The sequence below is a fragment of the Lissotriton helveticus genome, chromosome 3_1 (genome assembly GCF_964261635.1).
Source record: "Lissotriton helveticus chromosome 3_1, aLisHel1.1, whole genome shotgun sequence".
NCBI classification, from domain to species: Eukaryota; Metazoa; Chordata; class Amphibia; order Caudata; family Salamandridae; genus Lissotriton; species Lissotriton helveticus.
Window position 1 is genome coordinate 1,995,780,043 of NC_136061.1, and position 72,089 is coordinate 1,995,852,131.

Sequence of the window (72,089 nt, forward strand, 5' to 3'; positions counted from 1 at the left end):
ACATCAACCTTTTTAACATAATATGGACTGTATGAATCTGTTTGAGCTTTAACTGAATGTTCCCAATTGACTATGTTACACCTTCAATTGATTATTGGCGATCATCATGTGTTATTCTGTAATTGCAGCCTACTATTCTGTATTTTACATCAGTTCATCCTGTTTGGATCAAAATTCCTTAATTGTCTTAATTATTATTTTGCTTCTTTGTTTTGAATTTTTCAACGCCTCATGCAATAAATATTTTGTGTATTTAAATATTTTTTCCTTGAAAATGGATATAGTGAATTTGCAGTCATTTGACAAGGGAACTCGATTTTTGTAGACAGATATTTTTTGGCATACCATAATCTTTTGGCTTACCTTGGATGCTTCTCCAGTTTTTCCAAAGTGAACATTAGTTTTCTGATGTAGTGTTATTACCCTAGTTCTTAGGGTTATTGGGTTGACTCCATATGTTACTACAGGGGAATATTAAATGACAGAACCCTGCCTTATTCCCTAGCAAATTACACCTATTGGTCTCGATTCAGGAAAAAACATTACAGGCATCTCTGCCAAGAATAATCAAGCCTGGTATTTAGTGAATGATTTACTTGTTCTACCAAGACTTGAGTATGGCCATGAACCAGTGATTCCTACATTAAAGCTGGATGTATACACAGAAGTGCAGTGGCGTAGAAGAGAGTGGTGTGGAATGTCATAGAATGGAATGGCTAAAAGTGTCATAGAGTGGAATGGCATTGTTTTGTAGTGGCTTTGAGTGGAGTGACATACAGTGGGGTGGCGTAGAGTAGAGTGGACTGATGTAGAGTGCACTGGCGTAGAGTGTTGCAGAATAAGTGGCATAGAGGGCAGTAGCATAGAGTGCAGCGGCATAGAATTCAAAGGCAGACAATTCAATGGCATACAATGCAGCATTGTAGAAGGCAGTGGCATAGTTAGAGTGGTGCATTGTAGAGTGCAGTGGTGTAGAGCACAGTGGCATAGAGTGGAGTGATGCAGAGTGCAGTGGTGTAGAATGAAGTGATGCCTAGCAGAGTGGCCTAGAGTGCATAGGTATGGAGTGCTGTGTTACAGAGTAGAGTGTCATCTAGTGCAGTGATGTAGGGAAGCATAGAGTGCATTTCTGAAGAGCACAGTGTCATAGAGTAGAGTGGTGTATGGTGGTGCAGAGTAGAGTAGAGTGGCGTAGATTGCAGTGGCTTAGAGAAGATTGTTTCAGAGTAGAGTGAAGTGGGTAGAGTAGAGTGGTGCAGGGTTGAATGCAGTGGCGCTGAGTGTAATGGCATAGACTAAAGTTGTGTAGAGTGCAGTGGCATAGAGTGCAGTGGTACAGCATTGATTAGAGTGGCGTACACTGAATTGGCACAGAGTCCAGGTGCGTAGAGTTGAGTGGTGCAGAGTAAAGTGCATTGGTATACAGTGTAGTGGCGTAGGGAGCAGTGTTGCAGAGTGGTGCAGAGTAGAGTGGTGTAAAGTGGAGTTGTGGAGATTAGAGGGGAGTGGCCTCGACTGGAGTGATGTAGAGTGCAGTGGCGAAGGGTGCAGTGGTGTAAAAAAGAGGGGCATAGAGTAGAGTGGTGCTGAGTAGAGTAGAGAGACATTAAGTGCAATGGGGTAGAGTGGAGTGGTGTAGAGTAGCGTGGCGTACAGTGCAGTGATGCAGAGTAGAGTGGAGTATGCATTGTGTGGTAGCAGACACCTACTACATACAACACATTTTCAATTGAAATGACCATTACAGTTGCACAGACATACAGTTTTACTAATAACACTATACAGCGCACAAACTATTATGTGTTGAAATGGCATCACCTAGTGTTTTGCTTTGTTTTGATCATATTCATTCATTTCCATCTTTATTTCGACAATGTTGCCATAAAAGAAATACATTTGATTGAACAATTTAAAAAAGGAATTCATACATTACATCGAAATACACTGTAAAAATATAATCTAAAATCTAAGTCATAAAATATCACATAACCAGGAAGTTATTTCATCACAGCGTAAAAAAAAAGAAAAAATGACAATATAGATAAATGAGTGCATAGTCAGCTAAAAACCCCTGCCCAACTAAAATCAGAGAACAAGCCCCCTAGCATCAGTGCAATTATTTCTGCAGGACCCTATTTCAGACAGAGTTCACATGTTTCCTTCTAATTGCCCACATGGCTGCTAAAAATTTTGTTAGAGCGAAAACAATTAGAGGTGGAAGATCCGTTTTAAATATTCTATATGCATGCAGACAATGCATGATCCCCAGATTTTTGCACAGTGGAATAATTCACTTCTTTCTGACTTTTAGATAGCAAGGGCAAAAAAATATGACATGCAATTCATTTTCAAGCTCCGAAGTGCATCCAGGGCAGTTTTTGAGTGACGATGGACACCACTTACTAGTAAAATCTCTAATTGGCAGAGAACCATGTCTCCATTGAAAAAACTGCTTCCTGGCAATAACTGGACTAACATCATCGAAAACAGATTCAAATTTATAACAGTCTTTAATCATTAAAAACGTGGCGGACAGAGTACCAATTTTGGCGTTCACTAGACAGGCAGTTAGGTTGGTTTCATGGTACAAATAGGCCAGATGCTTGCGCGATGTATTAGCGCAAGCATGTTCCGGGTCGGACCACATAGGCGCAAGACCTAGTCTCTCAAATTCCTCTCCTATATATTTTAGCCATGGTAGTTTCCGAGCGTTCGGGAGTCTTAGAACATCCGACAGCTCTTGCCTATAGGTCATTAACTCAGGGGTAACCCAGAGTCTCCTCCAGAACGTTAGAGGTTTGAGGCCCAATTCTTCATTGATGGGTCTAAGGCCCAGGTCTAGCCTGAGCGGCAACAATGGTGTACTCTGGGGCAATGCTACCAGCTGTCTTAAAAATCTGTTCTCCACGGCGGCAATCGCGGGTGCACACCTGTGACCCCACAATTCGCCACCATGGATGACAGCCCCCCGTGCCTGCAGTTTATACATTTCCAGGGGTGGACCAATTGTTTTGACGGCAGATTTATTTAGGAGCTTAGTGATGGCCCCAACTTTTTGGGACAGCTTAAGTTGGAGTTTTATTTGATGTTGCCCCCAAGTCATATTTTCATTTAGAGTAAGACCCAGATACTCAAAGGTCTGAACTCTTTCAAGGCGGACTCCACCTATCACAGGGCTTGGGCGAGTTGTTGTTGGGGGGGTTGAAAACCATATATTTAGTTTTCATGGTATTTATTTCCAACCCCCGGTCCTGAAAGAAAAGCACGAAACCGTCCAAGACTCGCTGGATGCCCATAGGGGTCTTAGAGAGCAATAAGGTATCATCCGCGAACATAATCGCGGAGATACCAACCCCAGCAAGTCTTGGAGCATCACTATTGGGGACCGCGTTCAGGTGGGAGATTACCCCGTTGACAAAAAGGCAAAACAGGGTGGGCGCCAAAACGAACCCCTGTCTTACCCCCCCTGCCAACGGGGAAGCTAGATGACAAAGAACCATTTTTCCCAGACCAGACCTGAGCGAAATTCTCAGTGTGCAGTCGGATTATTATATTCAAGAGAGCAGGAGGAATGCCCAACTCCGAAAGCACACTCCACAGCTTCCGACGTGAACTAAGTCGAAAGCTGCACGAAGGTCCACAAAGACGGTGTAGAGTGAGCCGCCCTTGATCCCAACAGTTTTCCAATATAGCAGGGTTAAACGAAAGATCTGCTCCGTAGTGGATACCTTCTTTCTAAAGCCCACTTGATATGGGCTTAAGATGTCAAATTCCTCCATCCAATCTAAGAGGCGGTCTAGGATCAGCTTCGAGAATAGCTTTTGCGAGACATCAATAAGGCTGATCAGCCTGTAGTTGGCTGGGAGCAGAGGAGAGCCCTTTTTGAAGATAGGGACTATCTCTGCTCCCAGCCAAGTACTAGGGAACGCCATGCCTCCCAGAATGGCATTGAAAATTACCGCTAGGTAGAGGGCCCAGACCCTGGGTTCATGCTTAAAAAGATCGCCAGGCACCCTATCCAGCCCAGGGGCTTTACCAAGCGGGAGTTTAGATATAGCAGCCCTCAATTCTCCCTCTGTAAATTCAGGCTCAGGCATTTCTGAATTAGAGTGAAGAGCTAACCCATCTAGTGCCAGGTCCTCAATGAGATTTTCCCCCTGGTACAGAGTGTGAAAATGTTCTTCCCACACTTCCGCAGAGATGTTAGGGGCTACAGCCGATACAGGGTCAGCCGACCCCATGTTCACAATCAGCCAGAACTTCCTAGCATCTCTTGTTGACAGAGCCGCTGTTAGGTTTGCCCAGTTCTCATTACTCCACTCGACCTTGGCATGGTGGATTAGCTGGCAATATGCTACCCTCCTTTGCTTTATCAGTGCCTTGTTATTATTTTGTTTGAGAGCCTCAAGGAGTTCAGTTTTGGCCGTTCTACAAGCCTTATTATACCAAGTCGGTTTGTTCCTGGCTCTTTTCCCTCTAGCCTCTGGGGGATTAAGACTCTCAGCTAAACTATTAACTAGGTTCTTATTCAACTCTCCTAACTTAGCATGAGCTTCATGCGGGGGGTATTGCAGATTTAGGGCACAAGTGGCCTCCAATACCGGAATTAACCGGGTGTACAGCTCTGCCACTAGTTCCGGAAGGGTAACCAATTTGTCCCATCTAACCCTACGCCTGTTGTTTGATAGAAGAGTAGACTCATAAATACCTATTGGTTATTTTCGTGACATAGGAGAGAAAAAAGGGGGCTCTTAGTTAGAGAGAAGAAACCCATCAGCCCACCAGTTGGCGGAACCTCATCATCTGGGTTTTAAAAGAAATGATGTCCACTAGACGTTTCCTCAGTATATCTGGTGAGGATGGCTAGGATTGGATCATCATATAGAAAAAACCTTCCAAAGAAAAGATGAGTATGATACAGGCTGATAGGGTAGGTTGCAGTGCTCAAAAATTGTGAAACAAAAATGGTGACAAGTTATTAAAAATGCCTGTTTTGATGCCTAGAGAACAAGTTTAATAGGAGTGACCATCAGAACGGCATATCTAAAAGCAAAGTGAGTATAGTATTTGAGAAATATAACTATTTATCATAGATGTAAAATGGTCGACATGTTTCAGCCCTTCCGGGCTTTCATCAGGACCTATGATGTACACTACTGCAACATTTATCACAAACCGTGATACAAACAAAAAATTGTGTAGACCTACCGATTGTGTGGTCTTTTAATCCAGAAACTCTCCTATGAGACAGGACAAAAACAAGAGAATATATACATAGCACAATATCAATTTCAAAGATTTCATGACAGGTGCATTCGTTGTATTATACTTGATGTGTCCACATATATATAATCCACTCACCCATCACTGTAGGGAGGAAAGGCCTCACCTTGCCTGGCACTCGCTCAGGTCAAAGAGGCCACGCACTGAATAGAGAAAAGAAAAAAGTTGAAATTTCCTATTTAGCTTGTGTACCTAGAAAACAAAGGAATGAAGGCAGTCTGGGCAGAGAAGCAGGTCAGTGAGTGACCTCTTTGACCTGAGCGAGTGCCAGGCAAGGTGAGGCCTTTCCTCCCTACAGTGATGGGTGAGTGGATTATATATATGTGGACACATCAAGTATAATACAGCGAATGCACCTGTCATGAAATCTTTGAAATTGATATTGTGCTATGTATATATTCTCTTGTTTTTGTCCTGTCTCATAGGAGAGTTTCTGGATTAAAAGACCACACAATCGGTAGGTCTACACAATTTTTTGTTTGTATCACGGTTTGTGATAAATGTTGCAGTAGTGTACATCATAGGTCCTGATGAAAGCCCGGAAGGGCTGAAACATGTCGACCATTTTACATCTATGATAAATAGTTATATTTCTCAAATACTATACTCACTTTGCTTTTAGATATGCCGTTCTGATGGTCACTCCTATTAAACTTGTTCTCTAGGCATCAAAACAGGCATTTTTAATAACTTGTCACCATTTTTGTTTCACAATTTTTGAGCACTGCAACCTACCCTATCAGCCTGTATCATACTCATCTTTTCTTTGGAAGGTTTTTTCTATATGATGATCCAATCCTAGCCATCCTCACCAGATATACTGAGGAAACGTCTAGTGGACATCATTTCTTTTAAAACCCAGATGATGAGGTTCCGCCAACTGGTGGGCTGATGGGTTTCTTCTCTCTAACTAAGAGCCCCCTTTTTTCTCTCCTATGTCACGAAAATAACCAATAGGTATTTATGAGTCTACATACCAAAAATAGGTAGTGATTCTTTCTCTCTCAAGACCCTTGGTATCTTCCGTGTTTTTTCAAGTAGTTTAGTTGGGGGACAAGATACAAGTAGGTCTAAAAAAACTTCAACTCCCCTAGGACCCTCCTTTCCACATTTTGTCTGTCGTTTGATAGAAGAGCCCTGTTGCCTGGGTCGCACTCTTCACTGCTACTGTCCGTGGCAATACCTGGGGATAGAAAGTCTAAGATCAACGCATTGTGATCACTTTCACCCCTAGTTACCACCCTAAAATCAAGGACCTTTTGCCAAGCACAGCACTCAACAAAGACATAATCCAGGCTTAATTCTTGCCCTGGTTTATTGAAAGTGCACTTTGAGGGGATATCTGATTTTACATGGCCAGTGCAGGCCCTAATTGAATGATTCAGGGTCAGGGCCATAATCTGTACAGCCAATGGCGCCCATGACCTTGGTGGGGGACCCACCACTGACGAAATTTTCCAGTGCTCATCCTCCTCCTGACTTTCGCCTTCCATTAAACCTGTGAGTGGCTCAAAGTGAGAGTTGAAATCACCCCCTATCACTAATGTGGTCCCCTCTGGGATCTTATTTAGGAAAGAGGAGAGCTCTTCAATGGTTCTGGGCTCTGATGTAATAGTCACAGGCCTAGAGTAGATATTGACCAATGCGAGTCTAGAACCATTCAGCCACTCTAGAACCACACATTGCACGTCCTGTGATCTAGTATCCATAACCCTCGCACTGCAACCCAAGTGGGCTCCCACCCAGATTGTTAGCCCTCCCGACGGTCTGCCCTTTCCCCCCACCTGGCTGGGACTGAAAATTATGCAAAACCAGATTGAAATTGGTCTTCCCTTGCCCTGGTTTCCTGGAAGAGGCAGACGTCATTCGCGTCTATGAAGGAGCCCCACTCAGGGCTATCCACTTTATTACCCAGGCCTGCCACATTCCAGGAAAGGATTTTTAGTGGGGTATGGTCTACTCGCAATCGTTGGGCTAGTGAGGTGGCTTCAGCCACAACGAATGGAGTAGGGGCCCTAACAGTGTTTGCCTGCCCGGTAGCTTCTCTATCAGTGGAGGGTTCATCCCCCGATAGCCCTAATTGAGTGTTCCTCCCTCTGTCTTCTTCCCGGCTGGTATCATGTTTCACAGGACACCTCCCCACAGGGCGACTCCCTACACTGGCTTCATAGTGTAGTCAGTCTACCTGATCCAAGCAACTGTACCTGTTGATGTGGAAATAGTTGGTGGTCATAGGAGGCTCATACAGATTGGTCCTGAGCCCTCTACAGTTGCCCTTAAAACCCACCCTTGTCCAACCCTCTTCCAGCCCGGGATCAAGTTGCATGTTAACTGGCGGGTAGAAGAACGACAATGGGAGGGACTGAATTGCAGTGTCTTCACTACTGGGGGGCCAGTTGCAGATGTGAGAAACAATCCCTGGGTTCCTAAAATTCACCAAAATACAGTCACCCTTGATTGTGTTGTTGGTATGGCCCACCCAAGGAACACTTCTAACCATTAGAATTTCACTTGAGGCATGGGAGGGAAGGGGTCGGAAGGTGTTCAGCCAGCTAGCGACTTTATTCCTCAAAGATGAATAAGATTCTGCCGTTGAGTTACTAAGCTCAGGGACGCCGGTAAGAACCACTACATGAGGAGCAGCCTCAGGGGGTAGATTTACTACCTTTTTTATCCTCGCTCTATTACCACCAGCATTAGTCCGCTCATCATTCACAGTTGGTTTGTTGGCTGCCCTATGGGAACTAATCAATACAGCAGAGTCCATGTTCTGTGCTGGAATGGTGGAAATTACTTGGGCAGGAATGTTTGCTGGAGGAGGAGGGTTAGATGTTAAAGAGCCCCCCCTAACAGCATCAGAGGCCCTCTGTGTATTTTCCGCAGGCTTCAACTGGTCTACCAAAGCCTCAGTGGCCGTTTCTATAGATTGCAGCTTAAGTTCAATTCGATCCAGTCTAACGACAAGGGGGTCGATCAAGGTTCTCAAGGTATTTACGATGGCGAAAGTAAGCTGATCACCCCTCGGCAAGAGGGACAGCCCCAAATCTAAATGCAGTACGCTGCACAATTGGCAATGGGTTAGGTGGATTAGTAATAGCCTTAGTTACTTGGGAGGCCCTGCTAGCCTCTGTGGGCCCTACAGAATCTTTGATGGTAGAACATTTATCTAATTTCGCCTTTTTTCCACCCCTTGCCTGCGGCTCGTGTTTTCTTTTTGGGACAGCCCCTTCCCGGATTACTTGTAGGTGGAAAGACAGGGAATCCTGCCTGTCACCTGATGACGGACTATCATCGTTTAATTGCACAGAGATAGCCTCAGGGATGACCGCGAGGGAATCTCTATGAGGAACGGGGCTACTCCTAAGCTCTTGTAGTACAGATGTTATTGTTTGATCAATGGTACTAAGAAGAGCAATAGGGGATTCCCCAAGCTTTTCGGGGGTTTTAGCATTAGCAATTAGGCCCAATGAGGATCGTCTAAGATTTTCAATTCCCTGCGAAAGCCGTCTTTCTAATACAGTTAATTCATTAGTCAGAAGTGAGTTTGCTCTAAGCAGAAAATTGTCCAAAGTACCTGCTACCATGGTGCTCGACGCCGTGGCTCTGCTTCTCATTTCCCGAGTAGACATAGTCCTTGATCCACAAAGATCCTCCAGCTAAATAAGGAACAGATGCCTGATGCACACGGGATCAAACAAACAGGAACCAAGAGGGGTGGCCTGGTCCGGTCTTACTCGGGCTGTAACAGGCTAGAACGGGCCCGCCCTTGGCCCGGGCTTCCACGGCGCACGCCCACGCGTGTCCCGCGTGCACGTTTTTGGGCGTGTCTAAATAGGGGGGCGAGGCGGGGAGAGGACCCAGGTGCGGCCGGCGACTCTGCCGCTAAGCAACCTGGTCCTCTCAGTCCCGCTGTCTGGTCCGTTATTGCGCCCCAAGTTGGCGTTTCCTCATGGTGTGGCTGGCGACCCAGAATAGCAGCAGCAAAAGTCACAAACCTCGAGCGGCTCCCGCGTAGCGGGGGCCGCGAGGCGCTATGAAGTGCTGGGAGGCGGGGCGGGAAGAGGACCCAGGTGCGGCCGGTGACTCTGCCGCTAAGCAACCTGGTCCTCGCAGTCCCGCTGTCCCGTTGTCCGGTCCGTTATTGCGCCCCAAGTCGGCGTTTCCTCCTGGTGTGGCAGGCAACCCGGAATAGCAGCAGCAAAAGTCTCAAACCTCGAGTATCCGTTTCCAACACACTTCAGAATAAACTAAACATTTGCTTTGTGTGTGCTTTCCTAATTCTTATATATTTTAAAGTATTTGCACAGTTCATTTAAATGTTGTAGTGTGCTAGAGAAAAAGCTGTTCCTAAGCCCCAGTATCCTGCATGATTATCACACAAACCCTCTTACTTTGAAGTCAGAGAAAGAAAAGTAAACACCAAGCTCTTTCGGAAGATAGAGCCTGGCATTTGACCTCTGTCTTTGAATGCACAGAAATTGTAACAAGAACAAGATTTGCAGGCTTGTTTAAAGAAAGGAGCACTTGTGGATGAATACAAGGACAGAAAGTGAGAAAAGGTTGTGCTCCTTTGGAGGGATGAACTCATGCTCAACAGCCTAAAACAAAGCAAGCAAGCAAATATAAAGCCAGAAAATGTGAGTTAGAAACCACAAACCCAATGGTAAGCAACTGGTAAAATGCATTCCCAGGGAAGCCTTCTGAATGCCCGTAAGATTTCTTTAGCAAACCATACAGCTGCGCTGTCTGGTAGGTTTAGACCTAAAAGGGGGAACAAAAGCACATCTGTTATAGACCGAACAGGCAGCATTTTAGTAAAATCCTTCTAACATGTGACACCACTCACCCTTACAAAAGTAGTGTAAATAGTTTTTTGGTCCTGATGAAATGCACTGAATCGTTTTGAACAAATTTGCATGAAACATGTCGACCACTGATATAGAGTAGGACCCTGCTCTCTTGGACCCTTAAGCCAGAGAGCAGCCGCTCTTTCTGTTTTTAGCAAGGTGGGTTACCACTCTATTAAAATTCTGTTGTGGACAACCCAACCTTTTTTAACCACCTGCACACATCTACACCATCCACTTCCTTCCCTAGGGCCCTCACACCCAAGGCACCATACGGCAGGAACAAAAGATCTCCGCTAAAGAGCCCCTTTATGGGTGCCCATCGGGTATTGCTCCGCCGACCCGCCGAGGGGCGAGCCCATATGATAAAGCATGACACCTAGCTTGCTGGGTGTGTGAGGACACTAGTTCCAACAAAGAGGATCCCCCTCCTTTGTGCCTTCACTCACTTGGTTCCATCTGTCTAAACGTTTAACACTGGGGAACTGCGTACTCTCTTATTTGGTCTACTAACGTTAGGGCACGTACGCTGGACCCCGTAAAACAGCCCTCTTTGTCCCTCTTTTTGTTAGGACACAGCCAAAGGTACCCACTGCCCGCTAGGACTGGTGAGAGTTCAATCCCTGATAGCTGTGGGGACAGTAGGACAAGGTCAAGTGAAGATAGAAGAACATTACTGAAGATGAGTAGTGATCTGTGCAGGCATGTGGAGGGTCTGGGGACAAGATAAAAGAACATGCCCTGCTCTGAAATCTGTTGGGACTTACAGAAAGACAATTTGAAATACATACCAGGCCCAAAGTGTGAATGAAGGCCACATGGTCGCCCTGATTACAAGTTGCGTAGGGGGAATTCTTCTCCTACAATTATAAATTGATTGGTGTTCCTACACCTGAATTCCCAGGGTGTGGAAAGAACCGACTCAAATGTACTGACCATAAATGCTTGGTAGAAGTGGGCAGAAACTGCTGCATTGCAGCCTGAATCCATTCTCCAATGCTCTATGTGACCTCCTTCTCCCTTCTCCCCCCCCCACTGACTCCACCCAGTGCCTTGCTCTGACTCCCTTTATAGACAGTGGCAACCTGCTAAAAGCACAGTTATTCCCCTTCTCTGGTTTGAGGTTTAGCTCATAAATGCTGGATTCCATGTGGAGATTTCAGCTCGTATCTGTAATTCCAGACACTTATCATAATCTCATGGATATTTGCAATGCTCTTACCTGAAGCCTTAATGTTTAGAACCTTCTGATACTGTCAGTGGCATTATGTATAGGCTCTAGCAATAGGTGGATTTGGTGGATTTGGTGCAGTGCATGGCTATCCTGTGGCTAGCACTCACCAGACATGGCCTTGGCCATGGGGGCAAAAAAATCAGAAGCATAGAATGGCCACTGCCAGTGGAACTGAAGTCAGTAGATTGGGTGATATCCATAGAAAAAGGTCATTCCTTTTGCCACAAACCTACTATGAAGGCTGAATTACAAAAGTTTTAATATTGTTTGGCCTTGGCTCAAGCCACAACCAGTGTTTTTGGGATGGGAGGCTGTGCACAGGATGTCGAGGGGGATTACACATCATGGCCAGTAAACACCGGTGAGTCATGGGCCATGGGTGGTGGGAAAAGTACACGATTGAAGGTGTACCTCTGGGCATGGCCACAGGTTGTGACCAGTGAGCTTTGTCAGAGTTGCACTCACCTGATAATACAGATTCAACAGGAGTGGTACTAGCATCATCACTTCCATGACCACGCAAAGAAAATCTATGCTGGTCAGCAGAAAATTGGAGGTAATGAAGTGGGACAAGGGACAGACAGAAGTCTTGACGGTTCTTACTGCAATACTCAGCCTGAGCTGCAGAGTCATTAATATCTACAATAAGAAATAATTTGTAAACATCTGTTATTCAACGCCAAGATACCCTTCTGGGCGAACATGCACTTATACAAATACACGTTATGTTATGTTGTTATTTAGTATTTGATCAATGATATTACAATTCATTATTTGAATTATGAGATCCAATATCCTTTATAGCAATCTTTGCATAACTCACTCTTCATGGTTGCTGGTTACTGTGACATCCTAGAGCTGAAATAAATAAATAACTTTTGAAAAACATGTATGGAATAACCTGAAGTGTAATGCGCTTCTTATATCTATCAAAAACCTTCAGTGAGTTAAAAATCAAGTCTGCAATCTAAATAGTTCTCAGCACACAAAATTCATCGGCTGTAACTTACTGAATAGTCATTAGTATTGTGCTTTCACTTCTGGAAATATACATTCAGTTCTCCAGCACTGGCAATACCTTAAGTGATACAAACAAGGTCTGTACAATATAGAGGATTCTCTGACTCCTCCGGCTCAATAGAGATTGTAATCTTAGAAGGGATGACTCTGTTTATAGAGTTTGTAATCCTTGAGAGGGCGGGTCAAAAGCTAAAGTAAAAATCAACAACTACATTCTCGGTCTCCAATGTTTATACAGAACACTTATCTGATAACAAGGTCCTTAACAACTCTCGAAAGAGCAATGAATTCCAGTCTCCTGTCAATAAGTTTCTCGCTGCAGTAGCTAAAAATCTCGAGTGTCTTAAAAGGAATGCTCTGAAGCACAAGGAACTTAAACACAATGCATCTAAGATGGCTGCTACCATTGCAAGTCTCAAGAGAGTCCTGTGGCACAATAAATAATGTCGTTTGTCTTGATTTCACTTGCATGATTCTTGTATTACAGGTGCTAAAGTCATGAAGCCTCACACCAAGAGGTGGCTGTGGTTGGAGATGGGGGGGATCTATTGGGAACGAGTTTCTTTTTTTTTTTCTTCACAAAAACAGTACCCCTACTTTGTTAAAAACAAACCCTTCCTGACTGGTTAATGCTGCCCCTAAGGTGCCCCTGGCTGAAAGGAGAGTGAGGACTCTCCTGTACTGGGAGGCGAAGAGAGAGAAAGACAATAAAAGAAGAAGAAAACTTTCTCACCAGGCTGCTACCCGACAGAAATATAAATGCGTGCAACTGATTCATTGGAAAATCTAAAGGCTGCTCTGGAGCCACTATTTGGCTTTATTTGAAGGAATGATTTGCAGTTTCCTGGAGAGAAAGGTTTACTCTTTTGGAGAAGTGATGTAAGGGTGTTACAGTTCAGAAATAGACCATGTCATTCTAACAGAAACTTATGAAAACGATTTACATTATTAGTCTGCGTGTGTTTCTAAACAGAAATATATTGAAATCACTTGTTTTATCTTAAACACAACCTCTTTGCACATGTTGTAGCAACCTATCTAATACTTGTGTAATATATTTTTAAAATAATGGATTACACATTCACAGAGTTTTCAGTCTGAGACTGAGACTTAGTAGCCTTACAAATACACATCATTATTCCCCAGTAGGCAAACCAGGATTCTGTTTAATGGCCGCCTGGTCATTTACACTGATATTTCCAGTAATCGCATTAACCAAATCAGCTTTTGTGAAGTAAGAGAGCGTTTCCTACAGATTACTTCAACTTGCATTAAATTTTCATATAAGGTGAATACATTATATGTTATATGTATTTACCTAAAGGTAAAAGGCCAATAAAATATTTGCAGAATTTGTTGTGCTTTTTAACCATGTCTCTGCCCCCCACACTCTCTGACTGGGCCTCCTTTGTGCTCAGGATCACAGTGCTCACCCTTCTTTTATTCACTTCAGCCACTAGCAGCATCCACACTGGGTGTACATCTGACCTCTGCAGCCGGGCACTCGGACGCCATTGGAGTTGCACATGTCCAACCCTGCCAGGCATACACAGGTGAGAGTGGGCCACAGATCCTGACAGCTCCTCAGAGGAGAGTTTTTGAGCCCAAATTTTAATCAAAATTCACACTTTGCACCTACTGCCCGCTGGTCACAACTAGAGGTCCTGCCCAGGCGTCACTCGAGAGGCACCACGAGCCGTTTGAAGTCGCTTGGCTCTCTGACGTGTCTGCTGTTTGCCAGCCCCACTTTCCCCTGTTCCAAGGGTCATCATACCACCCTCCCCCCTCTGTTGAACTTTATAATGCGGCAAAAACACTAACGTGCACCGTACACGGATTGATGCCAGTGTGTAAGCAGTTACGGCACATACTAAACGATGCTTGAATACTTGTGGCGGCTTCAAACAAATAAAAACTCGAATTGCGAACGGGTTTGACACATGGTACAGTATCTGTACAATTGTCAACAGCGATAATGACGAGATTCATCAAAAAGACACGCGTGGCTGATCACCGAGGTGTCGCACCACTCACCAAATGACATTTTTAGATGTTATCCGTGCGGCTGGGAATGCAATTAGCCAGCTGGGATAGCTGATATCGCGGTACCATCAGCCAGCTCCGCGTTGTGCTCGGAGCATTAGCGCCTCGTGGGCTGACGCTTAGCTTGGAACGCACAGGGCGCATAGAGAAGAGATGGCTTGTCTGTGGCTCCTTGTGGCAACAAGCAGACATGGGCTACCGAGTCTGAGCAGGCAACGTGAGAGAACGAGAGAAACAGCGCCTCGGAGTCGTCAGGGGTAGTAAGCGCTATATAAAGAAAACTACCACTAATATTCAGAGCAATAAAAGGATGGACAGTAGACCATGGAAGAGTTAGGAATCTGTAACACTGAAGGAGAGGTACACCCTAAAAGGGAGGGGAAATAGGCGAAGAGCGAATCTAAAAGAGGGATGCAAATAAGAGAAGGGTTAGAACTCTAAATGACAGGTGGGCTGGAGAGGGAAACTGAAGCACCAGAGGAAATGGGGGCTTCAGTGGCTCTTTCCCTAGTGTTTCCCTCCTGCGATCCACCTTGAAAAGGCTGTCACGAACGGGAGCGGCAGGAAGACATTCAGCTCTCCAAGCAAAATTGATATTTGCCCATAAAAAAACAAACAAAAAAAAAACAGTCCTTTTGCAATAATTCCGTGCTGTCACCCTAAAGTAGCAGTTTTACCTCGCCTTGTTAAAATGACAGCCCTGGTCACAACCTGTATGAGTCTCTCACAGTCCAGGAGTGGGTATGTAAAGACGTCAGTCTCTCATCTGCACCCACCACCTTGTGAACCAGGCGAGCTCTGTCAGACATAGCACTGCAAAATAAGACTATATATTAAGGGACTTAATCCACCCCAAGTAGGTGCACTTAGCAAGCAACTTGAACAACTCTGGAGAAATCTCGCCTCAGGCAGCCCAACACCCACAACAACTTTTATTGGCACATGGAGCTTTCTCACTTCTTGAACCCTACACGCTAGAACATACAGACCTTTTTTGCTTATGAGGCTTTCAACAGTAAACTGGATTGTGTTGGCTCTTAATGATTGAAGCAAATGATCAAAAAACTGAGTGACCATCATCCCGACAGTTGCTTATCGAAAATTGAGGCCCACTCCTTGACAGTACACGGAGGGGGCCCCCACGCTCCGGACCCAGTCAGGAGCTCTCACACCAGCCGTGCACAGTGCCGTGGGTACCCCCTGGAGCTCAGGGATCCCCCTTCCCTGCAGTACAGGAGCTGCAGGGGCTATTGTTATGCCACTGCATCCCAATGGGAAGGTAGACAGTGTTGTGGTGGAGGATTCTCCGGGAGTGTGCACTACCAACATAGTCTCAAGACACGAAGGGCAAATATCCAGTAGGTCTGAACTCATAGTGGGGTCTGCCAGAGAGCTATTGAAGGGACACTGCTGAAAAAAAAGTTACTTCAGGATTTTCCTTGGTACCACATGGTGCAGGCTGAAGTAGTACATTTACAAGTATCAGTTCATATAGAGCAGAAAGAATTTGGAGAATACTACCAATAACTAATTTTGGTTTACGTTAAGCTCTAGTTTTTGGTTTGTCTTCTTTATCTCTCAACACTGTACAACACATGACAAGTGATGGTTGCACCTCCATCTTCGATTATCAACCATCTGAGAATATTATCCAGCGTTTGCTCAAGACTCGCAAGTCGAAAAGCAACCAGTCTTGCATTGACCAAACAGGTGGTGGAGTCTTGTGGATGTCAGCAAAGCATCTTTGTAGAGTACAAATGAATAATTCACATAAGTCTGTTAAAACTGCAGAAAGAGTGCAATCTGAGTGATGAAGAAATGTGACATGGAATTGGGCACGCTACTCTCCCCACACCTGCTTTCAGGGGAACTTCCAGCAGTGGGTTCTGCCTGATAGGCACTTTCTCGCTACCGATGGCTATTCTACAATACACTACCAGAGTGCATAGAAATCAATGGCAAAGACAACACGTCTCTGTTCGAAAAGGTCAAGTTATTTCCTTTGCTGATGATTGTGTACATTGGCATTAATTAAAGCTAAGGTGCAGCAAGTGTGTCACAATGCATGTGAATCCATGCATCAAGATGCATGGGCACTCATGCATATGCGTTTCCGCCATCTTGGTATGGCTTTTCCAAAAAGGAAAAGCCATGAGAAGAAGGCCATTGATGCATACGCATGTGTAATGATTCATGAATGTGCTCGTGTCATTATGCACTGGTTGCCTTTATTAATTTACCCTATTAAAGCAAGTGATTCTGTGGCACTTTGAAGCTGCCGCCCACTCGAAAAAGCAAATCGATAAATTACAAAAATGAAAAAGGGAAGTGGGACTAGGAGTGGGACAAGGAGCACCACAGTGTGGGGGATGACAAATTGAATAAATATAGAAGCTGTTATGGTGCTGATATGGGCAACAACAACAACATTTAAAACTGCGAGCGAGTCGAGCAGAGGGAGGAGATTAAACAGTGCAATGGAAGGATGTTAGAAGTAGCAAGGGGGGAAGAGACTGAGAGAGCACATGCACTCTAATGGAGAGCTGTAGAGCAAAGTTAAAAGAGCCCTTGCAGTCAGCAGTGGAAGGATACCATTCATCCAATCAGAGCACGACGTGACCAAAATGCACCTGGGTAGGACAAACATAAGAATAGGAACGAAAGTTGTGGAATCAAGAGCAGAGACTTAAGATGGTTAACAAAGACATCCAATCATGACTAAAAGCTCATACTTAGGTATATGTTATGTATCAGAAAAAGAGAAGCCTTCCATAAACAACAACCAGCTAAAACTGTATGTAGTTGAGACCTAAAAGAACACATAACTGGACAATGGTGTGTCTGATGCTGTGGAGTCATCCAGTGACCTTAGTTTAGATTGCAGAAGGAACCATCACATGTTCTGCCAAAATGGAGAAAGTGACTTAGTTGAAAAACCGATTTTAAACTCTATAGCCATGCACCATTTATATTTTTTGATTAGTCAAAGATTGATGTTAATATCAATGAACTATCTGGCATACCTAGTCTATCAGCCCCTCTCCATGTTCACTGACCTTTGACCCTCCTTAAGGCTAGAGCTCGATGTTTATTCTAACGCTAGAGTCACTGTCCTGCTCTACCCTATGCCCTTTTGAATCACTTGCCTACAGATTGGCTGCTCATGTCTGACTGTTGCTGTGAACAAAGGTCATCTTGTGAAAAATACAACTGCCTAGATGTGACATCGCAGTCCTCGGAAGTAGTCACAAAGAAATCTTAGGGTCGTTCTGATTCTTCACCTATTTTCACGGTTCATTCAGTACGGACGGTGATAGACGACCTCCCAGTGCTTAATTTGTAAAATATTAAGTGACAGGGCTCTGACTAGGAGGCCACTGCAGCTTGCACCAGCTATTGCCCTGGTCATTGCTTCCAAAACAACTACTAACCAACTCTCTCGCATATAAATGAGACAGTTCAGTTTATTCCAGGTCCCCAAAGCTAAAGGAATGGCTGCAGAGGGAGGTATGAGCAATTTTAATGTATATTGTATTCCTAAACTAACGTTGTTCTGCTCACCTCTAAATTAGATGAGCAGCGCCACCATGTGGTGGACTATTCTAAATATGGTGTTGACAATTTAGTGCCGAGCACCGTAAACCAATTAAGTGCTGGTGCTTAGCACCGGAAAGTCCCAGCTCAAATTAAGCACTGACCTCCTCGACTTCGTCACCAGAGTAGTGCATGCGCACCGGCAATGCAGTTTTTCGATGGACTGAGGAGTTGCCAAGTGCTGCATATGACTAGTAGCAGATGATGGACTTGTTCAGTAGACTAGCTGCCGACGCAAATCACGGGATCGACTCCAACAGCGCCGACATCTTGGAAGGTATATAAAAACAGTCATTTTAAGTAGAGTGTCAACATAACTTAGTTTTCTAGCACCTAGGGGAACTTCAGTGCCAACTAGATAAATATTAATCTATGTTTTTAGGCAATATTTATATATGTATTGGTAACTAGGCCAATACTATCCACTAATTGTACTGGTCAGACATTTGCATACCATCAAACCATGTGTTCACCTTGCTTTAGGGTAGTACCAGGCCAACAAAGTGGTTTATCCACTTACCCCTAAATGTAACATACAGCAGTGCCATGTTTTGTATTTAATGCTATCGAGTTTTATATAATTCTTCAAACCACACTTCCGACGTGTGAAAGCTCTGTGACTCAATTTAGTGATGCTCAATTTACAGGCTGTGAAAAGATAGAAGACTAAGTTATGATGTGCAGATTTTAGCTGAGAGTCCAGCACACTGAACATCCCATATAATCATACAGTTATCGATCGGTGAGCTTGACAGCTCAGGTGGGTAACCACCTGCTGCTGAGATGTGTCTGCAATCTGTCTATCATACTTTCTAACTCATGTGGGTCTCTTAGCCTTTCATCTGCTCACCATTGTCAAAATGAGTACCATCAGGCTGACATGAGAACAGAGAGGCATATTTAAAAGGAGTTAATGCCACCAGAACGTAACTTTTTCCGACGTTCTGGTAGAGTTAAGTCCTTCACCTTATTTACAAGGCAGCGTTAAGCCACTTAACACCCATTGCTTTTTGACACTGCCCCATTTTTACAAGGTATGGGGCAGCGCCAACAATATCGCCCGAGAATTCCTGGTCTTAAGCAAGTGAAACAAGGAGAAATGTTTAATTTCTCCTCGTTTTTTGCTCTTTCCATGTGCAGCACACATAGAACAGCAAATCGCCTGTAAAGATTGTTTATGTGCTGGAAGGTGTCCCTTCCTGCACATAAACAATCACCCCTGCAGCACAAGGCACCCTTGCAACATGGCATTAGGGTGCCTGCGCTGGCGATAGGCAGCTTTTCTGGTGCCAGCAGTAGTGGAAATGCAGTGGTGCGCCGCATTCTTGTAAATTCAACATCCCTGAGGCATATTCTCAAGGATCTGTTGCCAAGTTATCAGCATTTTATCTCAGCCAAAGTCACGATAAATTCATCGCCCCATTCACAAGCTGGTGCAAACAGCCGATACCACCAGTTTACGTGCGATAGCGCTGCAAAAAACATCGCCACTGATGACCCCGCCAACGATCGCTAGTGAGATGCAGAGTAGGCGTTCCCGAGCAAAACGCTGCAACAACATCACACCTCAACATTCTCAACGACCAGCCAGATCTGCGATAAGAACACAAAACATGCGATAAGGTGTGTTAGCAGCAGGAAATTAACACCTGCTCTGACCTGGTGCAAAGTTGGACCACAACATGCACCAGAAAAGGAAGCCCAGCCCAGAGCCACACCTGAAGAACAACAGATGTCATGGAGCCAACGTTCATGCAACTCAGATACCCGAGAGGGCCACAACACCCACCGCCATCCATCCCCGGACCACTTCCCTTCTCCCCCCGGGCCCCCACCCCGGGCACCCCCACCTCCCCTGGACCAAGAGATTGCACGTCAACGTCACAAAATCATGAACAAAATCATTCGCCTGATGCCGCAGACTCCCAACAACTAACAGTCATGTGAGTACAGAAAAAGCACAATCAATCATTCACCTTTGAGACTCCAAACAAAATATCACAATCAATTGTCTCACCAAACAACTGTTTGGAAGAGTCATGGCGGGTCATCCCTGGACAATCTGTAAGTGACAGCCTGTAAGACAATATCCCAGATAAGAAAGTGTGTCACACACTCATCAAAGGACAGAGAGAGAGAGAGAGAGAGAGAGAGAGAGAGAGAGAGAGAGAGAGAGAGAAAATAGAGAAAGAGAGAAACTGAATAAGGAGCGCAAGCACAATCAGGCCCTTGGCTCATACAAGCCAACTGTTGCGTGTGTTTCGCAATTGCTGCACCCTAAATCTAAGGCCTGGCAACAATTTCAGCACGAAGGCCAATCACATTTCAGAAATGCAAGCAGTAGTCACCCACATCACGAACTGCCCTAATGAAAGAGCAAGAAGCCAGATGTAGGTGAGGGACATTTACCGATTCGAAAATACAGAGTTTTGCCGCTTCGGTATTTTTGAATCGGTAAATGCTATGTAGCAAATTATTCGGTAAAAATGACCGAATCGTTAAGATTCGGTATTTACCAAATCGGTATTTACTGGAGGCCCATACGAATGAATGGCAATTACCGAATCGGTAAAAGGGGGAAAACATTGAAGGGTGGCAGGGTGTCACTTTGACACCCTGTTGCACCCTTCATTTGTGTATGGGTGCACATGTGGCACACATACATGCCCTAAGGGCATGTATGTCTGCAACATGGCACTGAAGTAATTTGCATGAAAATGCTTTTTTGGGGGTTTTCGTTATTTACCACCAACTTGTAGTTGGTGGTAAATAACAAATCCTAAGTGCTCCCTACATTAGGAATTCGGTAATTTACTGAATCGGTATTTAAGAATTCGGTAATTTACCAATTCCTTAAATTACCGAATCGGTAAAATACCGAATCCTTAATTTAGGCGCCTACATCAGAAAAGCCTATTACCGGTCGGTAACGGCCGGAATTCGTTAATTTCGGCCGTTACCGACCGGTAATAGGCTTCCTACATCTGGCCCAACATGTCCACACCCCACACACACTTGTCCAAGCTCGAGCTACACCTGCAATGCTTGTCCCCAACAAATTGGTAAAAAATAACTCATAAGTCCAAACGTTGAACAAACATACAACTCATTGCTCCGAGCTGTGGCATATCGTCCACACAACTGCCGCCGGTCTGAGGAGTGCCGGCGGTACGAGACCAACAAACTCAATGGCAGGCAATCCCGGGCACATGCACAACCCAGTCATGTGGAACTGCACAGTGCACGAATGCTGCATCTGTTGTGACCTCTGCCAATGGCAGTTTTGAGAATCAGTCTGAGTTTCCAGCTTGCGCACGTCACGTGCGTCCAGCCCTGGTTGCACTTTCGATTATGCACATTCGAGTGGCCCATGGAGGTCTGCCTGTTCAACACAACAGTAGCTGAAATGGATTATGACTTGTGTGTGCACCCCCTGTTGGCCCACGAAAAGGAGTGCAACTTGGATACCCGGGCATGGGATGCCTTGATATGTGGTGTCTGTACCTGCAGCAGTGGATGGGAGATTGCACAAGTCATTGTGTGCAGTGACCACATCGAAGCGCTCCCCTATTGGGCTATGTTGCGGATTGGTCAAACTGTGTGGTTGGAGCACATCTGTCCGGACCAGTTAATGGTTTGGCTCTCCCTCGTGTTCCTTGAATTCGAGAACGACGTACTTCTGGAACTGATTGCCTATGATGCAGCGCTCGCATTCATGGACGAGTAACTACCTTCCTGTAGCCACAACTGATTGACACCCAGAACACAGGTCCCACCACCGTGTTGCATTGTGGAGGAATGGTCCCTAAAAGCCAGAACAACAGTGAACATGTCTGCATTCGCTCGGACTAAAAATACATGTGCGTGCACCAATGTGTGTTGTAAGACACCTGTGCAAGGTGCTGCAGCCCCATGGGTGGTGCTGCACAGTGTCGTTTGGCAAAGTTCCTAAATCTGACATACTGCTGGAGGGAGATTACACACATGGCAATGTAGCACGAAATGTGACCTTGTTGGTCCCTTCCACATGCTCACTTAAAGCATAGCACACAGTTGGCGAAGTCCGGGGGTACAGCTTCATGCAGATCACATGGGCTGTGAGTCGTGTCTCCAGACACGGGGCTGTGAGCAAAAGCCAAACATCACATGACTCGACCAGCAAGGCAAGGTGGGCTGAAACCGTTGCCAACCGTAAGGATATGTGTTCATTTTTGCCTCCCATTTCTTGCACTTCGACACGTTCCCATTCTGTCTGTAAGTGTCTTAAGCATTTGCCTGCCTGTTGTGGCCCATTACTTCCCCGTACTGACACGCACATGCTAATAAAGTCTATGCAACTTCACCAGTGTTCAACTGTGATGAGTGTTGATTAGTATGGTCAATCGTGTGCCTCAATGCATATTATCCATACACAGGGAGGGACAGACTGCCTCTGGTACATAGGTGGTGAATCCCTATTGGCAGCTCCACCTCTGTGAGCCAGACATTGTGTTTGGGGTATTGCTGGTAGACCTGTGCTCTCACGTGTCTTCAGCAATGTGAGTATGGTGTCCAACTTCTTGCCATGTGGATCAAAATGATCCATTAAAACAGACAGAGTCCACACTGATGTGTGTGAGTATGTCATGTGAAGAGATTCTCTGTAGCCACATGTGATGGGGACACTACTTCAGGAGGGCTACAGATTCTGACATTTACACACACAGCCCTATATAATACATGGACGTGGGGCTACGTTGGGGAATGTGAGATTGTTGTTCATGTGCAATGAGGCCACATCTAGTTCACACCTTCACATTCATCTAATTGGCCATATAGGGCAGGATCAAACATGCGAATTGATGACATTTACGAAGGTGTACCTTTTTGTGCAATCAATGTCCCTACATTCATCCATACTTATACACATGAGTGTACATAGACATGACACATCTGTGTGATTTGGAATGTTTTATTCACATTCGAGGGAGTGTCGGAGCTGGAGGGGTACATGGGCAGTTCAAGCCCACATTACGTGGTTGCCCAGTGGTGGGCTAACTAGAGTCCTTGGGGGAATGCAAAGTTAATATGAAGAGGAAGAGTTCAGTCCTCAGCCAGTATGCTATGTCATGGTTACTAGGGCAGATTTGGCAGTCCATGTCGGGGTCCAGGTGAATGTTGCAGAGTGTTCCGGGGGACAGTGGGAGGTGTTGTTCCAGGGCATAATGCATAGGGCTGAACCAGGCAGGGACAGCCCATGTGGTGGGTATTGATGCTACTGCCTCCTTCCTCACACAGTCATTACCTTCCACATATTACTCCTCTGTCACGTCTTCTGAGTCTGGTGCGTCAGGTGTGTGTGGTGGTGTTATGGCTGCATCACTGTGGGACACTGACACATCAGTGTGCAAATGTGATAGGGCTGCATCACTGAGTGCCAATGACACATCAGGGGGCAGAGATGTGTGTGTCCAAGTTCCAGCAGTAGTTATCTGGGACAGGCTCTGTGGCAGCAATGGCAAGATGAGGATGGGCCAGGCCTGGAAGATCCCAGCTACTTCTCACTGTTGTTCAGCCGTGGCAGCTCTACTTCCAGCCTGCATCCATTCCATTGTCTCCATTGTCCTCCAAATCTGTGCCAACTTCGTCCTGTCATCGCTGGAACCTGTCTGACTAGACAGTTTATGTATCCGAGTAATGGACCCAGCGAGGTCAGTCAAGGATTGCCAGTGACCATGGTGCCGACAGTCGGTGTACGTTAGGGACTGTACGTGGTCCCTGATGGAACTCAGACACCCACGTATCGCATCGAGTTTGGCTGCCACAAGGTCGAAACCCACCCGCAGCTGATAAGCCATCTCCTCCTGGCATGCTAACACACAGCGTTGGAATTCCATGTGTTGGTTGTGGGGGTCCTATGGGCCAGCCATGGCGGTGTGTGCTTTCTGCTGTGTGGTCTGTGCAGGGTGTGGGGTCACCTCAATGCAGCTGGGCTGCCCTGCTCTTGGGGATGGGGGGCGGAGGATTTCTACGAGCCGTTGGAGGGTGTCTGGGCAAATGTGCAGGGTGTCCTCTTCATCATCACTGTAGAGATATGTGGTCTGCTCTGCAGGAGGTGTTGTACATGTACATGTTTACATATAGACTGCATGGCAATGTACATTGTGGCTGTATTGGAGGAGCTGGCTATTTTATGGGAGACAGTGGACATTTCAACTACATGACGGATGTGAAGTTGTATTCGTACATTATCATCTCACAGTATCATGCAATGCCAGATGTAATTGGCCAGTTTCTCTGAACGAGCAGCACCAGCTGTGTCCACTGTAATGTGGTGTAAGTGTTGCACTTTGCACCACAATGTTGTCAATGTTGATGTGTTGTGATTGTTATGTGTGTGTGCTGCATTGTTGGCGAGCTCTGATTTGGTGGCCCCTTATGCCTTTGAGTGGATGTCTGACGTTACAACGCATACTTTTACCACGCATACCTTTACAACGCGGTTTTTACCACGCATACCATTACAATGCATAGCGCTTAGAGGTGCTGGATAGTGATAAGTATAATTTTCTATTCCAACTCCAGTCCCCGTGGACACTAGGGAAGGTGTTGGATAGAAAATTAAACTTATTCCCTATCCTAGAGCGCCCCCCAGCGCAATGCGTTGTAATGGTATGCGTGGTAATACCTGCGTTGTAATGGTAGTGCGTTGTAAAAATTTCGTTGTAAACATTACATACCCTTTGAGTTGGTGTGCCTTTGACTTGTGTACTTTTCGGGTGCTATGATGTTTGCGACTTGGATCATTAGTGCTCTTGGACATATTTTGTACTCTTGTGCATTGTTTGTCTTCAGATGTGTCTTTGACATCATGGGTTGTAGGTGCATGTGGATGTGTAAGGGTGTGACCTGCTCCTTTACGGATGTGGTCCACACTCAGCAATCTCAAAGTCATCATGTGCACCATGTCATGTATTGTGACTGCAGCCATGCTATCTGTCATGCAGTGTCACTTGCATAGTCTCTGTGGCTCACAGAGCCGCTGCTTTTCTGGATTCAGCACATGTCCATGGGTAGGTTGTGGCATTGGGGATATGGAGGGGGCCCATTTGTGCACATTGTGGATGGGCCTACTTGGTGTTTCTATGTGTGCTACAGTGTGCCAAGGGTATCAGGGACATGTTCCACATTCATTGTGGGTGTGCAGTGTGCTGCACATGATTGTGTATGTGTGCCATTGTGCCAATCTCTCTCCGTCCCCCAAGGCCCTGGTCACTGTTGGGTCAGGTCATATCGAGCTGTGTCCAGACCACCAACTCCTTGCACCATCTCCGCACTGATGACTGTGAACACCATTTCCTCTAGCTCATCCAGTGCCTCCTGTGGCGTGGGAGTCTAACCTCCAGTCACCTGCTGTTGCAGGAGAGTTTCTCCTTGGTTTGGCCGTGCACGTCAAGCCAGCGCCACATGACCTTCACACCTTTTTTTGCATTCATGTTTCACATTTTTGCGGCGTCGTGTTGACTTTATCATGGACAATTGACATGTTATTGTGAGCCTATTGCATGGTACCACCGGCTAGGGAATTCCACGTTACCACAGTGTTATTGTCCCACGATAGACTGTGATGTGAAGAGTTGGGTTAAGATAAATTTACGATGGTCATCACACGTTCTTGAGAATATCCCCCCCATGTTTTAAAACATCAGCCGTCCCTCCAGAGATCAAAGTGCCCCTATTTTAGGGCTGGGGTGAAAGCAGGATTGAAATGAATGGGAGGGGAGAGGGAGAAGAGAGAGGGAGGGAAAGGAGGTCTACCCTGAAGCTCAAGGGATAGTGTCCCACACCTTCAGAGTTGTTTGGGTAGGCGTACCCAGGTGAGTATTAGGGGAATGGTCAGACCGCGGCTTCCAAAGGACATCCCACACAAATCGGCCTACTACTGCTCTGTCATATGGAGCCAATGCTGGTCAGATTCTCTGTGGGACCATTCAGTTATGACTCTCAATTCCACTGCTTAATAGTGCAAGTGGAAGTCCAGTAGGGCGAGGCCCCCTGCCTCTTTCGGGAGCCGCAATTGCTTGTAGGGGAGCAAAGCTCCACACTCTTCCCAAATGAATCAGTTTGCCAAAGATTGGAGCCTGGAGAAAAATTCTCAGGGCACATCAATTGGCATGCCTTGTAAGAGGTATAAAATATGTGTCAGGACTGTCATTTAAATTGCTTTTTTTTTAAGTAACCTGATATCCTTAACAGACCACTGCCTTCTCCCCCTGAGATTACCCCACACCATTCACAAAAGGGGAAGGTGCCCAAAAGGGCATTGTTTCCCTTTGTGAATCATTTACCACCTCCTTTAGGGTGTTGTGAACGGATCAGTGCCTTTCCACCCCCAATTGCAGTCAACAACCTTTGGAACATTCAATAAGGAGTCGCAATTCAGAGGGGACCCCCCCTTCCATTCCCTTTCCTAATAGTATTTCCGTATGCATCACTAAACCCATTTTGTAATTCAAAAAGGCTTTTCAGATTTGCAAAAAGGTTTTAATACATACCTAAAAGTCATTTTGCAGTTGCAAACCATTTAATTTTGCAAAACGGATGTTATGCGATCACAAAATGGCATAGTAAATCTGGTTCCAAATTTTGTTGTCAATATGGAAATCTGTCTCCATTCTAATACAGCCAGTAATTCCTTTGAATTCCATGCACTTTATATATTTTCTGTACAATGATGATCCCAACACTTACCACTACTCAGTTGCATCCCCTACTATTCCTACCCACTGTTTTTCTAGGTCCTAAACAGGCATTAACACACATTTAAGTGCCATTGAAAACTCATAACAGGTAGCGCAGGGGATGCAATCTCCATACTGGTTTAAACCACAATAATAAACATTGTCAATCCTTTCTATTTCACGCCCTCAGCTTTCTATCCTTATCTATTCCTTTTGACCTACTCACTGTACTGCCTTACATGTTCGGTCTTGTCTCTCCTTTACCCCTGCATTCCTCTCATTTAAGGCCCTCCCACTCATTCTCATACTAATGCCATTTTTCACAGTGTCATCACTTGCATACTTAGCTTCTTCATATCCCATAATTCCCATGCCCTCTTTACTTCCTAGGTTTTGTTACGTCCTTATGCTTAACCTCCCCATCCAAATGTTCCCATCTTATATAACACTCCCTCACCAGATCACCACCTTTTATTAGTTCTTAACGTTTAAGTGGTCATCCTTCATAGTCCAAGTTTCACCTTGTGTTATCAGCCGCGGCTCGTGCAGGTAAGAGCGTTGGGGCCGGGTGGGGGGGGGATTTCAACAGATGATAACAAGGGAACATTAATTAATGATTTAATTTTCACTCATGGTTGTCTGTCGAATCCCCCCAAACCCGGCCCCACTGATCTTACCTGCACAGGCAGCGGCTGCTTGGTATACCTTAAAAAAAATCAAACTTTTACCCTGGCTATCTTGTACCCTCTTGTCCCCCCCCTCCAGACTGTCCTTGATTTGCTCATTTTCAACCCCATTTTTTGTTTCTATTGCTCTTACTCAAAGATATATGCTGAGCAATATGTCAGCCATCTTTATATATTCATGTGCCTGCTGGTAAATATGGCCATTATATCTGTGGATCAATAAGGCATTGTTCCAGATGGCGCTACTTGTAATGATTCAGGCATGCTTATTATCTCTTGAGCAGATGGATTTCACTGATTTTAAATCACAGGTGTGTGCCCTGTGAGTGATCATGACATTTGGAGAAATGTTCAAAATAAATGTGTAATATTGTGGAAGTATCTCAGGCCGTGCATTTCCTTCTAATGTGCTAGGTATTTCACTAGCAGGATTGTTAATCATGAACATCACACACTCTACAAACCACTTCTTCAGGGCATACCTTAAGCTCATAATAATGTCTAATTAGACTGATACATATGGTATGGTTTCGCGCACCATACCTAATTGGTTCACACTCTTCTGAAGGCTCAGATTCTGTAATAATGCATGGCACCCAACTGTGCAATGTTCGCTCGAGGTATAGATATGCAATGTGTAAATCTGTTGTGTAGGCAAATAAAGCATCCTCTAGTCAATCTGGAGATGTATTTTTCTGACGAGTCAGCTATTTTCCTTTAGAATACCGTCCTTTCTTATTATCTCACAGTGTGGAATACCAAGAACGTTTTCTGTAACACCTTAGTCACTATTTTTCATGCTGTGATGTAGATGCCATATTTGAGGAGGCTGATTCAGCAACATAGCTATGACGTAGTAACTCATTCTAACCCTCACCAATAGATAAGTTAACAGCTACTTCATCATTGCCCAATATCATGTCTTTTAGGATAGTCCCATCATGTATACTCTATTCTTTACATACATTGTCCCATTAACGCAACAATAACAATTATAAACAGGTGACCTTTAACCTAGTAGCTTGCTCCTGTCTCTTCGACACCAGGCTCTAATTATTATATCATAATCCCTGTACCTGAGGTACATAAACATGTACCCAGGCATGGCAGAATTATTCTGTAGAAAGGTCACCATTTTTTTCATCCTTGGCCAACAGCCAGCTGTGCATGATTGCATTTATTTAAAAAAGCATTGGTGATTGTTTTCAAAACATTTATGAAATATTGATTCTAGAAAAAACCCTGAAGTGACCACTTTAATATGAAAGACTCTCACTCCCCTTACAAATTAGAGGAGAATTCCTTCCAAGCTGAGACAGGGTCCTGCATGCGGGTTCTTCGACAAGCAGCAGTCTGACATCCCTTACATTGGTGTCATCCTCGAAGCAGAGACGAGGTCCAGCATTCCAAACAATCAGGTGAGGGGGATGGTTCATTCATAGGGATTTCTTGGCTACAGATACACATAGCCATACACACATACACCTACACATCCAGGCTAGGCTACGTAGATTTAGGCAAATTACTTAGGATGCATATTGTTAGGAATATGCAAATGCTACTGTTTTCATCTGAACTGCTTATGTTCATCTTATTAGCACTATGGTAGTAATGTATCTACTATTTACTATATTAGTGCTAGCAATGTCTTTCATATGCTTCTGTCTCCTGATTGTCACAGCACAAATGTTCAACACAAGGCTGTCGCCAGACCAATAAATACTTATTGAAACGTCCTAACCGCCATCCTGTGTATTTTCTGACAGAAAGCAAGCACGAGTGTCTAAGCGAAACATACTGTACTGTTATCCACGATCCCTGAGGAATCAGTGTTGTCATATTCAGTGGTTGACTGAGACTACCTACACCAGTGTGAGAAATGGGGTGGTAGTTGCACTGTAAAACAGGCTGGTCTAATGGCTGACATATCCTGTGGGGGTGCCGGGAAGCAGTAGGGACACCAAGCCCTCAGTTTAGGTCATCCAAAACGCGCAGGTCCTAGGGGACTCCTAGGAACTACACGACACCATTAGGAAATCTCCAGCCGTTCATGCCAATGGCAGTCATACACAGTCTGAATCGCTGTCTCTTACTATTCCGGGATTTACCAGGTATTCCTTATAACACATACACAAAACCACACACAGAGTAAAAAAAAATCCAATGAAACAAAAAACTCTTCAACCAGTTGATTTCGCACTTCACAAGTTTGCCTTTCAATGGGGAGAACTCTAGGAGGAAGTGACACACTCTGAATGGCCGTGCAATTATCATAATTCACTCCAAAATATGTTAACCTTCAAAGTAAAATATAAATAAAATCCGATCAATTACCCATTATTATAATAATATGGTGATTAAAAGAGAAGCAAACATATTGATAACAAAACTACCACAAAGTTGCACCAGCGATCAAACTGTTTAGGTTCTGTCAACTTAACGAATTTAACACTGTGCAACTAATCAGCATTTTACTCTACACTGTCCTGTGTTTATTCTCCTAATGTCCAACTGCTGAAGGATCACAACTGTACATTTTCTGATAGATATTATTTCTTGTTGCTGTGTGCCATGATTTTCTGGCAACCTCAAAAATACAGGAAAAATAATACTTCTTTTATTTAAATCATGTTTATTGTACATCATACACAAACTCCGGTTGAAAAGTTTGAACCGTCAGATCCCGTATATAGAAAGGCACAGCGACACCATACTAATGGCATGTTTTGCGCTACACAAGTCCAATTACCAATAATAGAAATAACACAATTTCTAACAATATTTTCAAAGGAAATAGGCCAACATACATAACGTTAATATAGAAACACATTTCCGGTTAAAATTACCCCTTTCTTACATTTTCTTTGGTGAAGGAGAGACAATGTCAAAAGAGCGAGCCATGGATGTACCCAGCGCGTGTTGGTGGCTGGGAGATGTGCTCTGTGTTGTCTCTTGTCCTGTCAGCCATGCGCGTGGATGGAGTGACCTTGGAGCTACGGACCCAGATGCCCAGCTTCGGGAGGAATAACTGCAGCAGTGTACCAAATGTCAGCTCTTCTTCCCTAGCCTGCAATGCTCGAGTCTGTTGACAGGCCAGCCTGTGGGGGTACAGGCCAAGGACATTCAGATGCCATATTGCCTGCCCGCCACATTATGTCCCATACATTTTGTGGACGACCTTAAATCCTCGCCATGTTGCTTCTGAAAGAAGATACCTGCCTACAGGGCCGGTTCTAGGATTTTTGTGGCCCGAGCAGAAAGGGAACATGCCAGTACCCTGTAGTTTACATATGAGGTAACATCACAGGTAGTGAACTGAACTCAAACTCATCCTCCGCCTTCATTGAATCAACAATGTAAAAAGCAATTTCCATAGTGTAGATTTCGGTAAAGCAATACAAAATAATACACCTAATAAAGCAAGTATATTTATTTTAACCCTCTAATGTTATTTGTAAGGTATACGAGTCACACTGGGCGAAAAAGCTAGGCCCAGGTCTCTGCAAAACTGTTATCTTTACTGAAAGGTTAACTAATTTCTTCCAGATTAGTGTATGATTAAAATTCCAAGATAGAATGTCCCAGACAATATTGGAATAACATGGTTTTCCAGGTACCCAGTGAAAGATTATGTATGCAGTGCAGGAGACTGTTGAGCCAGAACCATATGAAAGCATATAGAACAGTTCAAAATAGCCTAACTTTAATTGAAATCAGTGTCAAATTAATCAGTGAGGTCAAGTTAGGTAATTCTGATTTCTGCTTCATTTACTCTTTTTTTAAAGTATTATAAAGCACAGAAAGGTCAGACCAAGAAAGGAGGACAGCAGAGTAATGTGAGAGAAAATCTGACAAAGCAGTTTGGTCTGAACTCTTCCTACCAGAGCAGGACCAAAGCTGATTAGCATAAGGAGAAATGTTTTCATTTATCTTCGTTTGTTCCTCTTTCAATGCGTACTTTATTCTACAGCACACATTGAACGAGGAAAAAGCCTCTTGTGATTGTTTCTGTGCAGGAAGGGACACCTTCCTGCAAAGGGACACCTTTTTGTACAGGGAGGGGCCCCTTCCTGCACAAAAACAATCTCCCCATGACGCAGGCACCCTTGCACCATGGTGCAAGGGTGCCTGCGCCGGCGCATAGCTGCAGTTTGTGCGGCCAGCACAGAGGAAGCACAGAGATGCCACATATTCTTGTAAATATGTCACATCTCCGTGCTTTCCGAACTAACGCAGCACGGCGCAGCAAAATGGCGTGCTGAACCATGCTGCGTTACTTTGATGTAAATCTGCCCCTATATATTTAAAATTTGTAAAATTATAATTTAATATTTTCCAGTAAGATAATACACAGAATACAAGAAGTATAATATGTAACATAAATTGCTGTTGGGACTCCTCACATTCCTCAATCCATCTTCAATATAGCATAAAGGGTACAACGACAGCAGAATGATATCATCCATGTAGAGGTATTAAGGGTAGAGTCAATAGAGCTCCACATATGTTGCATCAAGCTTTGGCAACAAGGACAGTTCTATGTTGGCCAGCTACCATCCTGCACCATCCCTCCCATGCAGGACTCTGTACACAAAGCAGAATAATCGGATGGATCACACCATCCACTCCATAATTTGTAAATTTGCCTTTTTATTTCTGTCAGCCGCCATACATAAATCCAAATTGATGTAGTCCACTTTACTCCTGAGGGAACATGGGGGCCAAGAAGCCATCCTGGTGTCTCCTGTAAGTCCTACACAGTGGGATTCCTGAGAGCTGGTTGGAGGCCCAGCCCCCTTTCTCCACCAATCTGCAATGCAACCACTCGTTAAAAAAACCATAGAAATTCACTGAAAAAAACAAAGGTTACATGGATGTTATAGTTGGGAATTAGCATTTGAAAAACCTTAGAAATGCACTAAGAAAAACAAAGGTTACAGGGACATTATAGTTAGGAAATGGATTTTAAAAAAACCTTAGAAATTCACTGAAAAAACCAAGTGTTACAGATACGTTATAGTAAGGCTCTGGTGTCATTTGTTCACAACCAGAGAAATTCAGCAGTTATAGTTAGTGAGCTAACTGTAACGCCTGTTCCCAAATGCACCGCTTATGACCTCACATATTAATTTATTTGTGACATGGTCAGTGGCATCACAGATGACATCTCAAATGACTTAATCCAGTGACAGTGTTGATCTATGAATCAGTGAGTGGCTGTGTAGGTACTGGTATGGGTGTGTGAATGGTTTTGAGAATGGTAGTGTGGAAGTTGGAGTGGGTTATATGGGGTGTGAGTGTGAGTGTCAGACATTCTGTGGATAATGCAATCAGTGATGTCATTTGAGATGTCATCAGTGATGAGGCTCGAGTTGTAGCTAGCTCACTAACTATAACAGCTGAATTTCTCTGGTTTTGTACGAGTGACACCTGAGCCTAACTATAACGTCTCTGTAGCCTTTGTTTTTTTCGGTGAATTTCTAAGGTTTTTTTAAATTCCATTTCCTAATTATAATGACCCAAAAACCTTTGTTTTTTTCAGTGAATAGCCTAAAGCCTCACAGCCATGATTCCACACTATCTTGCTAAGGGAAGGGGGACCCCTCTTCTGTGCCTCACAGCACAAGACCCTGGCACCAGTGGCAGGACTTTTAGATGACCAATGCACCCAAATTATGGTTGCAGTTTACTGTCCAACCAATGGACGAGGTGCCAGTTTACCTTTTTTGCACCAGGGCCATGACATGCTTACCAATAGCTCCTTTCCTATGGGCCTCACAGCCATGATATTGGTGCTGTAAGGCTCAGAAGAGGCATGACCTTAGCTACGAGTCACGGGGAAGGAGCCACTGTCCGGGGTGTAGCTAGTAGTAGTGCAACAGGTGGAGTGACAATAAGGCTCAGGGGGGTAAACATCCTTTAGACTGACTGTGTTACCATGCATGTCATCCCCTGGACGGAGTTAGGATAGTAAATTGCGTTGTAATTGAGGATGTGTGTTATGTCTTGCGGTGTAAAGCCCTGCATTGTAAAAGTTGTTGCGGAGTAAAAACTGCTGGGTAATAGCATATGTTGTAAACGCGTGTGGAGTAAAGTGACATATTCCTCAGGGGCGATGGGTGCTCAAATTGTGGCTGTATTTTACTGGGCAAAGCTTCAGCAACAACAGGTCCCAGGGTATTAGGTGACCAATGCAGCCAAATTATTACTGTAATTTGGTGTCCAACCAGTGACCGAGGGGGCACAGACATTTACCTAGCTTGCAGTAGGGCCCATGGCATTATTGCTATGCCACTAACTCATCTCCCATGGGACTTACAGCCCTGATTCAGCACTGCTCGTGCCAGGAAGGATCACATGGGGCCTTGGGCACTGTCCGTGCCTAGCCTCAGCCTTGCCTGCATGATGAACTGTAAGTGGTCACTAGGGGGCTTATTTACAACCCCCTTGTGCTGCCAGTGCATCACTTTTAATATGGGAAAAAGTGACATACAGAAGGCCCAAGGGGCTTGTAAATAAGTCTCTAGGTTTTTATAAATGGTATCATTGGAATTACTGTTAGTTGTGTTTTACCAGATTTTATTTTATTATGAGGTACACTAATTTGGACATGAAAAGCAGGGGCAGTTGGTGCATTTTAAAAGTAATGGGGCATACATGTTCGACTTGTGTGTATGTATTGAGTGAGCGCAGCCAGCGAGACCAAATAGAAAAATTGTGTGTGTGTCTATGGGGAGAAGTGGGGTTCTCCCCCAGCAATAATTGTTTATTAAAAAATGACTCTGATGGTGGATTAGAGCATTAGAGATATACATTTAAAAACATTTTTGAAGACATCTTATGTGGGATCAATTCCAGCTTCCCAGTTTGACCAAACTGTGCGATCCTAGGGAAACTTTATTTTACCTAGCCTCCGTTTTTGTTCATTATCGTATATAAGAGTACCTTCAACTACTTCAGTTCTTGATGTGTGCTGTATAAAATACATGCCTTTTAGTTTTCAAATAGTATTGTCATCGCAATGATGACAAAAATGGGCAGGAACATTTCTCATTTTACATTTAAAAACTTTGAGACAAAAGTCTAACTTTAGGAATTTTGGTATTCACCAAGGGCATTTACTGCTCGTAAATGACATTTGTGAGTACCAAAAGTTGAACTTTAGAAATTTCGGGATTCACAAAGGGCATTTACAAGTAGTAAATGCCCTTTGTGAATACCGAAAATCATAAAGTTAGACTTTCGTCTTATTTTAGATTTGTGAATCTGGCCCTCTAACTTGAAATAAATACTTCTCAATGCAGAGATGTAAACTAGTGTACTAAGGTGGCACTGTTGAGGAAATATGCTGTTATGAAAAGCTCATGCCACCTTATCTGGGATCAATCATGGCTTTCATGTTTGACCAAATTGTGCGATCCTGTCATATAAAACACTCTCCAACAACCAGCAGGCGTCTCCTCCTGCCCATATATAAACATGTTGAATAAACACTTTCCAACCAGAAACACAGGGGCATATTTACATGGAAATGGAGTGGTGCAGTGCCGCAAGCGATTTTGCTGCACCGAGCTATGTAATATTCAAAACGCAGGGATGCACCTTACTAACAAGAATACAGCGCATTCCTGTGCTCACCCCTGCACTGGTGTTAAAAAAGCTACCTAGCGCCAACTCAGGCAAGGGTGTCTGCATTGCAGGGATGATTGTGTTTGTGCAGGAAGGGACACCTCCCTGCACAAAAACAATAATTAATGGCAGTTTGCTCTTTCTTTGTGTACTGCAGAATGCAGCACACATAGAAAGATAAAAAAAAGGAGGAGAAATAAATGTATTTTTCCTTGTTGGCCACATTAACGCCTCCTTTTGAAAGGTGTTAGTTTTTGTCATTGCCTCAGACATACAGATTATGGTGAATCTGGAGCAGCGTCAAAAAGACATTAGTGTTTCTGGGAACGCCCACAGCAAACCCATTGCAAACCCCTTTGCCACAGAAAACTGCATTGCAGAGGGCCATATTTACCAGGCTGCGTTAAGCCAGGCACTGTTGGTGCAAATATATTGCATTATAATGCTCAAGCTTTCATGAGTATAATCAATAGAGAGCCCTGTCTCTCATACCATTCACCAACACACTCAATTCATCTGCTTCCCATACAACTGAGGCCATTTAGGTAATGTGAATTTTACTAGAAAACTAGCATTTAACGCATCCTATGAGAAAGTTTCAGCTTCCTTGGTGAGCATAGAAAAAAAACCTGTCTGTGCTACAAGGTAAAGGATGAACCATCTTACTACCTTCGTTCCCATGTCTCTAGAACATTGTCTTGAACAATTCAAGGTCCAAGAAAGCTTGTCAACGTAATAAAGGGCTTTAGTATCCATGCACATCTAATGCAAAAAACACTCTTTTATCATCCTTGTAAAGATCGATGGGCCTTGAATGTCCTTCAGACTCCATTGTACCAGGTGATGTTATTCTCAAAGCTCCTCTGTCTACTGTGTTCCTTGTTCCCTACCCCAGCTTCCCCATTTAGAGTCCCTGCTCACCACAAGCTTGATCTATCGTATTGTTTCTGTGTGTGCAAAGCAGCATGAGTACTACACAAAGGCGTATGAAGCTGAATGGGGAATTATGCCTTTTCCACATTCCTTACATGCCTCCTTCTCTATTTATTTTTCTATTCATTTTGCTTTTTAACATAGCAATACTCTGCTAGCAAAATCAGTCTTAGTGCACTTTACAGGAACCAACCATAGAGATGCAAGTTCCTTTACAATGAAATGGTCAAAAATACTTCCTCCTGCTTGTGCACCATGAATTGTTGAATGTATGACGTTACAACGCATGCTTTTACCACGCATGCTGTTACAACGCAGGTTTTACTACGCATACCATTACAACGCATTACACTTGGGGGTGCTGGATAGTGAATAGTTTAATTTACTATTCCAACTCCAGTCCCCGTGGATAGTAGGGAAGGTGTTGGATAGTAAATTAAACTTATTCCCTATCCTAGAGCGCCCCCCAGTGTAATGCGTTGTAATGGTATGCGTAGTAAAACCTGCGTTGTAACAGCACTGCGTGGTAAAAGTTGCGATGTAATGGTTGTAAACCGAATTGTTATTCCAGAGACTTACACTACTCTAGTCAATATAGTTATCAAAGAAAATGCAACTGGCTTTAACCACCAAGGCCCTTGTAGACACTATCTTTGTATTCATCCTCTACTTTGGCCATGTGCTGTGTCTCAAAATGTTTGCATAACTCTGGGTTGTAATCGTATAAAAAAAGAGAAAGTAAAGGCAGTAAAGGGGCCAGGCCTATGATCATGTTTTCTTTACTCTAACAAACTATGTCCCAGATTAACAAATCTTTTGCGCTGGTTTGTGTCACAAAGGTGACAAAAACCAGTGCAAAAGTGTTTTTTTTAAATTTACTTTCCGGCGCAAAAACATGTTTTGCACTGGAAAACTGCCCGAATGTAACACAGATTGCCACTTTGCTTTACTCTGCATCAAGGGGGTGTTCCCTGGGTGGTAAATGAACATTTCCATGCAACCACCCATGATGTTTGACGCAGAACCCTATCTATTAATTAATCAAACATTTATATAGGGCACAAAATCACCTATGAGGGTCTCATGGCACTGAAAGTGATGGCTGCTGCATGCAGGTTTGATCATTCATACATTCAAGTCTTTGTTTCTCTTCTGAATTTCTAGAGCAACAATGTGTTCTGAAATGTTGGGGGAGGCTTCTCCAAGCCTTGGATGGAAGGTGCGAAGAGGAGCGTCATCCGCTGTTGGCGCAGTGGATCCAAGGGGAGTCTGTGAAAGAGAGAAAAGCCGGTCAGAGGTGTCTAGTCGGTTGGTGGAATGTCAGCCTTTTGGTGATGTATGCAGGTCCTTCGTTGTGTAGGGCCTTGCAAATGTGGGTCAGCGTCTTGAGGTGGCATCTCTTCTGAATTAGAAGCCAGTGAAGCTTACTGAGATGGATGTGATTTGAGTTCTTCCGGGGAGGTCGTATGAGTCTTGCCGCTGAGTTCTGTATTGTCTGGAGTCTCTTCAGGAGGTGTGCAGTGATTCCTACATAGAATGTGTTTCCATAGTCCAGTCTGCTGTTGATGAGGGCCTGCATGACGGTGCTTCTGGTGCTTACCGCGAGCTGTCTAAAGATCTTGCAAGCAATACAAAGGGTGTTGGAAACAGTCAGATGAGACTGTGCTGGCTTGTTTCTTGATGGATAGCTCGCTATCCAGCATGATGCTGAGGTTGTGGGTATTGTCTGTTGGGGAGCGGGGTGGGGGGCTAAGTTCCGCGGGTCATCATGGGTCGTTCCATGGCAAGGTGTTGTTCCCAAAGATGAAGTCTTCAGTCTTGTCCTTGTTGAATTTGAGACAGTTGTTCTTCATCCATGCTGCAATATTCATTATGCAACTGTGGAAGTTGGCTTTTGTGGTGGAGGGATCTTCAGATAGTGAGAGGATGACTGGAGGTTGTCAACGTAGGAGATGATGTTGAGCTCATGCTATCTGATGGTGTCGGCCAGGGGGGTCATGTAGATGTTGAAGGGGGTCAGGCTGAGAGGCGATCCTTGGAGGATGCAGCAGATGATCTCCTTGGGATTTGAGGTGTATGGTTTGAGGTGGATCATTTGGGTTCTGCCAGTGAGGTATGAGGCAATCCATTTAAGTAGGCGTTTCCTTGGATCCCGATGTGGTGGAGTCTGCTGATCAGGATGTGATGGGAGACAATGTCAAACGCGGCAGACAGATCCTGGATGATGAGGGCTGCCATTTTGCCCTGGTCCAGGAGGGCTCTGATGTCATCAGTATCTGCAATCAGGGCTGTTTCAGTGTTGTGGTTAACTCAAAATCTGGATTGGGAGGGGTCCTTGAGGTTGTGGTCTTCGAGATGTTGGGTGAGTTGCTGGTTGATTGCTTTCTTGAGGACTTTTACTGCATAGGAGAACAGAGAGATGGGCCAGTAGTTCTTTAGTTTGGAAGATTTTTTTTTTAAGAGGGGCCATACTTCAGCTTGTTTCTAGTCCTCAGGGAAGGAGGCCGCTTTGATGGAGGTGTTTATGACCTTCCTAGCTCATCGCTGATTGTCTGGCTTCAGAGGTTGAAAACTTGGTGGGGCATAGGACCGTGGATGCTCATGAGTGCACAGGTCATGATGGAGATAGTGTCTTGCATGGTGAGGAGGTCCCAGTGGGTGAGTAGTTGTTCAGAGTTTCTGTTCATGGAAGTGAGCAGATTGATGCTGTCAGTGGTGGATGACTGGTGATCAAAGGTTTCATAGATGGCCGAGATCTTGTCATGGAAGAGGAAAGCGAGGTTGTTGCATAGTTCCTGGGAGGGAGTGCTGTCATTCTCGGGAGGTGCGAACTCCTTCACGGAGGCAGAGAGTTCCTTGCTGTAGCTTGTGCTGGCTTTGATAAGGTCTGCTAGGACGATCTTCTTGGTTTCTTTCGAGAAGCAGTGATTCTGTTTGAGAGCGCTGCTGAAGGTGTTGTGGTCTTCCATTTCTTTGCTGATACGCCACTTCCTTTCTTGTCAGCACTTGCATTTGGTAAAGTGATCCACTTAGAGATGTTTTTTGCTGCTTGTTCTGAGTCTTGTGCAGAGTCTGGGAGGTGGGAGCAGACAGCGTTGTTCCACTGGTCTTCTGATACCTTTTTCTAGTTTCTTTGCGTAGATCAGTGGGAAACGGTGCAGGCATAGGTGGGTCCTAAGATGATGAAGTGTACACAGTAGTTATCGGACCAGGTGAGTTTAGTGGAGTGGTTGAATCTGACTCTGTCACTGAAGGTGAAAATGGAGTTGAGCGTGTGTCCCTTGTTGTTGATAAGCTGCTTGAGGCCAATGTTGCTCATGCTCTCCAGAAGTCGGTGTTGTTGGCATTTCTCATTGAGAAAGAAGTTAAGGTCCCCTAGGGAGATGTAGTGCTCGGGAGTCGATAGTGAGCATGGCCATGAATTCCAGGATTATATTGGAGAACCTGGGGGTAGTCCTGGTGGTCTGTAGGTGAGGGTGCGTCTGATGGTGTTTTTCCTTTTGTGTGGAGTAGGAAGTTGAGGTGTTTTATTAACGGTGTTGGGTAATAATAGTAGACAGAGTTTTGCATCAAAAGATAACACCACTTTGAAACAGGGATTAAAATGAGAAATACATTTATTTCTCCCAACGTTTCCCACTTGATATGTGTGCTACACTGTGCAGCAAACATCCGAAGTAGGGAAAGTTTTAAAAATAGTCTAAGCATAGAATTTTGGAAAGGAAGGGTAAAGTTCCGGTACAAAATGTATGCTTTAGGGTGCAAGGGTGTGTGTGTGACGCTTGGCTGCATGATTATGATCCGACGCTAGGGAAAGAGGAGGTGAGGGCCATATCTCTGTAAATCTGGTGCTTTCCCGCTAGCTCCCTGTCAAGCAATGCAGGGCAGCATGTCTGGGTGCTCTTCTGCGTTCTGCGACATCTTTGTAAATCTGGACCAACTCATCTCTTCATTTCTCTCATAATCTCCTTTATCCTTTGTATTTTCCCTACTTTTTCTTTACATTCTGCCAGGGCCGTAATTATCAGTGGGCAGGTGCAGTGGTACAAGAGCCAATTCCCCAGAGGTCCTGTGAACTGTGACCAATGCTCTATTTTACAACTCAAACAACAGTCGGTGCAATTTTCCTTGCTGGCACCGGGGCCGGTGGCACCCTTGTTATACCACCGCATTCTGCCCAGCTGAATTCAAGTCCTGCGATGTAATTCCGGCAGCCGGAGTCCTTTATGGGCGGTTAGTTACCGAGTGCTGCAGGCTGGAGCCAGCCAAGACTCCCAAGAATAACATCATCGCCGCTTTCCTAATGGAGATGTGGCGGGAAACAAAACGAGGATAAAACACCTCAAAGTACGAGCGCGGTGTTTGTGCTGCTATTTCATGTCAAGGCAATTACAGTGATGCTATTAGGAAGGAGCGGGCGGGAGAGAGATGTTGTCATGTGGGAAGTGGAGAAAACAACCCTTTAAGCAATCATGTACAGCATGCAGAACATCTTAAAGCCAGCCGACGAACAAAGCTCTGCTCTGTCAGGTTATCGATCTGTTCCAGAAGGTGCAGAGTTCCCCACCACAGTGATTGCCTTCCCTGCTGGGTGCAGGGAGCTATGAAAGAATACAATATTGATCCAGCCCAGATCCTAAGAAGAGACCCGCTGATATGCCATGACTGCAGGCCTTCAGGCTCGAAAGTAAAATGGTACAAAACTGCAGCATTTTTAGCCAAGGGTATAATTCTAGGAGCCCCCTCATACTTACTCTAGAAGCCCATGAATCAGCTAAATGTACCTCCCTCCCTCGGTTGTCCTCATTTTGAAGAAAAGTGCCCCTCATGAACACTCGCGGCCGCACTCTCTCCTTCTAGTCAGATCTCACAATAAGGCCATATTTTCTCGGTGCTAGACATCTGCACCCCACTTTCCCTGCCTGGTCCTGCTATGGGTCTACTCACATGCCGCCTGAAACAGAAGTTTCTTAGTATGAGGAAATAAAATGCATTTCATAGGGTTTTTATTTTAAATATGCCCCAGATGTACATCTTGTAGACGTTCAAACGTTTGGGGTTCTTTTATAATCTCTTGGGGTAGGAGTAGACGAGGAGATGAGTCCCTATACTTTCAGGCAGGAAAAGAGTGTTTTGTTTGCTACTCAGCCCTTAACGTAGCATTACTATACTATAGTGAACGTAGCTGCACCAAGTGTACCTAAATAGATTTATCTGAAATAAACGACAGCTCATAGGATTTAAGTTGGAGTATGAATTTATTACAGGTTTATTAAGCATGTTTAGGTAAGTTTACCGGATATCTGGTTCTTTCAGTGACGAGATAAGACTGACCACCTGACTTCACGATTGTTTTGCCCTTCGTGTTCTTTTATCGGACTTTGACTGGTCTAGGAAAGCGTAGCTCTCACACAAGTCTGGTCAATAGCAAGCCAGCCCTGCCTAGCACTCTCAATTGCACGTTTGCGATCAAAACCTGCCACAAATCCAAAGATTCTGGTGTTTGTAATGGTGCATTGACACTATTAGTTTGTGACTGGGGAAAAAGAGGGGGTAGGGGATGGATGGACAGTCTGACCAAGACTGGCAAAAGCAACACATTGACACCATGATAAGCACAGTCAGTAGCTGCTGCCTGCCACATACACAACAATTCATCTATTAATATCAAGGAACACATTACTTTCAGTTGTCCCACATGAAGCACCCCTCAGAGCCCCCAAACCTAATTGGGCCACCAATAGAACTAAGGAGCACATGCATCAAGAAATGCTTTTGCGAGTCCTTAATTGCGATTATTAAGGATTTGCCATTATGGACTCTCAAAAGCCTATGTATGTAGAAATCGCTATTAAAATAGCGATTTCTAAACGTTCCTTAATTGGGACTCTCAAATTGCGAGTCGCAATTAAGGAATGGGTTCCCATTCATTCCTACCGGCCAATAGGAATGAATTGGAAATTGCGCATGCAATTTCAAGGGTGCTAAGGTGTTAAAATGACACCTTGTTGCACCCCTGAAATTGTGACGTGCACCCATGTTGCACACAGATGCCCCAAGGGCATGTGCGTGTGTAACCTGATACCTTGAAAAATGCACTTAAGTGCATTTTTTTAAGGTTTTTGCAAAATACAGACCAGAGTAATTTCTCTGTATCTTGCTGCCGCAAATAGTGAATTTGCTATTTCTAAGGGGTACATTCATTGCATTTAAGGATTTGCAAATTGCGATTCTTTAAATGCAATCGCAAGTTAAGAAATCGCTATAAATTGCTATTTCTTAAATTGCCAGTGCCTTACATTTTGATGTATTGCTAAAGGCCTTTTTGCGGGCACAAACGGCTGATTTTTGCAAATCGCACCATTTGCGCTTGCAAAAACCGTTGATGCATGTGCCTGTTAGTCAATAACGCTGAACTCATGTCGAAGCCATAAAGAAAATCTGAAAAAAATACCTTTGACTCTGATCCAACTTCCAAGAAAAGCACACAGCAGAAGTCCTCTTGTGTGCAACCCCCTTTTAAACCCTGCAAGCCTAGCTTTCTCCCAAGACTCCCCAAAGGTTATGCTGCAGGTGCCACTGCCTATGGCTTTCTTAAACTTTATAATCACAGTGTGCGAAATTGTTATTTTTGTTTTGTGAAATTTTGCAAAATAACATTAAAATGTAACGATATTAAAGAAAATTTCAGTTTCAGAGTAAAATACAGTGGGGCAGATTTATGTCGGTCTTGCGCCACGTTTACGCTGCCGTTGCGTGACGCAACGGCACAAAAACGTGGCGCATCCCTGCGACCTATTTACAAAGTGACGCATCTAGGCAGATGCGTCACTTTGTAAAGCCCTGCGCCACATGAAACCTGCGTCAGGTTTCATGTGGGCGTTCTGTCGCAGGGTGGGCGTTCCCTCGTAGGAAAGCCTCGTAAAACTGACGCAGTGAAATCTACAAGATTTCACTGAGTCAGTTTTACGACGCTGCTGCGTCAAATCCTTATGCCTGCTTGAAGCAGGCGTAAGGAGTGACGCACCACGTTATATATGGGTGGCCTCTGTACATTGCAGGAGTTGCGTTGCACTTGCGACGCTACTCCAGCAATGCACCGCCCGTACACCACAAGATGCGTCACGCATCTGCCCTACCTTGCACCATGGTGCCGCAAGGAGGGAATTACGTGACGCATCAGTTCTGGCGCATCCCTGCTGATTTGCAGAGATGCGCCAGAACTCATAAATCTGCCCCAGTATTCGGTTATTTTGGATGACTATTTTTATGCAATCATGCTATTTAAAAAAAAAAAGAAAAGAAAGAAATGTCACTAGAGATACTGGCATGTGTCTGGTTTGGGCAGAAAATGTCTCTTAGCTGACATTTTCTCCAAGAAACAGTATCCTATGGTCTCAAATTACAACATATTACACAACGTGAAATTGTTAGCTATTTCAAAAATGTCATATAAGACAACATTTAGAAATTTCACAAATATTGCTGGCTTAATTAAAATCTTTTCACTCTGCATTAAACAAACTGAACAGTAGGTTGAACAATGCAACATTTTAGGGAAAAAGATACTATATATGGATTTGACCCTAGTGAGTAATCTGTTGTGCAAATCTCAGTTTAGCATTTGACTCTATACTCTTGATCATACAAAAGCGAATTCACCAAAAATAGCAGAGATGAATTTGTCTGGTCAGGAAAATCCCTGTTAGTGCCAGTTGAAAGCAATTAATACATTGAGCAGCTAGGGCAGGAGATAGCAATTACAACATCTACACCAACATGATCAAGTACAATGAATGGTAACAGTTTTGCATGACCAAACCCACCCAAAAACTGATCATTATATCTGAACTAAATATAAATGCACCATATGATATTAACAGCTAAATCGCTGTACACCTTGTTAAGGGCACCAACACATTCTAAATCTCACCTCAACTGTTTTTTCCTGTGAAGATTAAGTTTATAAGATCATATTACTCCCTTATTCTAACCTAAGAATATTCCACCTTGTTGACAGTTCGAAAAACTGCCACAATAATGCTCCTTGTTGGATTCCTACCTATATCTTAATCCTGTATCTGTATCAAAAACGTTTATTCGATTAACACTTGGTAATCATAAAAAGTACATCATACAATTTAAATAAAATTTACATTAAAACACATTAATACATTGCAAAGTGATGTTTAAAAACTTTGTATAAAACCAGTGCACACATTGAATCTAGGCATGAGATCAGAGGGACGGTAACCCAATTTTACTACGTGCCTTTAAACAAAATTTTAAGAAGAGAGCAACGTTTTTGGCTACATATTGGGAATCTACTAGCTGAAGTGCCAGAAAGGCTGGGCGACAGGTCCTCAACCCCATTTGACGGAGAAGAGGGATAATCCAACGCTTACGTGGTTGCTCGTGATATCGGCAGAACAGAGTGAGGTGGATAGTCGATTGGGAAGAAACACCGTCACACGGGCATTTAATCAAGTCGTGGGACCAGTTTGACTTAGTGGGGAAAGTAACAAGATGAAAAAATAAGTTAAGGTAAGGCTAAATACCAGGGGAGACTTGGACCGTTAGTACTTGCACGTTAGTTTGCTTGGAAACTTCGCTGGAGAGGCGAAGTTCCCTTAGATGATTTAAGCAAAGATTTTTTAAAGCACCTCTGCTGATATCAGCTAATGAGGAGGGCTCCGTGAAGTAGGATGTACGATTCAGATCCTTTAAGAAATTGGAAACGCACAATAACCATGGGATTTTTTTCCAGGACTCCATGGATAGACAATCAGATATCAAAGAACGAGTTAAGTCGCATTGTTGTTTGTTCCAAATACGGTGCCATAGGAGAATAGGTTGGCATTTGATGTTATCGGTTAAATAGTCAATGCCTAGCTCAATACGGCAACCGTAAATTGGAGCACTTTGTGGGAGTGCCAGTAAGTATTTTAGAAAACCATTTTGAACTTTTTGTAGGTCGTCAGCTGATGCATAGCCCCAAACGCCTGCTCCATAGGTTGCTATGCTATGGCATTTAGCATGGTAGATTTTAAGCAACTCAAATGGGGCAGGTTTGCCCAGTTTCCTTGAGAAGGAAACGAGGGCTGAGGTTGCTCTCTGGTAAAGCAACTTCTTGCATACCACAGCTCGTTTCCAAGACAATTGATCGTCAATTAAAATACCCAAATATGGGTATTCCCTGGCACGTTCCAGTCTAACTTGCTCAATGTAGAGAGGTTTGGGGTTCTTTACCTTGGGCCCGGTATACATAACAAAGGTTTTGCTTTTGTTAAACTTTTAACCCCAGGGAGAGCATAAACTGGCAATATTTGTCCAGTTGTTTTTGTAGCTGGACTAACGTTCTTGCTAATATGACGGAGTCGTCTGCATAAAGTAATGCAGGTATGGGGCAATGGTTAATAGTTGGCAGGTCCTGGTTCCTATCTAACATGGCTGTTTCCAGCCCGTTGGTATAAAGGTTATACAAGAAAGGAGCCAGGACGCAGCCCTGCCTTACTCCTCTTGATACTGGGAAAGAGGGCGAAAGTTCGCCGCCAATCCCGTATCTTACGCATGCTGTGGCATCAGAATAAAGCTCACGAAGAAACGTAATAGGGAAGGATCGACTCCCAGTTCGGCAAGGATGGACCACAGCCTGGAATGTAACACGCAGTCGAACGCTGCGCTGAGGTCGACATATACTAAGTACAGATTACCTCCTCTTGCCCCGACATACTTTCCTATTAGGTAGGTTAAGTTCAATGCCTGCTCAACAGTACCAAGTCCCTCCCGGAATCCGTACTGAAGGTCGGTCAAGACGTTGTTCTCCGACGCCCAATCCTGGAGGCGTTCCAGGATCAGTCGTCCCGCGACCTTCCCCAGGGAGTCCAGGAGGGAAATGGGCCTGTAGCAGGCTGGGTTGTTTCGTTCACCCTTTTTTAATATAGGGAGCAGGATGGAAAAGGACCAGGAGTCTGGTAGACCAACTTTAGAGACCGCCGCCATCACCTGGGTGACGATGGGAGACCACAGCTCCATGTTAGTGAGAAAGATGTCGAGAGGGACTCCGTCAGGGCCGGGGGCCTTTCCGGTTTTCGAGGACGTTAAGGCGTGTATCACCTCACTTAAGCTGAAGTGGAGGTCGATAGGGTATACTTGTATCTTGGAATAGTCGACAGTCGACGTGGCCCGTGGTGTTATGTCCACAGCGGTACCACCAAAAATCTTGGAGAAGTGAGTCACCCACTCGTCCGCCGTCACAGCCACATCTAGGTGCTGGACAGTGTTTACTTCGGCTAGAAAAGGTGATTTGACTATACGCCAAAACTGGGCGCCGTCTTTACTTCGGCAACTCGTGTGTAGTTGGGCCCATACATTTTTCTTTAGATCCTTTTTACAGTTTTGTTGAGCCTTTCTATACTCTGTTCTGAGTTTGGCTATCTCAGCTTTGTCTCTGATTGGGTTATGTATTGCCTTTTTTAGGGCGGATAGCGCTTTGCGACAGGCCGAGTTAAACCACCGGGGAGATATCTGGTTTCCTGGTTTATGGTGACGGAGTAATACGGCCCTCATAACTTTTAGAATCTCCTGAAAGCTAGATAAAATCAGCTCAGGTGGGGACTCATCTGCCAGACAGATGTTAATCCAAGGAAGGGCCTTGGATATAACCTTGCTAGTAATTATTGTGGGATCAATTTTTGACCACTTCACAGAAAAGCCATTGATTTTATCCATGGCCAAAGATTGCTGGGTCAGTAAACTAGACCTATTAGGATGGATATCATCCGTATCAACCAGGAGGGTAATACTATTTGGGAAGTGGTCACTTGAAATGTCTGTGCCTGTGGCAAACTTTTGGAGCTTGCCCTTTAAAATATGTGAGCATAAAATAAAATCAATGGTACTTGACGAACCCCTGCCGTGGAAAGTAGGTCTGAATCCACGAGATCATTTGCAAACATTAATTCTAGTCCGAAGAGGCTATCATTCAGAGCATCACCTAGATGGGTATGTGAAAAGTGAGACAGAGGACAATCATCTTCATCTAGAAGCCCGCAGATGCCTAACTTATGATTAATACACAAAGGAACATTGAAATCCCCCCCCAAATCACATTACAAACAAGTGATGGTTGCCTGTTTCGTTGCTCATTTGTGAGGGAAGAAATTTCAGATACAGTTCTCGCACAGTCTACGGGGGATAGATTATTATAGAAATTAATAAAACAGTATGACATACATTTGTTAAAAATAACCAATATCATTTGAAAGTTCGCAGTGGTGTGAAGAACAGTGATTTTCTTTACTGGCAATGTATTAGAAATATACACTGCTAAACCTCCCTTGGATCTGCCGTGCGTAGTAATGCTGGCTGGAGTGTGATAAGTTTTATAGCCCTGTAAGTGAATTGGGTCTATTGCCCAGGTCTCCTGAAGGCAGACTATCTGGTGGATGTTTACTAGGTCCAGCCATGTTTTCAGATTAGTCTTTGATCGGAGACCTGCCACGTTCCAATATAATACGGAAAGTGTCAAAATAGAGGGAGTTGATTTCCTGACGTTCGTCAAGGTGTTAGTAGGTGGAGTTCCTGGTCGGGGAGAGATACAAAATGTGGTATGATCATCGTTGGTGACAACGATGAAGTGTGCTACAGTGGGTGAAAAGGGAGGCACTTCCACTATAACGGGTATACCTTCCGAGTCGGGTGGCATCGGGGAACTGAAAGATAAATTCAGTGAAAGCGACAGCAATGGTGAATTTGACCCAGGATACAGGGCATTTATAGTTTCCTGGATGTTAAGAGATGGTGGTCAATCCACCATCTCCAGGCAGTCATATCTATTAGACAATGGAACGCCCCTCCAGCCAAAGACTGGAGCGGATCTCTACTCCCATGACCCGCCCAGTCTAACCAGTCGGGTCTTCTGTTCCAGTTGCCGACCTGGGTCCAATTCCATTCTGGTCCTGAAGCGTAATGGTTTAATGGAGGGCAGAAGTATGAGAGTCTTTTAGTGCCAATGCCATCAGGTGTGAGTTGGGGACCCCAAGAGCAAATATGCTCGACTGTGTGGGGGTCTTCGAAGTTAATGATCACACAGTCATCCTGAATTGTTTTTGGCTCTTTACCTAACCAAGGAACCCTACGGACCGATGTGACTCTGTTGTTAGAGTATGGAGGAAGGGGCCTGTTGGCGGACAGCCAGTGCAACACTTTATTTTTTAGGGACCAAGCTGGTTCCTCTGAGTTTGGATTCAGCTCAGGGACCCCGGTCATAATTACAACAAACGGGGTGGCTTCTGGGGGAAGGTGGAAGAAACGACCACCTTTCCGTCTCGGCTTAAAGGTGGCATTTTGGATCCCTGGGGTTTTTGCTTGAGAGGGAGCCTGGGAGGTGCTAGGGGCTGGGGCTAAAACTGATGGTATAGCAGGGCCTTTCTTCGCTACTGTGGGTGGAGATTTTTGTTGCACGGATGGGGTTGATGGTTTTTGATGAACAGCTGCAGATGTAGTAGCCGATTTGGGTGCTTGTTTAGGTGCTACCACCCCTGCTTTAGTGATGTTGGGGTTGGGTTTGGGGTTGGGTTTTTGGGCCGCTAGGTGAGTGGAAACAGAGCCCTTGGTTGGTTTAAGATCTAAAATTAGCGTTTCAACCATCTTTTCAACTTTGGCCAGGGAAAGCTCGATTGGTTGTACATACAACTTAATTATTGCTTCTAGTCTATCCAGTAACTGGGTATCTGGGCTACAGATAACACGCCCTCTTCCCGCGTTACTACTAGGGCTAAGGTTAGGCATGGAGGTGGAGAGATTTATTATATCGGATGGTAAGGGATTTGGCTCTTGCTGGGGTGAAATTAGTTGGCTGGTACTTTGGATAGCAGGTTGAATTTGCGATCCAGATTGAATCAAGGATTGTGTCTGTACGCGAGAGTTGTTTTTTTGGGGTTTCTTGCTTTTCCCTTTTTTCTTTGGTATCGCACCCTCCCTCAGGCCCCTGTTGGTGGTTATATTGGAGTCATCCCTACTCGGGCTTGTAAAAAGAGTCGGGGTTCTCTCCAAAGATAGGGCAGAGTGAGATAGCTGGGTGGCTGATAGATCAATAGATACTGACAGATCCACAGTTCCTGGGACGGTGTGAGAGTCCGTTAATGCGCCATGTTCTGGGAGGCGCTGAGGTGTTCTAGCAACAGCCAATAGGCCCAACGAGGAACGTTTGGTCTTGGCCAAATCTAGAGAGACCCTCCGTTCCAGCAAAAGGACTCCTTGATTGATTGCGTTGTTACCCCTGGAAATAAATTGGTCAATGGGACCGATAGTTTGGGCAGCATGTAATGGCTTGCTACTTCTAGTATTTCTAGGCGACATTCTCAGAATGATGATACTATCGTTGGAGAGTTGCAGGAAAACTCCGATCAGGCTATAATACAGGGGAGGTAAAAAAGGAACGTAGTAGTTGATCGAACAACAAATGTCAGTGGGGTGGCCCAGTCCAGTCTTACCCAGTCTTTAACGGGCTTAAACGGGCCCGCCCTTGGCCCGGGCTTAGCCCGGCGCAGTCCCGCGCACGTCCCGCGACGCGGGAAAGAGTCTTCCTTTTCTAGCGCCTCCAGGCGCGGATGTCCGGTGGAGCGGCTGCCTGCCGCTATGCCCCCTGGGGACTGTAGTCTCCCCCGCACTGTGGCCACGCGATGATGGAAGGCTGTGGCGGCGGGGGGAGACCTGTGGCGACAACGGGAGCAGAGGAAGCAAAAGGACGCAGCCCAGGTAGGGCAATGGAGAGCCTTGAGGGGTCAGGGCAGGTCACAGGGCTAAAGCAGTTGACCCGCTCTGCCGCAAAGAGTCTTCCTTTTCTAGCGCCTCCAGGCGCGGATGTCCGGTGGAGCGGCTGCCTGCCGCTATGCCCCCTGGGGACTGTAGTCTCACCCGCACTGTGGCCACGCGAAGATGGAAGGCTGTGGCGGCGGAGAGACCTGTGGCGACAACGGGAGCAGAGGAAGCAAAAGGACGCAGCCCAGGTAGGGCAATGGAGAGCCTTGAGGGGTCAGGGCAGGTCACGGGGCTAAAGCAGTTCACCCGCTCTGCCGCAAAGAGTCTTCCTTTTCTAGCGCCTCCAGGCGCGGATGTCCGGTGGAGCGGCTGCCTGCCGCTATGCCCCCTGGGGACTGTAGTCTCCCCCGCACTGTGGCCACGCGAAGATGGAAGGCTGTGGCGGCGGGGGGAGACCTGTGGCGACAACGGGAGCAGAGGAAGCAAAAGGACGCAGCCCAGGTAGGGCAATGGAGAGCCTTGAGGGGTCAGCGCAGGTCACGGGGCTAAAGCAGTTCACCCACTCTGCCTCAAAGAGTCTTCCTTTTCTAGCGCCTCCAGGCACGGATGTCCGGTGGAGCGGCTGCCTGCCGCTATGCCCCCTGGGGACTGTAGTCTCCCCCGCACTGTGGCCACGCGAAGATGGAAGGCTGTGGGGGAGACCTGTGGCGACAACGGGAGCAGAGGAAGCAAAAGGACGCAGCCCAGGTAGGGCAATGGAGAGCCTTGAGGGGTCAGGGCAGGTCACGGGGCTAAAGCTATCTTCATCTAAATCTCTAAGTTTTAAATTAGACTTACACCTTGATGTGAAATCTCGTGTGGGCTTCTTAACTAAATTGGCCTAATATCTGCTCCACTATCCTTGGAAAATTAAATCTTTGATCCTACTGGGACACTTCAGGATAGCAGCACAAGTTGTTGCAGGTCTCAGATTGATAGTAGGAATACCAACTTGGTTGGGTGTCCTACTATCTACTCTGGCTTCACTAAAATTGGTTTTCCAACTGTGAATCTCAGAGAACCTCCACCAGCAGCTCCTTGCATGGATTTGGGCTTGAGAAGGTAAACTCATCAGCAGGACGAACCTCGTCCCTGTATCTGACCCATCACAGTCAGATTGAACTTGTAACTTCATCCAGACCCACCGTGGCCAGATAACTGCATTTTGGAGCTATTTGCAACCTGAAATTTAAAAATTCATAACTCCGGTTCTACTTGTACCACTAAACAAATATGCAAAACTCTTAATCAGGCTTTCTTCTGGTGGAATTCACTCTCATACTCCATTTATCTTGCTCCTTCACTCTTCATCTTTCCAGGCTTTCTCAGTAATTGTTATGACATAACTCTTCTTCTCCCCCTAGGTATTTGTTTTGTGACCACCGGTGTAAACCCTTTGATTGGTGTTCTATTTCTCTTTTCTTGTTTTTGGTGAACTAACAAATTCCTTGTGACTCGTGTTTCGTTCTAGGAAAATACGTGGAAAGAAAATACATAAATAAGGAACTGGCATTAGGATCAGCGAACAATATACAATATACAAATATACATTTTTGCATGCATTGAACTACAGCGATGAAGACAAACTGTGATAAGATCTCTTCATCATACAAATGCAAATTTGCAGGAGGAGGAAAACATACTGAACAAGCATTAGAAATGCAATCGGGCTCGGATTTATTTGAGTTTGAGCTAATGGCATTATAAATGCCAATGTATTGTTGCTATGTGTTGTGGAGTGTGTTCATGTGGTGTGTACTGCCAGTGATCTCCTTGTGAGTGTGAGAATATTGCACCGTTACTGCCTGTGATGTCCTTCTTCTGAGTGTGAGAAGCTTGCACCTCTGCTGGCATGTCTCCTTGTGAGTGTAAGAACTTTGCACTGGTGCTGCCTGTGATGTCCTTCTTGTTAGTGTAAGAAGCTTGCACTGCTGCTGCCTGTGATGTCGTTCTTGTGAGTGTGAGAAGATTGCACCTCAGCTGCCTGTGGTCTCCTTGTGAGTGTAAGAAGCTTGCACAGCTGCTGCCTGTGATGTCCTACTCACTACTCTACTCTGCACTCACTACTCTACTCACTACTCTACTCACTACTCTACTCACTACTCTACTCACTACTCTACTCACTACTCTACTCACTATTCACTACTCTACTCACTACTCACTACTCTACTCACTATTCACTACTCTACTCACTACTCACTACTCTACTCACTATTCACTACTCTACTCACTATTCACTACTCTGCACTCACTACTCACTACTCTGCACTCACTACTCACTACTCTGCACTCACTACTCACTACTCTGCACTCACTACTCACTACTCTGCACTCACTACTCACTACTCTACTCACTACTCTACTCACTACTCTACTCACTACTCTACTCACTACTCTACTCACTAGTCACTACTCTACTCACTACTCACTACTCTACTCACTACTCACTACTCACTACTCTGCACTCACTACTCACTACTCTGCACTCACTACTCACTACTCACTACTCTGCACTCACTACTCTGCACTCACTACTCACTACTCTGCACTCACTACTCACTACTCTGCACTCACTACTCACTACTCTGCACTCACTACTCACTACTCTGCACTCACTACTCTGCACTCACTACTCACTACTCTACTCACTATTCACTACTCTGCACTCACTACTCACTACTCTGCACTCACTACTCACTACTCTGCACTCACTACTCACTACTCTGCACACACTACTCCCTACTCTGCACTCACTACTCACTACTCTACTCACTATTCACTACTCTGCACTCACTACTCTGCACTCACTACTCACTACTCTGCACTCACTACTCACTACTCTGCACTCACTACTCTACTCACTACTCTACTCACTACTCTACTCACTACTCTACTCACTACTCTACTCACTAGTCACTACTCTACTCACTACTCACTACTCTACTCACTACTCTACTCACTACTCACTACTCTACTCACTACTCTACTCACTACTCTACTCACTACTCTACTCACTACTCTACTCACTATTCACTACTCTACTCACTACTCACTACTCTACTCACTATTCACTACTCTACTCACTACTCACTACTCTACTCACTATTCACTACTCTACTCACTATTCACTACTCTGCACTCACTACTCACTACTCTGCACTCACTACTCACTACTCTGCACTCACTACTCACTACTCTGCACTCACTACTCTGCACTCACTACTCTACTCACTATTCACTACTCTGCACTCACTACTCTGCACTCACTACTCACTACTCTACTCACTATTCACTACTCTGCACTCACTACTCACTACTCTGCACACACTACTCCCTACTCTGCACTCACTACTCACTACTCTACTCACTATTCACTACTCTGCACTCACTACTCTGCACTCACTACTCACTACTCTGCACTCACTACTCACTACTCTGCACTCACTACTCACTACTCTACTCACTACTCTACTCACTATTCACTACTCTACTCACTACTCACTACTCTACTCACTATTCTACTCACTATTCACTACTCTGCACTCACTACTCACTACTCTGCACTCACTACTCACTGCTCTGCACTCACTACTCACTACTCTGCACTCACTACTCACTACTCTGCACTCACTACTCACTACTCACTACTCTACTCACTACTCTACTCACTACTCTACTCACTACTCTACTCACTAGTCACTACTCTACTCACTACTCACTACTCTACTCACTACTCTACTCACTACTCACTACTCTACTCACTACTCTACTCACTACTCTACTCACTACTCTACTCACTACTCTACTCACTATTCACTACTCTACTCACTACTCACTACTCTACTCACTATTCACTACTCTACTCACTACTCACTACTCTACTCACTATTCACTACTCTACTCACTATTCACTACTCTGCACTCACTACTCACTACTCTGCACTCACTACTCACTACTCTGCACTCACTACTCACTACTCTGCACTCACTACTCTGCACTCACTACTCTACTCACTATTCACTACTCTGCACTCACTACTCTGCACTCACTACTCACTACTCTACTCACTATTCACTACTCTGCACTCACTACTCACTACTCTGCACACACTACTCCCTACTCTGCACTCACTACTCACTACTCTACTCACTATTCACTACTCTGCACTCACTACTCTGCACTCACTACTCACTACTCTGCACTCACTACTCACTACTCTGCACTCACTACTCACTACTCTACTCACTACTCTACTCACTATTCACTACTCTACTCACTACTCACTACTCTACTCACTATTCTACTCACTATTCACTACTCTGCACTCACTACTCACTACTCTGCACTCACTACTCACTACTCTGCACTCACTACTCACTACTCTGCACTCACTACTCACTACTCTGCACTCACTACTCACTACTCACTACTCTACTCACTACTCTACTCACTACTCTACTCACTACTCTACTCACTAGTCACTACTCTACTCACTACTCACTACTCTACTCACTACTCACTACTCACTACTCACTACTCTGCACTCACTACTCACTACTCTGCACTCACTACTCACTACTCACTACTCTGCACTCACTACTCTGCACTCACTACTCACTACTCTGCACTCACTACTCACTACTCTGCACTCACTACTCACTACTCTGCACTCACTACTCTGCACTCAATACTCACTACTCTACTCACTATTCACTACTCTGCACTCACTACTCACTACTCTGCACACACTACTCCCTACTCTGCACTCACTACTCACTACTCTACTCACTATTCACTACTCTGCACTCACTACTCTGCACTCACTACTCACTACTCTGCACTCACTACTCACTACTCTGCACTCACTACTCACTACTCTACTCACTACTCTACTCACTACTCTACTCACTAGTCACTACTCTACTCACTACTCACTACTCACTACTCTACTCACTACTCACTACTCTACTCACTACTCACTACTCTACTCACTACTCACTACTCACTACTCACTACTCACTACTCACTACTCTGCACTCACTACTCACTACTCTGCACTCACTACTCACTACTCACTACTCTGCACTCACTACTCTGCACTCACTACTCACTACTCTGCACTCACTACTCACTACTCTGCACTCACTACTCTGCACTCACTACTCACTACTCTGCACTCACTACTCACTACTCTGCACTCACTACTCTGCACTCACTACTCACTACTCTACTCACTATTCACTACTCTGCACTCACTACTCTGCACTCACTACTCACTACTCTGCACTCACTACTCACTACTCTGCACTCACTACTCACTACTCTACTCACTACTCTACTCACTACTCTACTCACTAGTCACTACTCTACTCACTACTCTACTCACTACTCTACTCACTACTCACTACTCTACTCACTACTCACTACTCTACTCACTACTCACTACTCTGCACTCACTACTCTGCACTCACTACTCACTACTCTGCACTCACTACTCACTACTCTGCACTCACTACTCACTACTCTGCACTCACTACTCACTACTCTGCACTCACTACTCACTACTCTACTCACTACTCCACGCCCTACTCTACTCACTACTCTACTCACTACTCTACTCACTACTCTACTCACTACTCACTACTCTACTCACTACTCACTACTCTACTCACTACTCACTACTCTACTCACTACTCACTACTCTACTCACTACTCTACTCACTACTCTACTCACTACTCACTACTCTACTCACTACTCACTACTCACTACTCTACTCGAAATACCACACACACACACACTCAGCAGCAAGCAGAGCGTGGACATAAAATTAAAAACTAACGGCAGGCCCAATAAAGAAATCGTCACACACTCCAACACGCTAAATGTCACATACATATTAAATGGTATAAAGGACAACTGGCACAAACATACACACATGTACCGTCTGTAATATAAAGATAAGCAGCAAACACAATAAATGCTATACGTACAAACGAAACTGTACACATCTACCCAAATGACAACACCCATGCACCAAAAACTCAAAGGTACTACATAATACCAAAGAGGAGACAGAAACTAGTTAACAGATATACAAGTAAATTAAATAAACTCCAAAGAGCACAAAATAAGTGCAAGACATACAAACCAAAAGGCACACAAGCGACACAATTAGCAAATGAACCTACCAACAGAGATTTGTTAAAAGTCGCCTAAATGCACATTATATGTACATAATCAAATGGAATTCAAATGCAGCTGAAATGCCCACTCCGATCATTAATCTGTGAATGAAGCGCAAATGATGAAACACACAGGGCCTGGATAACTATCTGCCCACCAGCGCTTATTAATAAAAGACAAATATCGCTCTGAAACATTTACTTTGTTCCAGGCAGAAGGGATTTATTCCGTTTTCAATGTGAACAAGGCCCGAATTCTATTCCTCTCAGAAAAGTGCAGCTACCTCTGTCACATTACAAGGTAAAAATCTGTTTCTCATTAGAATATAAATGCAATAAAAATTCCTGTTGTCAAGAAATATTTTCCAACTGGGTGGGCCTGCACACTTCCCTCCGGCTCGATTTCACACTTCTGTTTCTGCAAAGAACTTGATAAATCTTGAAACTATCAGAACTCCAACTTTCCGCACAAGGACCCCATAAATACATTTGCCCAGGGCGCCCCAAATGCATGAAACTACCGGCATGTTATTAAAGCGTTACAGCGTAACAAGGTTCTATAAAATTAATTACCTTGGCCCCGGGGAGGAATGCACGCCTCGAGTCATTAGAGAATACTGCATTTAGTAGATTCTTGCTGCGCTGTAATGGAACCCCAAGAGGTACGACACTCTCGGTTGGCACGAGTTCGGGGAATAATAGAGGTAGAGATAGCGCTGCAATGGATTTCATTCGGCCCCTCGAAATATAGGAGTTGGGCGTGCTCACTTCACTCGCTCCACACGGCGAGCACACAACTGACACCGAACCTCACAGGAACCTTTAAAAATTGCTGTAAACAACGCATTCTACAGAAACTGTATTACCCTATTATACAAGGCGGCAAAACCCAAAATGCATTTAGAGGTAACTCCGCAGCATCAGCGTGGGGGCAGGTTTAGGTCCCTTGACAGATGAAATATTGGCCCATTGCTGTCCACAAACGGATGTGCTCCCGCCCAAGCAGTCAGTGGCGTCTAATCTACTACGGCCACACTCAGTGTATATTGGACTCCCTAATACATAGACTGGGGCTGAAGGAAGACCGGGTGTGTCTGTTGTGGGGAGGAGGGTGCAGAGTTTCTCCACCAGGACTGGAGTTCTGCAGTGGCTTGTAGGTTTTCGTGTGAAGTCTTCGCTTCTCTACAAGAAATCACTGACGTCCGTTTTTTTTTTGCCGAGTTTTAAATAGCGCTAACTTGACCCGAATCGGGTATCAGAGCGCTTTACAGAGCACCAGTTACGTTTCATGAGGACACAACACTCACCTTTAAAGTTGCTGGGGACGGCCGCCGGTGCAATCTGCAGACTCCAGAGTTCACAGGAGAGGAGGGGCTGGGGCCGGGAGGAGCAGCTCATGCTCGCAGTCCGCAGTCGCAGGCTCCGCTCAGCTAGAAAGGAATTTGAAAAGGAGGACGTGGGGGGGGGGGTCCCTCGTCGCCCCTGCGTACACCCAGTACACACAGGCCATGCTTCCCGACTCAGAGGGGGTGGGAGGGGCGCTGAGGAGAGAGGGAGGACATCTGCGAGCTTACCGTGTCACTGTTCTGTTGCATGCAATGGTGTACGCGCTCGCACCATCTGGCTTGCATTACACGGGCACTCTGACAGCTCGTAATTAAGATTAATCACTCTGCCATGCTCGTTCTCGCACACAAAATGCCACATCGGGCACGCGTAAATTACTTACAGCCTATCACTTCAAGGCTACTACATACACAGCACAGGGAAGACGAATCACTGACCAGATGACAGAAAACGCTAAGGAATGTGTGGAATTCCTCTCACCAAGGCCCTAGGAGATACTTCTTTTTTTTCTCCTTTAACATTAGTTCTCGAAACTCCTCCCAGTTTCACTGGGGAGGAGTCCGAGCCCTAAAAAGCACGTCTGAGAAAGGGAATCAATCCAGGACAATAAATGCTGGAGCTAGATCCAGATATACAGACTCGCTATACCACACTTAGGAAAAACTGGTCTCACTTTAGATATATGCACTCTCCAACTCTCTGTACCAAACACCTCAACCAAGGCCCTAGCATGATGCCCATGAGGAGTTCCGGATGTTTCTTTCCTACCCATTTTTAACATGGTGTGTGAGGACCTGCTGCTATTGTTATTTGTACTGCTAGTAAACTTTACTCTTTTCCTATGTCAACTGATGTCTGTAGGAGGATGAAAGATAAAACAGTGTCACACATTATGACTGGATTGTAGAGAGACAAATGCATATTCATGAGCATTGAGAGCATTCTGTTGAAGAAAATTGCCACTTACTGCTAAGTACAGATTCAAGTTGCAGATTGGAAATATGAAATTCAATCTGGTCATGTACATCAGTCTTGTTACACTTGCTGGAATTAGCAATGGAGGTGGATGTGCACACCATCTGCAGAATGGGCGTCCTTCGAGGCTCACACAGTTGTATGCACGAATCATGCTAAGTGGCTATCTGGAAGAAGTAGTCATAGAGTAGCATAGGGCTACCTTCTTATCCAGTACCTCCCCCTAAAGCACATGATGAACAGAGGGTCTCAATTTAGTGGGTTGTTCAATTGTGAATCACAGTTACAGCATGCACTAAAACACAAAGTCAGACAGACCCTTGGCACATTTGGACATACTGGAGTATCCTCACAATACCTGCACAGATGCCGAGACATTGTGTGGACATTATATCCTCCATATGGCATTCTTACCAGGCACCCCAAGTCTATGTATGTCACAAGGAAGCAGAAACGTATCTTGGTTGTTTATGTGAGGATGGGGTTTAGTCTGAAGTATGAGAGTTTTGCAAGTGTTATAGGAGCATTGTACAGGCATTGAAACATCTCTGCATGCTATGCTGTGCTCAACCAGTGCCACCGTTAACACATCTTATGGCAGGAAGTATGAATGCCTCTTGTCCCCTTGTTTGTATGTCATAATGTTGAGGCAAGAAATGTCTACTATTCTTAACTTGAAGATATATACATCATTAAGGAATGTAGAGGTGAAGTTAAGAATACATACTTTTCTTTATGATATAGAAGTAGACGATATTTTGGAAACAATATTTTGGAAAGCTGAAATAAATAACTCAAGTATTCTGTCAGACAACATACCTTTTTTGTTTTCTTTGTTTTTGGTTATCCTTGTTTTTGCCATACAACAATCTGACATAATAAGACAATTAACACTAACGTCTTGTCCTACACATATGAGCTAATTATTCTCCTCAAAAATATGATATGAATTTTCCTGTATATCTAAAGGCAATTCAACAATTCTTTCAGGTTCCAAGCATTTTTAATCCTCCTTGACCAGTCCTTGTGGATGCTTTGGGGTACAACAATACACCAATCCACTTCTCTCTTGATTTCATGATAAGATATACATTCTACGAATAGCGAATTAGTCCGAACTAAGGGCCATATGTATGAAGCAAATTCGCATTCGCAAAGGCCGAAATTCGCAGAATTTCGGCCTTTGCGAATGCGAATTTGCCAAATGGTATGTATGTAGGAAAATATTGGTGCAAAACAAGGAATCGCATACCATGCGATTCCTTATTTTGCAAGAAAGAAAAATCTGCGAATTCCCTGCGATTACCTATTTTTGCGATTTCTTCGTTTGTGAAAATCGCAAACGGAAAATCGCAAAATAAGAAATCGCAATGGCATGTATGAAAAAATCGCAAATAGCGATTTTCGGATAGTTACAAATTACAGAATCGCAATTACCACCAAGTGGGAGCAGGTGGTAACTAGGTGCAACCTATTTAGGCACTACCAGAATGCAACAGACTTTTTACCACAATGGCGGGGCTTTACCTGATAGCCAGGAGGATGCGACTGAGAGCTGCTGCACAGAGGAGGAGACGCCAGGAGAGGATATTCCGTGCCCGCATCACCATCTACCAGCAAATTGAGGAGGACATCTACACACACTACAGACTGGATGAAGACAGTATTCATGATTTAATAGAAGAACTCAGACCCTTCCTAGAACACCCCACACGCAGGACACAAGCCATCCCCACTCACATCCAGGTCCTGTGTTCACTACACCTGTTGGCCTCAGGTAGTTTTCAGGGTGTGATAGCCTCAGCAGGAGGGGTGTCACGAAGTGCCCTTTCACGCTTTTTCCATGTGTTCCTTGATGCCATGGTACAGAGGATGCAACACCACATTAACTTCCCCAGCACCCCACAGGCAATAGACCAGACCAAGCAGGACTTTTACCAAATTGCCCAATTCCTCACGTGATAGGATGCATAGATGGGACACATATTGCAATATCCCCCCCCCCTCAAACAATGAGTACATCTTCAGGAACCGCAAATGCTACCATTCACTAAACATACAGGTGGCGTGTGATGCCAAACACGTCATAACGGACATAGTAGCAAAGTATCCAGGCAGCACACATGACGCATTCATCTTCCGTAACAGTGGGCTATACCGTAGACTCTCAAAGGGGAGATTGGCAAGGGATATCTACTAGGTAAATGCATGTAAACATAGGGCACATTTGTACTGACTACCATGTGCAGTTTAGTGACTCACCATTAACATTTCTACCCACAGGTGACAGTGCATATGCAGTCCGGCATTTCATCATGACGCCCTACCTCAATCCTGCCAATCCTAGGGAGGGCAGATACAACAGGGCACACATAGCAACCAGAGGGACGTTGAACAGACATTCGGGATACTGAAGAGCAGATTCCGCTGCCTCCATAAAAGTGGAGGTGCACTCCAATACAGCCCACAACCATGTTGCAAGATAGTGGTAGCATGTGTGATGCTGCATAACATTGCCACCAGGAAAGGCACACCAGTGGAGCTGAGTTAATCAGAATTCTCTGACGTGGAGGGGCCTGGACCAGGACGTATGGTAGCTGGTGTAGCTGGTGCAGCAGCTGGGCGCCAGAGGCGTGATGAGATTACGCGCAACTATTTCTAGGTAAGAAAAGATGACACAATGGCATATCTTATGTGTGTAACTCTGTTTTTATTCCTTAATTGCAGGACAAATATTGTCACACGTTCTTAATGGCAACTAGTCACACTCCATTAGTCATGCACATGTTTTACTCACAGTGCTTTATAGGAAACAGGAGTGTGTGTATAGTCAAGTCTGTAGTGTTATCAAAGTGATCACCTCATGTGCGGCGCAGCCTAGCTGAGGCCCCTGTTGGATGATGCACAGCATTGTTCTAATTGGACATTGTAGGCCTGTTGTTCCTGCCACTACCGCGTCTCTCCATGATGGGTGGTGGGGTGTTGCTGCTCCACCCTGACTGCATCCTCTTCACTGGGAGTTAGTACACCAGGCCCTGTTGTACGAGCTGCACGCAGCTCGTCAATAGCAGATGTTACCTGCACAAGTGCAGTAGCAATATCCTGGCTACCATGTGGAAACTTTGCTGCATGTCTATGCTGCACCTGGTCTGGATGTTTGTGGCAGAGGCCAAGCGGTTAATGGCCCGTGTATATCTATCCAGGCGCTGCTGCTCTCGGCGCCTAGCAGCACGGTCTGCGCGCATTTCCTCACAAAGCACCTGCAAGGCACCCCTCAGTTCACTTGTTATTCCCCTGAAGCCTGCCCTCACCTCTCTTTGTAATGCTTTAATGTTTTTCGCTTGCAGGTGCTGCACCTGCAACATATTCAGTTCCAGGCCGGCAAACACAGATTCCTCACCCGACCTTCATTGTTGCTGGTTGCGCGACGTCGGCGCCTGCCTGTGCTTTGTGGGACTTGGTGGTCTTGTGCACAGACCTCTTGCTGTGGCTGTGTGTTCTCAGAGTGCAAATCTTCATCACTATCCTCTGCCTCGCCCTCCATTGGTGGTAGTGGTCTCACTATGTGTCTCCTTCTTTTCTTTTGCGGGTTGACGTTGCTGTCCTCCCCATCTGTGTGTTCCTCATTGTGAGAAGTTGGCCTGGTATATGATGCTCACTAGTTCTAGTGATCACCTTGTACCATGCCAAGCAACCCTTATGATGATTGGTTGTAAGTCAACCTTATAGACAAGCTATCCTAGGGGTAGCATGGACTAAGGAGTCTTAGGCTAAACTCTGTAAAGGCATGTGAAGCAAGCTGTTTTACCATACAAAATCCCCTTGAATACCAAATGAAAGGACACCACACAGATATATATTGAAAATATATATAGATTTATTTCTACAAATATCCCCTATACTCTTTATGAGCACAGAAGCAAATGCGTTAAAACAAAACACAGTTTAAATATACAAAAGTTGCACAATATGGATGAGCCCTAGGGGCCACCTAAACCATATACTAAAATAGTGGTATAAGAACCACTATGGGGAAAGGAAAGAGGCCTAGGGCCTGGTGAATCGCTGGAGCTGTTCAGGACTAGCAGTGATGAAGTCGGGAAAGGCCCGCGGGACTCGGGTGCAGCGCTTAAAGCGCACGCATGCACCAATGCAATGTCAATGGTGCGTAAAATTAACAAAGTTAGTGTTTAAGGAACCTTCCGATGGACCTACAAGGATAAATCTTTAGACACAGGCACTAGAGGTGTATACCAGTGTGGGAACACCGGCGTTGCTAAGTTACCTCACCCACAGGAAGCGGGTGCACAGGTGCAAAGTAGTGTCGGGTTTCGTCACGCAGGTCGATGGTGCTTGGAGCTGAAGATGCTGCAGGCGGGTCGCCGAGGAGAGTTCCGGTGGATCCAAGGGTGGATCTGAAGAGGTGAATACCTGAAAGCAGAGGGGACAATGTTCAAAGTCACTAGCCAGTGACTACCGTGGAACCAGGATGGAACCAGGCAATGTCGGGTGCAGACAGGTGAAGAAGTGAAGATGGTCTCTGCAGCCACATCTACACCAAGAGGTCAAGGACGTCCAGGGGTCGATCACGAGCTGTCCCACGAAGGCTCTCGCTGATGGCGGTGTCGGCAACTTGATTGGAGCAAACAGGCCTTGGCTAAAGCAAGTCACACAGGAATCAATGCAAGCTTCTCACTCGGACCAGCAAGGTCAGAGCGGGTGCTCCTTTTCAGGGGAGCAAGGGCCAGTCTGGAGCAACCAGAACAGCAGTGTAAGTTGTAGTTTTCGTCGCCAAGATGGCCGCTAGCCATGTGGCAATTGGCCGGGATGGCGCGTCGAGTGGCAAAGTGCAAAAGGGCCCCACACAGATCGTGGAGATGCTGGGGGGCTGATCTTCGGTGCAAATGCTGCTCCGTGTTGGGGCTTCTTAAACTCCAAAGCACAGCATCGAGGGTGCCTCGGGTGCTGCGCAGTCAGCTTCTCGGTGGTCTTCCAAGATGTCCGGTCCCACGTCTCTCGGTGCCTCCACAGGTCTCTTCTTTTCAGGGACTGTGGATCGGGCTCTGAGATGTCTGGGAGTCTGGGTCTTGTCAGGCTCTGGGCTCGGGCTCCGGCGGGAGGCGGCGGCAAAGCAGATATTGAGTTGCTGGTTGGTGCCTGTATTCACAGGGTGGTCACTCCTTGGCCACAAGGGAGATTCTCTTCAGTCTTCTGTGCAGCAGAATGTCGAAGTCCAGTTTTCTTCTTAGTTTCAAGTCAAGTTCAGGATAATCTGAAGTCTTGGGACACAGCTCCTACTCTTATTCCAAATCTAGGGGCCGGATTACCTGCTAGGTCCCTCCTCTGGGTGGGACCAGGAAGGGGGGTGGTTACACCCCCTTTCCTTTGTCCAGCTTCATGCCAAGACTGGGGCTGGAGAGCCCCAGCACCGGTTTGAACTGGCATATGCACAGGGACACCTTGTGAGCCCCAGGCATGTCTGATTCTATTCAGCCCTGTCCTACCCAATACACAAAACCCTGTCTGGGGTGGTGCTAGCACCTCCCAAGGCAGGAAACCCTTTGTCCAAGCCACCCTCGCTGGAAGGACTCCCAGCAGCAGGAGGTCAGACTTGTGTCTGTGGTGGCAGCATCCATTTTGTGATGCTGAGGCTCTGTTTAACTTTAACCGGGGTTCAGGTTATGTACATGTCGTGTCCCTCTAGAAGGGTGGAATGCTACCCCCGTCGCCAGAACTGGCGAGGGGGTAGTATTCCAATTCGTATGACACCTTACTCGACATGTTTTGATAAAGCCAAACCAAAGATAGCATTTAACCGCGAGGTTCATAATGCACTTAAGAGTATATGGTATGGCAGTATCATGAAACAGCTAAAGGACTTGGTTCCGAAAGCTGCAGACAGGCTCAGCTCATGCCAGAGCACCATCTCACATATTTCCAAGCACTCTGCCTCCAGGATTGATGAGGCCTTCCATAGGAGTGGCTGATAGGAACATATGTGTCCATTTTATGTTAGATATAGGCATACTATACCTAAGTAAGAGGTGGTTACACCGAGTTACCCCAGCTGAGTGATCAGCCAGTTGTGTCAAATATGGAGGCCAGGACAGGGGTGGCATAATACGTGCTGCAGCCTCTGGTAGGCCTTGGAAGCACCTATGCCTTGGGTACCTGGGGTACACTGTTACAGGGGCCAGTAAGGTGAACCAGTTCCAATTTCGTAATACACCTATTGGCATTAATTTAGAGAGAGAACAGCAGGCTGTGGGTCTGATTAGCAGGCCCACAGCCACATTAAGTCATAAACCAGTGAAGCAAAAAGCACAAATTTGGGGTGACCATAGGATAGCAGACCCTACTCTCCTACACAACCCCCCCAAACTCAGGGACATTAGACTAACCTTGACCAGTTGTGTCTTCATGTTCTAAGTGGAAGTACCTGGAGAGACCATCTGCATTACCATGGTCAGTCCCTGGGCGGTGCTCCACTGTAAAGTCCATCCCCTGTAGGGAAATGGACCACCTGAGCAGTTTGGGGTTTTCACCCTTCATCTGATTAAGCCATAAGAGGGGCTTATGGTCGGTCTGAATCTTGAAGTGAGTGCCAAACAAGTGTGGTCTCAACTTCTTCAGGGCCCACACCACAGCAAAGGCCTCCCTCTCAATGGCTGACCAACGTTTCTCTCTGGGGGTCAGCCTTCTGCTAATAAAAGCAATGGGCTGGTCTTGACCATCTACATTAAGTTGTGAAAGCACAGCTCCCACTCCCAACTCAGAAGCATCTGTTTCGACAATGAACTCTCTTGAGTAGTCAGGACTCTTCAGGATAGGTGCAGAGCACATGGCCTTCTTCAGGTCATCAAATGCCTTTTGACAGTTTACTGTCCACTGAACCTTTTTGGGCATCTTCTTGGATGTCAGATCATTAAGAGGAGTCACAATGGACCCATAGTTCTTAGCAAACTTCCTGTAGTACCCAGTCAGGCCCAAGAAAGCTCTGACCTGAGTCTGGGTAGTTGGAGGGGACCAGTCCTTTATGGTCTGGATCTTCCTCCAGTGGTTGAACTTGACCTCCACCTACAAGGTGGCCCAAGTATACAACTTTACTCTGCCCTATCTGGCACTTGGTTGCCTTGATAGTGAGGCCTGCCTTTTACAGAGCCTCTAGCACTTCCTTCAGGTGGACCAGGTGATCCTCCCAGGTGGAACTAAAGACAGCAATATCATCCAGATATACTGCGCAAAAGTCATCCAACCCAGTAAGGACTTGATTCACCAACCTCTGGAAGGTGGCAGGTGCATTTTTCAAACCAAAGGGCATCACCACAAATTGATAATGCCCACCTGGGGTAGAAAATGCTGTCTTGGCCTTAGACTCCTCAGCTAACCTGATTTGCCAGTAGCCAGCTGTCAAGTCAAATGTGCTCAAATACTTGGCAGAAGCCAATTTGTCTATGAGCTCATCTGCCCTTGAAATAGGGTGTGCATCTGTCCTGGTGACAGCATTGAGTTCTCTGTAATCCACACAGAACCTCATCTCTCTCTTTCCATCTTTGGTGTGAGGTTTGGGGACCAGAACCACTGGGCTAGCCCAGGGGCTCTCTGAAGGCTCAATGACACCTAATTCCAGCATCTTTTGCACCTCAGTCTTGATACAATCTCTGACATGGTCAGGTTGCCTGTAAATCTTGTTTTTCACAGGTAGACTATCACCAGTGTCCACCACATGGGTACACCAGTTAGTCTGACTGGGTGTCAGGGAGAACATATGTCGATATGACTGCAAAACTTGTCTACAGTCATTTTGCTGATGTTCAGTGAGGCTGCCATCTAAGGCCACACCATCAACTGAGCCATCCTCAGGGTTCTGAGTCAGCAGGTCTGGGAGAGGGTCACTCTCTTCCTCCTGCCCCTCATCTGTAGCCATGAGCAAGCCCATGTCTGCCCTGTCAACATATGCTTTCAACCTGTTAACATGGAGCACCCTGTGGGGGCTCCTGGGAGTTCCTAGGTCCACCAAGTAGGTAACCTCTCCCTTCTTTTCAATGATAGTATGGGGTCCAGACCATTTGTCTTGGAGTGCTGCTGGGGCCACTGGCTCCAACACCCATACTTTCTGTCCAGGCTGGTACTCAGTCAAGACAGCCTTTTGGTCATGCCAAGCTTTTTGTAATTCTTGGCTAGCCTCAAGGTTTTTGGATGCCTTCTCCATGTACTCAGCCATCCTGGAGCGGAGACCAAGTACATAGTCCACTATGTCTTGCTTGGGCTTTTTGAGAGGTAACTCCCATCCTTCCCTCACCAAACACAGGGGTCCTCTTACAGGGTGCCCAAACAACAATTCAAAGGGGCTGAAGCCAACCCCCTTTTGTGGGACCTCTCTGTAAGCAAACAGAAGGCAGGGCAGAAGGATGTCCCATCTTCGCCTGAGCTTTTCTGGTAATCCTTTTATCATACCCTTTAGGGTCTTGTTAAATCTTTCAACAAGCCCATTGCATTGTGGATGATAGGGAGTGGTGAACTTGTAGTTGACACCACATTCCTTCCACATAGCTGTTAAGTATCCTGACATGAAGTTGGCACCTCTATCAGATACTACCTCCTTAGGAAACCCCACTCTGGAGAAAACTCCAAGTAAGGCCCTGGCCACAACAGGAGCTGTTGTGGTCCTAAGTGGAATTGCCTCTGGGTACCTGGTGGCATGGTCCACCACCACCAGTATGAATCTGTGCCCAGATGCTGTAGGGGGATCCATTGGACCTACAATGTCAATCCCCACTCTTTCAAAGGGCACCCCCACCACAGGTAGTGGTATCAGGGGGCCTTTGTGGTACCACCTGCTTTGCCATTGGCTTGGCAGGTTACACAGGAGCGACAAAACTCCTTGGTATCTTCTGACATGTGAGGCCAGTGAAAGTGAGAGAAAAGCCTGTCCCAAGTCTTATTCTGGCCTAGGTGTCCTGCTAGGGGAATATCATGGGCCAAGGTAAGAAGGAAGCCCCTAAATTGCAGAGGTATGACCAACCTCCTGGTTGTACCAGGCTTGGGGTCTCTACCCTCTGAATAAAGGAGCCCATCATCCCAATATACTTTACGGGTACCTTGAGCATTCCCAGCAGCCTCAGCAGCAGCCTGCCGTCTGAGGGGTTCAAGAGAAGGACAGGTTAACTGAGCCTGCCCCAAGTCTGCCCTAGAAGGTCCCCCTGTCCCCAGAAACTCAACCTGATCAGGTTCAAGCTCTTCAGGGACAGTTCCTTCAGGGGTCTCAACAGCGGACCCCACCGACCTCAAGAACTACCGCCCCATCTCGCTCCTCCCGTTTCCAGCCAAAGTCATCGAGAAGACCGTCAACAAGCAGATGGCCGCCTTCCTCGAGACGAACGGATCCCTCGACCCCTCACAGTCCGGCTTCCGAGCCAACCACAGCACCGAGACCGCCCTCATCGCCGCCACCGATGACATCCGAGCCCTGATGGACAATGGAGAAACAGCGGCCCTCATCCTCCTGGACCTCTCCGCGGCATTCGACACTGTCTGCCACCGCACCCTAGTGCAGCGCCTCAGCAACGTCGGAATCCAGGACAAGGCGCTGGAATGGATCATCTCCTTCCTCGACGGAAGAACACAGAGAGTCCGCCTACCACCGTACAAGTCAGAGGCCTCCGAAGTCATCTGCGGCGTCCCCCAAGGATCATCTCTGAGTCCCACCCTCTTCAACGTCTACATGAGCCCCCTCGCGGCCATCGTACGCAAACACAACCTCAGCATAATCTCCTACGCCGACGACACCCAGCTGATCCTCTCCCTGACCAACGACCCCGCCGCCGCCAGAGCCAACCTTCACGACGGGATGAAAGAGGTAGCCGAGTGGATGACGATCAGCCGCCTGAAACTGAACTCGGACAAGACGGAGATCCTCATCCTGGGCTCCTCACCCTCCGCCTGGGACGACTCCTGGTGGCCTCCCGCCCTGGGCACCGCACCCAAACCGACAGACCACGCACGCAACCTGGGCTTCATCCTGGACTCCTCCCTCTCCATGACCAGGCAAGTTAACAAAGTCTCCTCGACGTGCTTCAACATCCTACGCATGCTACGGAAGATCTTCTGGTGGATCCCCACCGAGACCAGGAAGACCGTCACCCAGGCCCTCGTCACCAGCCGTCTGGACTACGGCAACGCCCTCTACGCCGGTACCACCGCCAAGCTCCAGAAGAGACTCCAGCGGATCCAGAACGCCTCAGCCAGACTCATCCTCGACATCCCACGAACCAGCCACATCTCCGGACCTCTGAGAGACCTTCACTGGCTCCCCGTCAACAAAAGAATCACCTTCCGCCTCCTCACCCACGCACACAAAGCTCTACACGACCGAGGCCCGAGTTACCTCAACAGCCGAGTCAACTTCTACGCTCCCAAACGCCACCTCCGCTCAGCCAACCACGCCCTCGCCGCCGTCCCCCGCATCCGAAGAGCGACTACAGGAGGACGGTCCTTCTCCTACCTGGCCGCCAAGACCTGGAACTCCCTCCCCCCCGACCTGCGCCTGACCCAAGACCACCTCTCCTTCAGGAAGAAGCTGAAGACCTGGCTGTTCGAGCAGTAGCGGAACCCCCCCCCCCCCACCCCCCCAGCGCCTTGAGACCCTACGGGTATGTAGCGCGCTCTACAAGTGTCATTGATTGATTGATTGATCAAGATCATCTTCCTGTGAAGGCTGATCCTCACTTGTAGGCAGTTGGGAAGGCACAGCCTTTACCCTCCTGTTCTTCTTCTTGGAAGGTACTTGGTCCATTGTTCCAGGATCCAAGACCTGAGGTTCAGAAAGGCACTTTTTGGCCTGTGACCTGGTCACAGCAAGGACATGTGATGATATCCCTAACATCTCTGCATGAGTCCTGTACTCAACTTCTGACCATAGAGAGTTCTCCAGGTCATTGCCCAACAAACATTCTACTGGGAGATCAGCACTAACCACAACTCTTTTTAGTCCAGGTACCCCTCCCCAGGAAAAGTTAACAAGTGCCACACTATGTGTAGTAGTGACATTGCTGGCATTGGTCACCAGGTAATTATCTCCTGGTAGGTACTGTCCAGGGTCCACAAAGCTAGGTGTCACCATGGCGACACTGGCACATGTGTCCCTGTATGCTTGAGCCACTTTTTCATTAATCAAAGGCGTCTGCCTGTATTTGCCCAGATTACTGGGACTGACAGTAGTGGACAAATCAATCTCCACATCACAAATCAGAACAGCCTGTGTAGGGGTTCTGACTAGGCCAGAATCTCCCTCAGTTCCCAAGGTGATACCTACTACCCCCTTAGTTTGTGGACCAACACTGCTAACTGTACTATTGGGTGCAGGTGCCTTGGGGGCTGCAGTGTTGGGGGCTCCACCCTTTTTACACTCACTGGTCCAGTGAGAGGTGTTTTTACATGTACTACACCGGGGCTTTCTTTGACCTTCTTTCTTCTTCTTCTTGGAAGTTTGGGACCCACCCTCAGTATTAGTTTGGGGCCCTGTTGAAGACTTCTGGTCTATAGCTTTCTGCTCCCCACCCTTCTGGTCTGTTTTCTTTTGGTCACCACCCTGGTTCTGGTTCTGGTTCTTTTGCTTAACTCTGGTTCTAACCCATTTGTCTGCCCTCTTTCCCAATTCTTGGGGAGAGGTCAGATATGAGTCAACCAAATGTTGATGCAACTGCTGGTTCTGACAGTTATTTAAAATCTGCTCTCTCATCAGTAAATTGTACAATCCTTCATAGTCTGTAACCTTACTTCCCAGCAACCAGCCCTCCAGAGCCTTAGTGGCACATTCAACAAATTCAGACCAGTCCTGAGTCTGTGTCTTCTGGGTGTCTCTGAACATTAACCTGTACTGTTCAGTGGTTAAGCCTAACCCATCAATCAGAGCACTCTTCAGGACCAGGTAGTTTCTAGAATCCCCATCACTAACTGTGAGGAGTCTGTCTCGGCCTCTACCTTCAAAGGAGAGCCACACGATTGCTGCCCACTGCTCCTGAGGGATCTGCTGTACTCTGCAGGCTCTCTCAAGTGCAGTCATCCATTTGTGGATGTCATCCCCAGTCTTGTAGGGAGGCACAATCTTATTCAGGTTTCTATTGTCATAGGACCTGTCTTTATCCTTAGGGATAGTGCTGCCACCAGTGGATCCTAATCCACTCTCTCTAGGCTGCCTTGCTCTAGCAAGTTTCTCTTTGGCCAGGGCAACTTCTAATTCTTGCTTCTGGATCCTAAGTTCAGCCTCTCTCATTTTGGCCTCATGTTCCCTTCTCTGAGGGCTAGACAATACTCTTCTGGAGTGACCTTGAGAACCTCTAGAAGCTTGGGAGGTATTGGACTCACCTGAGTGATTCCTCCTCCTCCTTTGCTCCTGGTTAAGTCCACTTGGGGGTCTAAAGGGGTTGGACCCACTTTCAGTCCCAAATAAGCTTAAGTTAGCCTGGTTAAGCCTGCTGACTAACACCTGACTATTTCTCTCATCATCAGACCCACTTTCCTCCTCCTCTTCCTCTTCTTCCTCATCCTCAGGCTGAGTATCTCCAGTGACCTGGTTTTCCTCATCTATCTGGATGACAGGGACAGGGGTGTCAGTGTTATCATCTTCTGTGGGAGACCCTCCATCTCCATTCCCTGAGGGGCCTGGTTTGGAGGTCTTTAGATCTTCAGACTTTTCTAAAAGCTCTCTGAGGTGATCTGCTGTAGGGGTAGGACCCGTTTTGATTCCTCTTAAGGAACACAGCTGCCTCAGTTCTTTAAAATTAAAGATAGCAAATTTGGATGGTGCCCTTGGAGGGTCACTCTCAACAGAGACAGGTACAGTGGATCCCTCTGCTTCAGACATTGCTCTAGTGTGGGTGGATATGTTGCAATCTACCTATACTGGTGTTTACCTACTAAACCTATCTAGTAGTTGTAGTCAGGGTGTGCTACTCCCTATCCTCTACAACAACTAAGTTCAGTAGAATTCGCTGGTCACCAATGTGAGAAGTTGGCCTGGTATATGATGCTTACTAGTTCTAGTGATCACCTTGTACCATGCCAAGCAATCCTTATGATGATTGGTTGTAAGTCAACCTTATAGACAAGCTATCCTAGGGGTAGCATGGACTAAGCAGTCTTAGGCTAAACTCTGTAAAGGCATGTGAAGCAAGCTGTTTTACCATACACAATCCCCTTGAATACCAAATGAAAGGACACCACACAGATATATATTGAAAATATATATAGATTTATTTCTACAAATATCCCCTATACTCTTTATGAGCACAGAAGCAAATGCGTTAAAACAAAACACAGTTTAAATATACAAAAGTTGCACAATATGGATGAGCCCTGGGGCCACCTAAACCATATACTAAAATAGTGGTATAAGAACCACTATGGGGAAAGGAAAGAGGCCTAGGGCCTGGGGAATCGCTGGAGCTGTTCGGGACTAGCAGTGATGAAGTCGGGAAAGGCCCGCGGGACTCGGGTGCATCGCTTAAAGCGCACGCATGCACCAATGCAATGTCAATGGTGCGTAAAAGTTACAAAGTTAGTGTTTAAGGAACCTTCCGATGGAACTACAAGGATAAAACTTTAGACACAGGCACTAGAGGTGTATACCAGTGTGGGAACACCGGCGTTGCTGAGTTACCTCACCCACAGGAAGCGGGTGCACAGGTGCGAAGTAGTGTCGGGTTTCGTCACGCAGGTCGATGGTGCTTGGAGCTGAAGATGCTGCAGGCGGGTCGTCGAGGAGAGTTCCGGTGGATCCAAGGGCGGATC